We start from the raw sequence: 72,089 nt of genomic DNA on the forward strand, positions 1-72,089 counted from the left end.
AGCGTAAGATCTAGAAATACATAATGCAATAAGACGGCCGATGAAAAGATTTGTGCATAGCAATGGCTCGTAGCTGTATAAATCTAAAGATTTACGAATGAATTCTTTTTTTACTGGACCGGAAAATAAATCATTAAAATCACTAAAAAAATAAAAATAAATAAAAATAAATAATGCTATATTTGTTCCAAAAGCCAATGATTTATCAAACTGCTCTATTATCAATATTTTTTTACACATTCATATTTCAAACATGTTTTGAATATCTGTTTCTTTACTCCTTCGCAAAGCTCTTTTTTCGTTTTTCTCGCATCGATCATTATGACATGCGCATATAAATCGCTTGATTACGCCTTATTGGTTTTGCAGCAATAACAAGTAAGGAAAGGCTAAGTTCGGGTACAACCGAATATTTTATACTCTCGCAATTTATTGAAGAAATTTTATTAAGATAACATACAAATTAACCCATAAATTTGGCATAAAGTTTAATAGAATAACGAAAATCGTAATATATACTATATGAGGACTGAGGTAATTCCTGAACCGATTTCTTTCATTTTCATCAGCAGGATACACTATATCCAACACTATACGCTCACTTAATTTTGCTAAGATATCTCACATATTAACCGTTTTTTTTTAAAACCTATAATTAGGTTAGGAGCTAGGAGATGTTATGACCCGATTTTAATAATTTTTTTAACAGAACACTATTAGAAGAAAACAATTTCCTGTGAATTAAATTAATATATCTGAGAGATTTACCGATATTTTTGGTGTAAAATTATCCTAACGCACTGAATTCTTCATATTCGATATCAGGGGTCTTGAAAAGTTATAGTCCGATTTCGACAATTTTTTCACAAGTGATGACAGAGATGATATGCACTATTTGTGTAAAGTTTTATTCCGCTATCTTCATTGGTTCCTTATGTATACATGATAAAGTGAAGGAATCAGATGGAATTCAAATTTGAGTTATAAGGAAAGTAGTCGTGGTTGTGAAACGATTTCGCCCATTTTTTTATCCGTATTATCCAGAAAATATTATATACCGAATTTCATTCGAATCGGTCGAGTAGTTGCTGAGATATGGTTTTTGCCCCATAAGTGGGCGATGCCACGCCCATTTTTCATTTTGTAAAAAAATCTGAGTGCAGCTTCCTTCTACTATTATTTCTGTGAAATTTAGTGTTTCTGTCGTCTTTCCTTAGTGAGTTAACTTGCTTTTAGTAATTTTCAACCTAACCTTTGTATGGGAGGTGGGCGTGGTCATTATCCGATTTTAACTATTTTCATGGCGTGTGGTGGGGTACGTAAGAGAACCGACGGCAGAAAGATGGTTTATTTAGTTTTATTGATTTGCGAGTTATATATAAATAACCGATTTGTAGGAGGGGCCACGTCCACTTCGCCAAAAAAAACGACTCCCAAATATGCCTCTTCCTAGTGCGATCCTTTATTCTAAATTTTACTTTTATATCTTCATTTATGGCTTAGTTATGACACTTTATGTGTTTTTGGTTTTCGCCATTTTGTGGGCGTGGCATTTGTCCGATTTCGCCCATTTTCGAAAGCAACCCTCTCACTGCCTCAAGGAACATGTGTTCCATGTTTTATTAAGATATTTTAATGTTTACTCAAGTTACAGCTTGCGCAGACGGACCGACGGGCAAACGGACGGACGTACAGACATCCGGATTTCAAATCTACTCGTCATCCTGATCACTTTGGTATATATGACTCTATGTCTAACTCGTCTAGTTTTAGGTGTTACAAACAACCGTTATGTGAACAAAAATATTATACTCTCGTAGCAACTTTGTTGCGAGAGTATAAAAACATAGATACCGAAATGGTAGAATTTATTAAGTGTTGCGTACTCATAACTCTTGGACTGAATTAATATAACTTTAGCAATTAAATTAATATTTATGTGCTTGCAGTGCTTAGCCGCCTAATGTTGTCTTCTCCCTGAGTTGTTTCGCTATTATTAAATTATTTTAATTATTAAATTTCGAAATTTCCTCTTAAAAAACATGCTACAATTGTATATATAATAGCATTGATGAATTATAGAACTTTGGTAACTATGAGTGCTGCTTTGACCACGTAGTGTAGAAAGCACCTTCTAAACTTAAATTGAGTACATCTTCCCAAATGCAGATGATCTGTAGAAGCCAAGGCTAAGCTTAATGTTATTCTGGTTTACAATTAATTCGGTGTTATTATTTTGTAGTTCACGTCTTTTGCGTGTATACCAAAATTTCGTAGGAACCCTTTAATATCCATAACGCACACCTGCACTCAAAAATTACCTGAAAATAATTTTAGGAAAAGGTCAAGCTTTGAAAACATTCACTTTTTTTATTAGAAAGTTTCTTTATAGATTTTGAATAACAACTATTTTTCAAAGTCACACCAAATATAATACAAATACAATTTTTTTATAACAAATATTTAAAGCATGATCTACATATCTATTTATATACCTCATATTTCCAATGTCTTCACTTTTCTGCTAAACTCCCAACTTTCTTCGTCTCAAGTGCTTTTTAGCGTTCTCCTTAGAGTAATGGTAAGTGGTTTCAAAAACAGAGAATATTCTATTACTAAACATACAAAGTGTAGAATTGCACATCACTCAATAACTGACAGAGTTGACAAGTTACAATCGCATGTGATCACTGTTTCGTTGGTTGCTCCTTAGCTTAAGTTTTAACCTATATTTCTACCAAACAATAATTGTTCAGGGGGTTATCTGAATCACAAAGCCCTTGATCATTAAGATCATGAATTATTGAATTTTTCAAAATACTTGGGAACTATCGGTCTCATGACTCCCTCCCGTCACATTTAGAGATTAGAACAAAAGTTGTTGATTAAATAAACACTTATGAAGTGTCAATCTAAATTTGGGAGAATTTTTCAGCCAAACAAAACTGCGTTTAAGCTCTTGCATGAAATCAATCAAAAATTTCCTACAAGTAATAGTAAATATGATATATTTACCTCATTACGTTCGGGTATGTGATATGTAAGTGGTTATGTGTATTTTGTCAGTTGGCTTTTGAAAGCATGTTAATATGCGATGTTGGCTCCGTTGCATTGGACACATACATACATTGTTTATCCTGATGTTTGTCTGCTCGACGAGTATTTGTAGAGCGCTGAAATGTTTATAAATTTTACGAGTGCCAGTCATATTGTAACTTTTAAGGTAACTTTTTAGATAGATAGCACATGAAGTGCAATAAGATTTGTCACTCCCATATTTACAGGTTTAGTGCTTTGGCAATTGTATGACAAATTTCGAAGTCGCGACAAGTGAAAAATTCGCCTAAATTTTGTTTATTGCTTGTTCTATGGTTGTAACCCTGTTTAATAATTCTTTTACATTTACAATATATCGATATAACGAAGATTTTATCTTTTATATTTTTTAATAAAGTCATAAGATATTTGCTCATTGTGCTTTCTTGGCACCAACAGTTGACCAGTATAGTGGATACGATTAGCATGTAATAAAACATTCTCAGTTTCAACTTTTTATTTAATGTTTTTTATTTCTTGACTTTCTTCTGCCCCGAATTTGTTAAATGCGATAATCTACCAGTTTACGCTTCAATGACTAGCACATATGTAGTATTTTTGTTTTGTATATACATATGTATGTGTTTATTTTCGTGAGAATGCGAGATAAATGATATCATTTGATGTGGATGTTGATCCATAAGGGTTTAACAGCTTATGAATGGTGGCTACTATATTTATACATATATACATACATACTTACCTATATGCATATAAACAGGATATTCCATTAAGCGTATTAATTAAAAATGCATACACTTGCATTGCCAGATTGGCTAACGCATTTTAATCATATGCATTCGTACATATGCATCAGTGTATCGCCGAAATCCTTTTTACGTTCCGTTAAGAGGAAAATTAAAGGAGTTAACTATTATTCATTGGCACTGCATTTGTATGCCATCTGATACATTTTCGTGCTTCAAGTGTGTAAGCGGTAGAACACACTTTAGAGTGAGATTTCATTTGCAAAGATTCGCTTTTGAAATTCATTCATAATATATTCATTCATTCAGTCATATTATATAATACACAATTTTACCCACGTAAAATATATCACATATAAATGTATAAAGTTCATTGAAAGATGGAATCCCTACTATTAGGTTAGAAGCACCTCATGTTCGATATATGAGACCTTGAAAACCTTTACATATTGTAAAGTAAACTATTCAGGTCGTCTTCAAAGTTCGGGTATATAGGAAGTAGGCGTGGTTGTGGACCGATTTGGCCTATTCTCACAACACATCATTGGGATGTAAGGAAAATATTACAAACCAAGTTCCATTGATATTGGTAGAGTAGTTTCGGAGATATGGTTTTTGATCCATAAGTGGGCGGAGCCACACCCACTTAAAATTTTGTATACCAATTTGGGTTGAGCCCTTCTGTACCTTCTTTATAATTAAATTTAAGGTTTCTGGTGTTTTCCCTTGCTGATTTAAATCATTTTTAGTAGTTTTCAACCTTACCTTTGTATGGGAGGTGGGCGTGGCTATTATCCGATATCATTAATTTTTGGACTGTATTAAGAAGTGGCTGAAAGAAACGACTCCAGAAAATTTGGTTTATATAGCTTTGTTGGTTTGCGAGATATATACCAAAAACCTATTTGGGCGCGAGGCTACACCCACTTCCCCAAAAAAATTACATCCGGATATGCCCCTTCCTAGTGCGATCCTTTGTACGAAATTTTACTTCAATATTTTTTTATGGCTGAGTTATAGCTTTTTATATGTTTTCGGTTTTTGCCCTTTTGTGGGCGTGGCACTGGTCCGATTACGTCGTCGAACTTAACCTTCTTATCGTGCCAAGAAATACGTATTTCATGTTTCATCAAGACCGACGGACGGACAGACACACATCCGGATTTGGACTTCACTCGTCACCCTGATCACTTTGGTATATATAACCCTATGTCTAACTCGTTTAGTTTTAGGACTTACAACCAACATATGTGAACAAAACTATAATACTCTCGTACATATATAGTTAGTATAAAAAAATACCAAAAATTCTCCATATCGCATATTTTTTCGATATTTATTAATTGCCATCTCATTTTACTTTTTTTATTGCTCCATATCAACAGGTCTGAGCCTTTTCCAAGCGCGTGATGATGCTACAAGCGGATATATGTATGTACTAGTCTATAATGAGGCGTTAATGCTGCTACCAGGATTTGTGGTCGGCGTCGGGCATGGCGAACAATGCTTACGGCGTATACCACTCACAGTATCAGTCACATCAGGCGTGAGGTGGCGATGGGTCGGCATCTACAGGGTGACCCATAATAAGTGTCAGAGACTCAAAGTGTAATAAAAATTATAGAAGCTAATGATTTCATGATTCTTATTTTATTTGGGAAAGAATACTTCAAATATTGGTGAATAAGTTCGTTAGTTCAAAGCTTTCAACTTTTCTTTAATCTTTTGACGCAAGCGGCACGCAACATATCTTTGTCCATTTCATCCCAAATTTTCCTCAGCCGATCAACGTCAACGGCATTTGCATACGCGTCTTGTAGTAAAATGTTTGCCACTGAGTTGGTATCATCGCCGTGTTGTCTGCCACCAGCAATTCGAGTAGCAAAGTGAGTGCGCACGTCTATGTGTGTATTTGTGCTCAAATATGTGCATAAAATTGCATTCGAAAGATAAAATTTGCGGAAGACAACCTAGAGTACGTCGCTTCTGTCATTTTGTGCTCGTCCATCAAGCGATTTGCATGCAACAGCCGTATTTTACACTTTCACCAACTGAGGCATACATTATGGTACGGCATGCAAGGTACTTGACGCATTGCCACCGATATGGTAATATACTTACGACTGTGTATAAGTTCTTACTTACATACCCGTGTATACAAGACACAATAAATTCATGACAAATGGTATTTAGCATTGCATAGCTGCAGGCGTGCACTCTGTTAATATAGTTTTCCCTTATATTCGCTAAAGAGGTCTCTGTTTGACAAAATCGTACTGCGAGATTTTTTTATTCCTATTTTTTATTTCCTTATTTAATGAATCTGCTTGTTTTTAAGACTAACAACAAGTTATAAAATCTTAAATCTATTTAAAAACTAGACAAGCTCAACCAAGTGATTGAGCTCTATTGTTGAAACGTTGCTTTTTAGTACGCGGGCATTTCCCTTCTTTTTAGGCGTGTTTGATCGCAGGAATGTACTAAAGCATTAGCCAATGGGTTTGGGTGATCACGCAGTTTAGATAAATATTTCAATCTGCTGTCCTCTAATTCTTTCTTTACCATAGGGATACCAAGATCTTTATGGATATTTTCATTGCACATGTACCATGGTGAGCACGTGATTGATCTGCGAGATAGTGATTAAAGGATAACAGGAAACTGTGTGTGACATGAAATGACTTGAAGTACGTGGCAGAATAGATGGAAGCAAAATTATAAAAGAAGTAAAACAAAAGGAATTCAACTTAAATTTAAGCCTTACTCGTTTCGCTAGTCTTTAGAAATTGTCGGAAGGAGAGCAAAAGTTAAATATCCTATTTAGTAATAAAAACAATGCTATAAGAATATTATGGAGAATGAGTCGAGGGTAGTTGTTAATCTACACCTCTTAAAATGAAAATGGAGTGCTGGAATACCAATCCTTAACTGTGGTAATTTGTATTAGACACACCTCGCTCAAGAACTGCCCCAAAATTTCTACTAAGGCCTCTATATTACACTTACGTATAAAGTAGGACAAAGAAAATGAGCTTATGCCTGCGAAAGCCCACGTAAACGAACACACCATACACATACAATTCTATTACTTGGGTGTTCATAATGGGCTTATTAAATATCCGCTTATAACGGATAAGTGTTACTCACCGACACACAACCTTCGGTCAGCCATAACTTTTGCGTCACTCAGCATATTATAATTACTCGTACACATTTACTAGTATCATCGACGAAAGGAAGTTGTTACTAACGAAAATTGACTAATTTCGCGCTACAATGCTTCGCTATAATTTGCCGCCAAAAACAGTCAAGAGAGTGACAAATTTTAAATTCCATTTCTTCTCTTGTCACTGAAGAAGTTTATATGCGGGAATACTTGATTTTATTTTGAATCTTTTGAAAAAAAAAAAGAAAAAGCGGAAACATTTTGGTGAGTCGAGAACTCGTAAACTTCAAAAGTCATAAATCATGCAGTCAGACACAGCAGTCACAACCTGCTGCGTCTACGCTAGAGTGAGGAAGCAGCGAACTGAAAAGTTGGTCAAAATTATGTCAACAGCCTTGAGGAGGAGCGCGTTTGCTTCAGTAAATTCAATATTTGGACATTTACACAAATTACATAACTTAGATATAAGAATGAAAGTATGAACAAGGTCAAAATTTCAGATTTTTTTATTAATTGCTTTATGAAAAACTAATTTGCATATATGTATATTATTGGTGCTTTTGAATGGCTTTCTTGAAATTCTTTCAAATGCGAAGTGCTTGTCTCACCATAGGGACACCAGACGCCCATACCCACTGCATACATATCAGAGTGTCATCAGCTTCTCCACAGTGTTCTAATACATATAATATGACACGCTGTGAACAGCATCGGTAGCATTGCGTGACGTTATATTGGCTCAGCTGCCTTTGCGGTGAGATTCATGACAATGGCAATTGCATTTCGTTCACAAGTGGCCATCGAATTGATAGAATTTCCAGAGACTAAGTATATGCAATGCATATTAAATGAAAGCTTATCTGTATGTAATAAAGAGCAAAATAAGTAAATTCACTTACAACATTTACTTACAAACGATGTCTTAAATCAATAGTTGAAGAATTTTATTTTTTAAGGAGAACGTGGCTGAACGTGGCGACTACGTGGCTGTTTATGGTTCAGAAAATTTCTCTCTCTGTTTTCTTATTGTTGAAAACAATTTTTATGGCGTTTTGTTTTATTCAAAACTATTTAAACAAGTACTTTTCAATTCTGTTCGATTTTCTCAGTCTTCATTTGCGTGCATGAGTATGTGCTCTTTACCATAGTATGTGCTCTTTACCATACCTTGATTCTGCTTTCAAACTATTGTAATGCGATTACAGCAAACAACTTCAAAGTGTACTCCTAAAACACGCATTTCCACGCGTGTTGCATTTAATTCACGTGCGTGCCAAATGCATATTTCGTTTTTCAATTTACGTGTGCTAACAAAAGCGTATTCATTTACATACATATGAGTACATACATAATATTGTATTTTGGTATTGAAGATGATTGAAGACAAAATACAAGCCGTGCTTGTGATACTACAGATGGTATAAGTATCTTATTTTTTAAGATTCTTGAACCTGGGTGTAAAACTTATATGCGTCCAAATTCATATTGGTTTTCTGCCATATTTTGTTTAATTACGGAGAACCACTACGATTCATAAGCAGTTCCAAATAAATAACTCAATGATAGTTAGATGTTAGTTTGATCCCACAAGTCAAAAGCGAGTGCAAATTAAATGAAGACGCAATACTTCGTTTCACATATTGAGCATAGAGCAGTGAGCAACAAGCGCTGAGTAACATTCCATATGCTTTGTAGTCACGCTTTTCGTTTATGTCATTGGGTCATATACTTTTGTGATGCAATGTGCAACTATGTACATAAACAAATGGAATATGTATATACTACATAGCAGTCAGTTACACAAGGATCATGCTGAGAGCACTTAATCAGGCTGCTTTGCAAGAGAGTTGGTGTGTTAGTGTGAGGCAAACGCGCATAAATGTTCATATAAACGTCAAATGGTAGATGATGGAGTAGCCGCAAGACATATATACCACATAAATTAACAATTATACCACAATTTATTCAGCCATCATAACTAATTCATGATGCGAGTAGGCAAAAATAAAGAAATTCTAAGCGAATAAATAAACAATGTTTTTGGTATGAAAGTAATGTAAATCAAACTACTCGTAAGAAGTCGTTTTTTCAGGCATTTCCTTATATAGTCCAAAAATGAAGGAAATCGGATTATAACCACATCTCACCTTTCATACAATGGTTACATTGAAAACTACTAAAAATGCTTTAATTCAGTAAGGAAAACCAACAGAAACCTTAAATTTCATTATAAAGGAGCTACAGAAGAGCTGCACTCAAAATGGTATACAAAATTTTCAATGGGCGTGGTTCCGCCCACTTATGTGTCAAAAACCATATCTCCGAAACTACTAGATCAATTTCAATGAAATATTGCCCTTGCATCCCAATTGTATGTTGTGAAAATAGTCCAAATCGGTTCACAACCAAGCCTATTTCCCATATACTAGAACTTTGAAGTCGATCTGAATCGTTTTCTTTACAATATATAAAATAAGCACTAGTGAAGATATCGGAACAGAACTTTGCAAAAATACTTCATTGAAACAGTGGCATCGCCCTTCTAAAAATCGTCGAGATCGGACCATAAATTTATATATCGAAAATGAGGACCTCAGGGCTTCTAACTTTTTTTACCGGAAATATATGTAGGTACGTCTCTCAGATATTTTGAAGACATTCATAGGGAATATCTTTCATTTAATAATATGTGTCCGTGCCTAAAATGCGTGTCATAACTTCACCTTACTTCCATATACCTAATATTAGGGTTTCCAACTTTCAATGGACTTTATACCAATATGTGGGTCAAATTGTGTGTTATATTAATAAAATTAAATAAATAAATTGCGAGAGTATAAAATGTTCGGTTACACCCGAACTTAGCTCTTCCTTACTTGTTCTATGATATGATACAATGGTGCAAATTAAATTAATTGAAAAGTTGTTAATGACCGGAATAACTTGCACATATTGCCATCTGCTCTGACCATATTTGTTGTCTGTTTGCTAGCTACATATTATAACTCATATTGGTCTGTCATTTACAACTCTTGCTGTAGTCGGCTGCAGGCTGTTTAAACTCTCTGCGCCTGACTGCCGTCGTATTTCAGCTTGTCATGCAAAATTGTATTCATACAAGCGGCACATCTCACAATTGCTCTTTTCAACGCTAAGCATTAGACACACTGTAGATAAATAAAAGCATATACATTAGAGACCGACCGATTAATCGGCCTTGGTATCGGCATCGGCCATATTTGGCCGATTCTTTCTACGGCCAGTAGTTAGTATTTCGGATTATACTAAAATACATTTTTTTCTTTTTTGATTTCTTTAGAGCATAAAATTTGAATTCTTCTGTTTACCATATAAAACACAGTGATTCACATTTGACTAAACTAACAATTCATCATGGTGATAATTTAAGTCTAGTATAAAGAAATTCAACAATTTTGCATTAATGAAAGGTTTTATTTAGCACTGCTAGAAACATTCGATTTATGTCAAATATGTACAGTTTTGTTTAAAGTTGTTGAGGTTTTGAAGATAATGTCATAAAGTCACTATTATAGAAGCATTCGTAACTAGGTTAATTTATTTTTAAAAGTTTGCCATAGACAGGGTCACGAAATAATCTCATGGTGCTGGCCTGGATTATAATAAGGTGCATGGAAAAGAACCTCCCAAACAAGCTTCCGAAGTTTCTATTGAGTCACTATCACTATTTGCCGCCTTTCACAATGTGAGATATAATTGACAAAAGTCATGTCTTTGAAAATAATTTGCGATTTTAGTGAATTTTTTTAAAGAAAGTATTCGGTCGAATGTTTCGAAGTTTTTTGGACATAATAAGGTGACTTTCAACTATATTTTAAGATTTTTATTTTACAAAAATTTTGAAAAATAAAGGAGTTATGGGTTGTCTTGGGAGGTGCCAAAAAAAAATTCCCCAACTGCTGACATGATTCCGGCCGAATGAGAAACTGAAACACAAAAATTTAAAAAGGTTATTAAAGTTGAATATATTCCCTATACAATGACCTATGATTATTGAAAGATATCAAACATTAACAAAATGGCGTAGTTCTGAAAAAAATTTCGATTTTTAGGTAAAAAATGGTCGTTTTTTAAATGCCAAGTTGACAATTTTCAACAAATCAAAAAGATCGTAGGTCATTGTATAGTAAATATATTCAAGAACATTCAGTTTAAATTTGAAGTTGATCGGTCAATATCTCATTGAGTTATGATTTGAGTAATTTTGTGAAAGGTCGTTTCGAGAAAAACGCATGTAAAGTTTTGACTATAGCGGCTAATACATGAGAGCGATTGCTCTTTAGAACGCTGCCATTCAAAAACTATTCTAGATACGAGCTTACCTTTCACAGGATATTTTTGAAATTATAAACTTTCGAATAAGCAAAAAATAAAAAATCGATTTTTGGAAAATGTCACACCGGTATACCCCCTTAAAGGAAAAAAGCTATATTGCTGATTGCAGATTCGCTTTGAGAAAACGGGAATAACTTATTTGTTCTATCATCATATATCTTATAATAATAATTTATTTAGTTTTGAATATTAATTAAATCACTAAACAACTTCATATTTATATATTAATTGAGTTGTTTACCTATTTTGTGATGTTATTTGTCTTTGTTTTTATTTTGTTACGATACTAATTTACTAAATGATGTTGTTGATGAAAGAATCGGCATCGGCATCGGCCGATTCTTTGCCAACTGGCCGATTAATCGGCATCGGCATCGGCATCGGCCAAACTTTTGGTATCGGTCGGATACTAATATACATATGTATGTATTCACATACATATATAATATGCAAATGTTCCTGCCTTTTCTGTTGGCGCTACTTGGACACTTACAAGCTCTTTATGTTAAATCGACTCAAATTCAACACTCCAGCTTCATCATGCAACACAACAACCACAATTGTTTGTATGTATAAATATAAATAGGTGTATTCGTTGCCATTTACTCAGCTGTATGCTACGACTAGACGATTTATTCTTTTGTTTGTTTATGTATTTCTTGGTTGCACCAGTAGGAAATTCCCTGCACTTGTGCCTTTTTCTGTCTCTGCTGCATGTGTATTTAAGCATAATTATTTCAGTCTGTTGATTATTGCAGCAGTGTATTTATTTATACAGTTTTCAACATTCGACTCAAATTTAGCTTCATTTTGGAGTGCATTCTGCGTATGCTGTTTCCTTTGCTTTTCATATTTAAATTGTTCCCATTTAAAACAACTGGCGCATCAACAACGGTATCATTTGTCTTCCTCTGCACTGCACCATTTAGTTTGCGTATTTGTAGTAAATATACTTAAAATTAAATAGTAAATATCTTTAGGTGACCACAATGCTCTGAAAATGACAAATACTCTAACCCATTACCGATTCCAACGAGTTTATTAAAGCATGAGATATGATAAATTTGTTCCAAGAAACGTTGAACGGTGAACAAAAATAATAGTTATATATTTGGTTTCATAATCGTATAAAATAATACATGGGAACATCATTTAATATCTTCTATCAAGAGCACATACAAGAATTATGAACAATTTTGACGTTTAATATTAGTATATCAAAGAACTGTGTCACTATTAATATGAAGGACACTGTAGGCGTATGATATATTGTAGTTTCCGTTTAATGTAACCACAGCTTCCGGTGTAGAATGTGCCTTGCATTCAGATTTTAATAGCGGATAGGAACAGCTGGGTGTAATACTCGTGACAACGTGGACGGATTGCTATATGTTGTTGAAACATTTTTCATAATCTTTAACGCTAGTCAACATATTTTCACAATGCATAAGGGAAATCGCTGAAAGAGCCAAAGGCTATCCTAAAAATCGAGTTTGAGAAGTGATTGGAAGAAGTCCTGTTATAGTGCGTAATATAGAACGGGGACTATTCTAAAGGCGACAACATTAATGTAGACAAATGAATAAATATATTTTTCAAAACACAAAAATATCCGTTACGTTTTGGACCCACCGCACATTTGTATGTTTATATTCTTCTTTTCAATAAAATTTTAAATTTACTTTCGCAGTACAAAATCATTGACACCACGATTTCGGTCGGTCGAACAATAGCCACACTCGTAAAACTTAACGACTGCTACAGCCATTGCTGTAATTTCTACTTCTAAGTCCAAAACGTGGCATGAGGACAAGGAGAAAAACCAAAACTAAAATAAAACCAACAGAAAAACAACAAAAGATGCAAACAACCATGAAAATGGTATATTACCAAAGAAATGGCATATTGCTGTCACTGATTGTTGCAACTTTGGTTGATGTTGTTCTTAAACATCAAAAAAAAGCTAAAATTTCAAATTCGCCTTCTGATGACGGCGAGAATTTTACGAGCGCGAAAATATTTTCGCGCGTGTAATGGAATTTGTGGTGTGAACAGTGCTTGAGGTCATGACGACATTGATAAGAAGATAAGAAGATCACAGTAGTCATTATGGCGAAGGGAAACTTACTTTATTTACAATTATGATTTTATGACTGCACTGCTGTTCATTCAAATTCAACATATTCAATGCTGAAGCTGTGAGGAAGATAAAAGAGGTCCTACATACATAGGTGCATTCATGGTTTATCAGGAACTTTTGCGAATAGCGCCTTAGTTGAGCTGGGGATGGGATATAAAGAAATTTAATTAAATGAAAAAGTGGAAATAAAATAATAAATAAAAAAATATAATGAATGAGAATTTTAAAATATAAAGTGTAAAAAATGCTCTCGTTAATTTAAAAAAACTGAACGGTAAAGAAAAACAATTTATTTCGTCAATTGAACCAAAAAAAACATCTTTTCGAAAGCTCTATATTGAAATTTTAGTTGATCTTATGATCTTTACCTCCTGTCCATGGTAAAAACCCATTCTGAAGTCTCGAAGTATGAACTATGGGCTATGAACTTTAATTTATATAACTTTTGATTTGTAGCTTGACTTCCTCAAATTATGATACACGCAACTAAATACGAAAAAATTAACCGGAAAATATTTTTAAAGCTTATAATTCAAACTGGTTAGCTTTATACCATATATTTTTCTTCTATTATCTCAATTATATTATTATATTCTATTCTTCTATTATCCCTATACTTCTGCAAAAGTTTGGTTAACTTGCTGTTTGATGTAGTTGATGAAAGCCATTTGACTGAGCCAATGATGTCGCAATAAAAGCCGATGAAATAAAAGTTGTACATCTGTCAGACGCAAAACCAACTGAACGCTTTGTAGCAGAAACTACCACAAATTAAAAGAGGCTACCATTTTTCTTTTAGTATTTACGACTGTGAGTAAGGAAGGCCAAAAGGCAGATCGACAATATTGTGACCACATGAAAGGATATATTTTTCTAAAATTTCTCATTTTTAATTAAGTAGAGTGTTTCATATATTGAAAAAGCTGGCAATAAAGAAAGTGGAGTTAAAGAAATTAATGAAATTGCAATTCCATCTACAATAAAATACATTTGAAGCGCAGATTTTAAATACAACTTTCGATTAAGGATTTCACTTCTGCACATATCCACATTGTGCTAATCAGTGCTCATCAGACATTCAGCGTCGACGGTTCCCAACGGATTGTTGGTAACAAACACTCAAAAAAGAGGAAATTAATTCAGTATGTCAAATGTGAGTGTAGCTATGTGCAGTTAGGTGCGGTGTTTGTTGCCGCTGGATGTATGTAAATGTTACACGCTTAGTACTTGAGTTTGCTGGCTTTAGAGCCATCAGCAGTTCAGCTCTGATTGATTAATTGGAAAATGCAAGCGACATTATTTTGCTGCCACAGCCGATGCAACCACATAACATTCTCCATTATCAAGTGTAGCGTGTAATAGATGCAATTCCGATGGCTTATATCCAATTATAGCTGCGAGAATCTCTGCGCTGTTCGCTTTATTGCTGATACAATTGAATTTAGTCGGCTAAGAGGCGGATAACGGATTGTTGATTCGATGGGTTGCGAATGCACCTATAGTATACCGTACTAATAGAATCGTATAGAATAAATGAAATACGTGTACAGTCAGGAAACGGAAGGATCCTTTCTCGTAAATTAAATTTTAAAAGTGAAGTTTCTGCTCATTAATGTAATCTTTATGGAATGAGTGTCATTGTATAGGGCTTGCTGTGTGGAACAGTCAGAAATGTTCAACTATTCACATAAAAGTCATGCCAACCATACGAGCTTGTAAATTATGCTTTTGCATTTGATTACAGAAGTAAGGAAATTTATAAAAACAAGTAAGGAAAGGCTAGGTTCGGTTGTGACCGAACATTTTATACTCTCGCAATTTATTTATTTAAATTTATTAATATAACAAACAATTTGACTTACTTATTCGGCATATATATGGTATATAGTCCATTGAAAGTTGAAAATCCCAATATTAGGTTAGAAACACCGAGGTCCTCATGTTCGATATATGGGGCCTTGAAAAGCTAAAAAGTAAACTATTCAAGTCGACTTCAAAGTTCTGGTATATAGGAATTAGACGTGGTTGTGATCCGATTTGACCCATTTTTACAATATATCATTGCGATGTAACGAAAATATTACAAACCAAGTTTCATTGATATTGGTCGAGTAGTTTCGGAGATAAGGTTTTTGACCCACATGTGGGCGGAGTCACACCCACTTAAAATTTTGTCTATCAATTTGGGTGGAGCCCTTCTGTACCTTTTTTATAATGAAATTTAAGGTTTCTGGTGTTTTCTCTTACTGAATTAAAGCATTTTGAGTAGTTTCAACACAACCTTTATTTAATTATGACACTTTATGTTTTCGGTTTTCGCGGCTTTCCTATGGTGCCAAGAAGCAAATTTTTAATTTTTACTCAAGTTACAGTTTGCACAGACGGACGTACGGACAGACAGACATCCGAATTTGAACTCCACTCTTCACCCTGATCACTTTGGTATATATAACCCTATATCTAACTCGTTTAGTTTTATGACTTACAAACAACCGTTATGTGAACAAAACTATAATACTCTCTTTATTTTGAAAATATATTTATTTATAAAATATGGAAACACCGTTAATATAAAATTTTAGAAAATATTCCTAACTAGATGTAGTTAAGTAGTTAATTCTGAACTTCTGAACTTTAATGCTTTAAAATATGTAAAATTGATGAATCAATGAGCAAAGAATTGACAAACATACATACATACTTCACATATTTGTGTGTAGATACATATATGTATTCGTGCTTACGTGCACCGAAGCAGATAAATTACGACCAAACAAGTCGAGTGGCAGACATTTTGTACCTTTAGGGATATGCGAAAACCCCGTTCAAGCAAAGGTCGTTCCAGTTGATAGATTAACTCTGAAAGTTTGTATGTGTGTGGGTGTTGGTAATTCGTTTCAAATTTCTTGAATGAATGTTATGAATATTGATGCGAGAGGTGCGTAGGGATTGATTTTCCGTAATACATAAAGATACTAACTGACGAAACGCTGAGTCGATTTGTGATTACAAATATTTATGTATGCATACATAATATTTTCACTTAATTACCTGACAACCAACCATTTATGTCTAATTTGATGACAGTTTGTTTGCATAAATTAAGCATTTTTTGTCGCATAACATATTTGTATTTGTCGAGAGTTAATTACCATTTTGTTGTGATTTGCATAAAATTTTGATTTAACAAGTAAGGAAGGGCTAAGTTCGGGTGTAACCGAACATTTTATACTCTCGCAATTTATTTATTTAACTTTATTAATATTATATAATACACAATTTGACAAAAATATTCGTTATATATATTGTAAAAAGTCCATTGAAAGTTGGAAACCCTAATATTAGGATAGAAGCACCGAGGTCCTCATGTTCGATATATGGGGCGTTGAAAATCTATGGTCCGATTTCGGCGATTTTTAGAATGGGGCTGCCACACTATAAACATAGTATTTGTGCAAAGTTCTGCACCGATATCTTCACTAGTGCTTACTTTATATATTGTAAAGTAAACGATTCAGATCGTCTTCAAAGTTCTGGTATATAGGAAGTAGGCGTGGTTGTGAAGCGATTCGGCCTATTTTCACAACATATCATTGGGATGTAAGGAAACTATTACAAACCAAGTTTCATTGAAATCGGTCGAGTAGTTCCTGAGGTATGGTTTTGGACCCATAAGTGGGCGACGCCAAGCCCATTTTCCATTTTGTAAAAAAATCTGAGTGCAGCTTCCTTCTGCCATTTCTTATGTGAAATTTAGTGTTTCTGACGTGTTTTGTTAGTGAGTTAACCCACTTAGTAATTTTCAACCTAACTTTTGTATAGGAGGTGGGCGTGGTTATGATCCAATTTCTTTCATTTTTGGACTGTATTAGGAAGTGGCTAAAAAAAAAACGACTGCAGAAAGTTTGGTTTATATAGCTCTATTGGTTTGCGAGATATGTACAAAAAACTTAGTAGGGGGCGGGGCCACGCTCACTTCCCCAAAAAAATTACATCCAAATATACCCCTTCATAGTGCGATCCTTCATACCAAATTTTATTTCCATAGCTTTATTTATGGCTTAGTTATGGCACTTTATGTGTTTTCGGTTTTCGCTATTTTATGGGCGTGTCAGTGGTCCGATTGCTCATATTCGAAAGCAACCTTCCTATGGTGTCAAGAAATAAGTGTGCCAAGTTTGATCAAGATATCTTAATTTTTACTCAAGTTACAGACATTCGGATTTGAACTCCACTCTTCACCCTGATCACTTTGGTATATATAACCCTATATCTAACTCGTTTAGTTTTGGGTGTTACAAACAATCGTGAATGTGAACCAAACTATAATACTCTCTTTAGCAACTTTTGTTGCGAGAGTATAAAAATAAAAAAAAAAAAATGTGAAAAATATAATAATAGCTAATAACTCATTGAAATGTATATTTTAAAGTGTAAACAAATATATAATTATAGGAAAATTTGGCAAAAATATTTGTGCTTTATAATTACCACTTACGGCATACTGTCAATTACAGTATTTATGTTTTTACCCAAAGGTAATATTATATATAAGGCAATAAGGTATATTGTATTCTCCTTGTGTGATTAATTTTTCCTTGAATTGTTTTTTCTGTGGTTACAGATCATTCATCTTGTTTCAAAGCACGGAACTCTCGAGTCGGGTTTCTTAACATGCTGCCAACCCATAATGTCATCAAATTATTAACAACATTTAAAAATGTGTAGTTATTGGTTCAGCAGTCATACAGGAACATACAACTCAGCCCGCATATCTGAAGTCAAATGAAATATGTCAGAGCTTTACTGCTGAGGTTATGACCAGATATAAAAATATCGCAATAACTTTGCAAGCTTTCGTTTTTAGTGTATAATCGATGTTTTTTTCGTTCATTTCCCAACGACCAAATAAGTGACTATTTAATGCTACTTTACGCTTTGGCGCGTTTTAATTCCATTTCATAATTTTCTTTGCACTGACACAGAATAAGTTCGTTTGCTTTTTGCTTAGCTCAGATCAACTTAGCTTCTGCATGCATCACAATTTCCTTTGTTTGATTTTCGCTTGTATGTGCATGAGCTGTGACTTTCAGTGCACTGTGTTTAAAAAATTTTTAGCTTAGTGAAAAAGAGAAGCGATTTGACGGTAACAGCAGTAGTATCGATATGACAACAGCTAAATAACAGGTGTGTATCACAGCTAGGTGACAACTGGTTGACAGTTGTGGGACAGCGGTGACAGTTCTAATTGGCTAAATTAAATTGACGAAATTTTTAATAAACAAACAAAAAATGTTGGTACTTCTCCAATTAAATTTTCCATTATATGCAATTTTAAATTTCGCCAAACACAATGCATTAAGGTCTCTTTACAGTTTAAATATTCTATTTGTTGTTGTGAACTATTTTCATTCATAAACACGTAGTTGATTTGGTTGAAGTGTCCCCATTATGCTAATGAGGCCATCACTTGTTACAGGTTGTCATGTCATATTGTACATTTGTTGTTGTAGCTGTCACAGCATTGTAATTCATACCGGAAAGTGATAAAATCGCACAGATATACAACAAATAATCCGGAGCACAGTTTGCATGAAACTTATTTCTGCGTACATCTATATTTACATATAATCTATTTAAATGGTCCTGGAATGTCCTCTATACCTGCAAATACCGGGATGTGCGAATTTTAATCTGCGGTTTTGTGAGTAGAGAAATTATGAGATTTAAATTTTACTGCTGGATTTATATTTTCAATAATTTTCACGACTCTTGAACTCACTGTGTTTAAAAAATTTTTAGCTTAGTGAAAAAGGGAAGCGATTTGACGGTAACAGCAGTAGTATCGATATGACAACAGCTAAATAACAGGTGTGTATCACAGCTAGGTGACAACTGGTTGACAGTTGTGGGACAGCGGTGACAGTTCTAATTGGCTAAATTAAATTGACGAAATTTTTAATAAACAAACAAAAAATGTTGGTACTTCTCCAATTAAATTTTCCATTATATGCAATTTTAAATTTCGCCAAACACAATGCATTAAGGTCTCTTTACAGTTTAAATATTCTATTTGTTGTTGTGAACTATTTTCATTCATAAACACGTAGTTGATTTGGTTGAAGTGTCCCCATTATGCTAATGAGGCCATCACTTGTTACAGGTTGTCATGTCATATTGTACATTTGTTGTTGTAGCTGTCACAGCATTGTAATTCATACCGGAAAGTGATAAAATCGCACAGATATACAACAAATAATCCGGAGCACAGTTTGCATGAAACTTATTTCTGCGTACATCTATATTTACATATAATCTATTTAAATGGTCCTGGAATGTCCTCTATACCTGCAAATACCGGGATGTGCGAATTTTAATCTGTGGTTTTGTGAGTAGAGAAATTATGAGATTTAAATTTTACTGCTGGATTTATATTTTCAATAATTTTCACGACTCTTGAATTTTAAAACAAAAGCTGATAGCATTCAAAATTATCATTGGGAAAAGTGTAAAGTTTTGATTTGAGATAAATTAAATGAACATCTAATTCTATTGAAAGGTATTTACCCACACAGTAAATTAATAATATTTGACTTCATATAGCAATTAATTGATTAAAGTATTGATATAAAACATAAGATATATTGAGTCTATAGTCTAGGTCATAGTTACTTCATCTTATAATTGATGCACGATACAGAACTCTGCTCTTAGGAGCTATGCAAGGGATCTTTTCTGTTTTTGAAATACAGTCGGAAATTTAATAACAAAAGCTATTTTAGAATGTGGGTACAAGAGCCTATAGGGGCCATTTACTTTGGTTTCCGGTAGTCACTTTCGACGGTTTCTATGGTATTTTCACTTTCTTCGTTTTTGATTAGTAACTGAGTAACTGATTCCTCGAATCTAACGCCTGCTTGAACATTGAATTGCTTTGAGTACATCTTTGTATACGTCAAAGAAGATGATGAAAAAGCTCCTACTGCTTTTAATATTTTTCATTATTCCTTTTCCCTTCTTCTCGTTTGTATTTGCCATTATTTTTCAGTAAAATGCGCTTAAAATGAAATCTGCGTTATGAACAGCCCGCCAGTTATGAGCGAATAGTTAAAATGCACTCTAATAAAATCAAAAATGCTAAATATTTTGTAAATATTTGTGTGGTTCAAAATTTTATTTTAAATAACTTTTCTTGAAGTTTGTAAACTACTCGACGCTAAAGGGCAATCAAATGGTACTTCGACTTTGGCTATCTGATCTCTGCTCTGGCTTTTTCTGCGCCTCTCAATTTCCATTTTCAACAGTGCTTCGAAAGTTTTGTGTAATATTTATATATTTTATGCCTTTCTTTTAACGCTTCGTATTTGTTCTTTCGTCTTTTGTTTGGAACAGCATTCATTTTGTCGATTATGACTGATTACGGATTTATGGATTTTTAAGTATCTTATATTTTTAATTTTATTCGCTTCTAAACAATTTTTTTATTTGTTATATTTGCATCTCGAGCACCATCGGCCTTCTCACCTTTCTACGTGCCTTTGCAAAATCATTTATCTTTTTGGCGAAAAATTTGCATACCAATGAGCGAATTCTCATCGGATCAATTTGTCTTTGTTGGTGAATGTGTGGATAATGGCTTTAGTTTTCCATTTAATGGATTTCACAAAATTTACAAGCTTTTGTGTGTTTTGGTGCAAGTGAAAATTAATTTCGAATTTAAATATATAATTTTTTAGGTTATACAAATTTGAATTCAAATTCACAATTTAGTTTTTCTTAATTAGCGTCAGATTAATATTTTAATGCCGAAAGCTATAAAGCACTGAAACCCCCCTACATACACACACACACACATTCGGCAGCATCTTCACTGTGCAATGAACCCCGAATGCAATAAATTTCCGGCGTGCTCCTCGCATTGCTTCGCCCTTTTACCTTTTTTCACACACCATTTGCCGGTCGGTAGTAGTCATTGAAAGTAGTTAGACAAAGTAGGGCGAATTGCATATTTCCGCCAACATTTCCGACATATTGTGGATGCCACGTACACACACTTTAGTAAAAGTTATGCCTGCGATTGTTCTTTACTACTATTATTTTCCGATCTCCTCTCATAGAGGTTTTGAATGTTTGTACGTTTCATATTATACTGAAATATATATTATATACATATGTACAGACGTGTGTATAAGCACATATACACCAACAGGCCACTGCATCTGTTTTCCGTTTTGCTGAATGAAGCTTTTGCTTCATTTTATGAGGTTATAAACTGCAAATTCTTACAAATTTTCATTTGTTATTATCAATATTGTTGACACTGTCAACTTGTAACACCTTATGAAAGCGTGCTGATTTTGGCTCTATTCAAATCGAGTTTATTTTGTTTGAAAACGAGCCAAGCGAAGACAGGATTTTCTTCATTAGCGAGGTCAAGAGAGTACACAATTTGTTAATTTTTGAGAGGTAATTCGATGTCTAGTTTTTTTTTTACTTTTGAGGGCCACGTGAGATCAAATTATGGATACGAGATGAGATCACGTGACAGGTCACATCGAGGGAAAATCAGGGAATCAGGCGAAGTCGAAGTTAATGTCGGATTAATGAATTCAGCCATTAACAGAGGTTATGCTAGTATTTTTTTTTTTCGTAGCTGACTTTGAGATTTTATAGGTCAAATATTTGACAGAAGAAGTAAGAAGAAAATAAGTATGACAGCCTTTATACCTTCAAGATTCTGTATTATATACAGCTACAAAGACGATAAGCTCCGCTAGGGCTTTAATTCGATATCTACTTAAGAATAAGCTTTTTTATACCCCGACAAAGTAACCACTGAGCGTTTCAGCTGTTGATTATTAATTTCTAAAAGTATGACTCGCTTCTCGGTTTATCGAAATCTCTATAAATAAGTGATGTTACCTTTCCCCAAAATTTTCTTGACATTTCTAAAACAATTGGAATTTTTTATCAAGTATATCTACTGTTTCAATGTTGCAATGTTTTCGTTATAGGTGTCCACAACTTGATATTATATTGCATACACAGAATTTCACCAGAAATTTTCTATTAATTTACCACTAACTTCTGATGATATAATGCTGGGGCAAAGTTTACTAACACATTTGTGTGTCTGTAATTTGGTGAACTGTTTAGTTGCACCCAAAACATAATTCAGTGTGTCAATTACAATTATTGTGCAATTCCATTACACTCATTAGTTTCGCTATTATTTGAGCCACTAAAACTCATTATTTTGTATTGCACAATACCCCCAAAAGCATTCCCTGATGCACTAAAATCTAAATTGTTTGAACCCCCACAACAGTTTGCAATTACGACCAAGAGCAGCAGTAAAATACAACGTGTCCACCATGCGGCACCACAGACACACACGCAGCTCACATAGAATCAGCCATATTTACCACATTTGTAGTTATTGCCAGAGATTTTCTACAGCATTTTATGCGCGTTAATATGTAATGGAGTTTCATTGCATTGAAATTTATGCGCTCATATGCGCTGGTATGTATCATATATTCGCTCTGACGTCCAATACGAGGTACTAAACTGGCGAATTGGCAATATTATTCGCGCATATGCGAAAAGAGCTACAAAAGTGATGCGATTATAATGAATATTGAACGTGACATTGCTTGTTGTCATTTTATGCGCAGAATGGCATCATTTGGTTTTGCAACGGTACATGGTTTTATGGGTTCTTTCATGCATATTGTCTGAATAGTTTAGTTTTGGTTTCATTCTGGACAAACTTAATTAAAATGCACCTTAATTGTATCTATTCTTTGTCATCTCTTAATCATAGGCATTGTTTCTGTCGAAGAGCTGCTTAATAGGTGTTTTCGAGAATTTTACGCAGTCAATTTGAAACGATAAATGAGAAGTTTGGAGAACAATCAACTTTGAACTGAATTTATTGAATTCAAAGACTTTCGTTTCTGAATCATTATTTCTCAAAATTTAACTGAACATTCAAGGACATGTAGCTGTCATGAAATATAATAAATATGAAAATTTTATCTGTGTTTTCGTGTACAAGCATACTCGTACTTATGTATATGTACCAAAACACATATATGTATCAATGTGGCAAGCGCAAATCACACCAACACAAACAAATATGTGTCTAGTGTTGCTGTAGTTTTGATTTGTTCGCTTCAACGTTTGTGATAAAACTTATAATGATGAGTATGGTGACGACATGGTCACAAGCTTAAGCTAATACTGCACTACCATTCTCGTTGCTTTATATATATACTTGCGTTGTTTTTAGAATTTGCTGTGTAGGTACAAGTATTTTTGTTGTTTTGGCAATTTGCGACAGCAAAATGGCGCTTTTGAAGAACGTCAGCTGTTGCTTTATGGCCAGTTGTGACCTCGCATTGCCAACTGTGTAAATATATTGCATGTAATGTATCATAATGTTTTTAATGTCACCTCTGAAAGCAGCTTAAGCTTTTGAGTAACTGAAGTGATTCTTGAGCATTTCTGAAAGAAGGCCATTTTTGATTTATTTTACAAGAGGGAAGTAATGTTGAAGAGTCTAAATTGTTTCTACTGCCCTCCATTTCTCTCTTGAAATATACATTTACTAACTGATGAAATATGTGAGGGAAGTAATGTTGAAGAGTCTAAAGTGTTTCTACTGCCCTCCATTTCTCTCTTGAAATATACATTTACTAACTGATGAAATATGTGAAAGAATGGCTTTTAGAATTTTCTGAATACATCAACTCACATTTTGTTAATTTATTGCCATATAAGCCCTATAAGAACAATTACATATAATCTTGATTTTGGTTGGGAATAATTTCAGGCATCCTTTAATCCCACTAAATGTGTTAACTTCAACCAAGCTCTTGTGTGTACGTGTTTCGTTAAACTTAACATGAAGTTTTCATTTCAGTCCGTGCAAATAGTAGTAAAGTTAACGTGACGTCTTTCGTGTCTGCATCACGATTGTATTGGATAAGAAGTCGGGTAAATAAAGAGCACAAACTACAGAAAAGTTGCAAACATTGCCAAAAGTTGATGTGTACCCGAAAACTTATAATGTGTGGGAAGAGTTAATGATATGTAGTATAAAGGGCGCTATTTCAGAGATTCAGAATTTCAATTTTCACATCAACTGTTAAAGTAAATACTTCTTCTTTGACATTTATATTTGAAAGGACTCTTAACGAAATATCGTAAAAAAATTTATTTTGAATTATTTTGTAAGTGTTTTTCTAAAATCAGGATCAAATTTAGAAGTTATGTATTTTATTCTACCAGCTTTTTCGTTTAAGGGATTAAGAATATATATTTTTCTGTAAATAGCAGTCTAGCAGTCTAGAAAATTTAATTGATTTATCCATTATCAAAATTATCAATGTTTTCTCTTAAATGATTCTATAAAGCTTTAAAGTACTTAAAGTTAGTGAAAGCTTATACATTCACCACTATTCCCAGTGCATTACAACACATAGAGTGACGCATACCGACATTTATATGATGAAAGCACATCAATGACAACTCTGAGAGTATACAAATCCGAAATATCGAAACCCAAATCAAATGTAATGTATTAATTTGCTTTGACAACTCCTGGGGCTCTTTCGATTATCTTCTCCGTTGCGTGTTTATCAATTTGAGTGCACCTTAAGCTGTGTGACTACAGTGTTTAAGAGAGAGAGTGAGAAAGAGATTTGGCCAAAAGCCGAAAACAGCCGTAAAGGATTTAACAGTTGAAATAACAACTTAATCAAAGGAAAGCACACTCATACTTAAGTAAGCAACATTTTTCAATGTGAAAACTGGCATGTAGATAAATGAAAAGACTATCTAAAGTGAAAGATAACGTAGAAGCTACCTACTATAAGAGTTACACATATGTGAGAAATAAATGATTATGGTAGAATTAAAAAAATACCAAATCGTAAGTCAAGCATAGTAGAGAGCATTTTCAAAGAGGAGATCAAAATTCTTCAAAATAGACATGTATCTTCTCTGTCGTCGAAGTGGTTTTGACTTTGTTGACTTATAACCACTTTAAAAGGATTACATCTTTCACTATCAATTTCTTTAGACTTTAATGATTAACTGTTGTGCTTAGGAAAAGTTACTCGTAGTCAAGTTCAATTTTATAAAATGTCTATTTCTATGCTAATCGACTTCAAAATTTATTCGCTTTCTTTGAATAGAGTAGAGCTATGTAGCGTCGAATTAAGGTTATTAGTCATTGAGCTACTTCATTCATGTATCATGTTTAAGAACTTTGTTTTTGTAAAATTGTTCTTATATTTTCCCATACAACAAGAAACATTTTAGTTAAGCCGCTTTTTATAGACTAGAAATAATATTCGGTTTAATAGGTTCCCCTATACATTAATATGTTCGCATGTATCACAATACATTCATGCTGGTACCATATACCTCTACAAAAACATTCTTCTATTATCTACAAGCACAATCGAATGGGTTCACCTCGTAACAATGCATCGCGGACAACTGGCATGACCTGAAGTCATCTAAATGTGCTTTATGTGCGGCCTCAATTTTAACGGATTTAGCAGACATCAACTATCAATCGTTATAGCATTTTGTTCAACAACTACTCGTACTTCCAATTCTGTGGGTCGGTATGGAGAAGCGTATGTGTTTAAGTTCGCTTCAAGCATGTCTCATTCATTGGCCTCCTTAATGTGGGGTGTTATACCACCATATTTTGCTCCATATGGGAATTCTATCACAATACCGTCGCTGTGTTGGAATGTATGCCCGGGAAATAACTGCGCACACATGTTCAACAGGAGGATGGGATCATGTGTAGAAGTTTACGCAAGTGAGTAAAGTTTTTGATAGTCATTCACTTGGGAGTGGCCAGAAACGATTCTTCTCCACATGGTTCAAGCAGCTCACGACTTCCGGTTTTAGACCAAGTATCCTCTGGGTAGCCAACAGACATTCGTTTGAAGGCGAGCTAAAGTGAGAAGGCGAAGCCCGTTTATGCGGTTGTGCGTAGGGCTTGCGACCCACCACATAAAAACGAAGTACCAATGAAAAATCTACGAAAGCCTCGGATGAGACACCCCCCTTTTGATGACGACCCCTGCAAACGTTTTAAGGATAATGATATAAGGGCATGCACCTGGAATGTCCGTACCCTTAATTGGGAAGGTGCCCCTGCCCAGTTGGTTGATGTCCTCATACGACTAAAGGCTGACATCACCGCCATCCAAGAAGGGCGATGGATGGGACAAGGACGGAAGAAGGTGGGTCCTTGTAACATCTACTACAGCGGCCATATAAAGGAGCGCAAATTTGGTGTTGGATTTGTGGTGGGAGAGAGACTCCGTCGCAGAGTCCTGGCATTCACTCCGGTGGATGAACGTCTAGCCACAATCCGCATCAAAGCGAGGTTCTTCAACATATCGCTGATTTGCGCCCACGCCCCAACGGAAGAGAAGGACGATGTGACCAAAGATGCTTTCTATGAGCGCCTAGAACGTACCTATGAGCGCTGCCCCCGCCACGATGTAAAAGTCGTGCTTGGCGATTTTAACGCCAGGGTGGGTAAAGAAGGTGACTTTGGCACAACAGTCGGAAAATTCAGCCTCCATGACGAAACATCGCCAAACGGCCTGAGGCTGATCGACTTCGCTGGGGCCCGAAATATGGTCGTCTGTAGTATCAGATTCCAGCATAAGAAAATACATCAAGCTACTTGGCTGTCTCCTGATCGAAACACGCAGAACCAAATCGATCACGTTGTGATAGACGGAAGACATGTCTCCTGTGTTTTAGACGTGCGCACGCTCCGAGGACCAAATATAGACTCGGACCACTATCTGGTCGCAGCGAAGATACGCACCCGCCTCTGTGCAGCAAAGAACGCCCGTCAACAAACACAAATAAGGTTCGACGTCGAAAAGCTGCAATCGCAACAGACAGCCACGAAATACTCTACTCGACTTGCACTCCTGCTCTCTGAGAGCACTCATCAGCATCTCGGTATAAGGGAACTGTGGAACGGCATCTCAAACTCACTGCGTACCGCTGCAGCCAAAACAATTGGTTTTCGGCAACGACAAAAAACAAACTGGTACGATGAGGAGTGCCGTCTCGCAGCGGAGAGAAAACTGACTGCCTACCTCGCAACGTTGCAAACGACCACAACACGTGCGGGATGGGATAGATACCGAGAGCTGAAGAGGGAAGCGAGACGCATCTGCAGACAAAAAAGAAAGAGACCGAAATGCGTGAGTACGAAGAGCTTGAGAAGCTGGCAGACAGAGGGAATGCTCGAAAATTTTATGAAAAAATGAAGCGACTTAACGAAGGTTTCAAGACCAGAGCCTCCTCATGTAGAGACCAAGGTGGTAATCTGGTAACCGATGTCCAGGGCATACTGGGATTGTGGAGGGAACACTTCTCCGACCTGCTGAATGGCAGTGAGAGTACAACACCAGGAGATGGCGAACCCGATCCCCCAATCGATGACGATGGAACAGATGTTCCATTACCCGACCATGAAGAAATTCGAATAGCAATTACCCGCTTGAAGAACAACAAAGCAGCGGGGGCCGATAGATTACCGGCAGAACTATTCAAATACGGCGGCAAAGAACTGATAAGGTGCATGCATCAGCTTCTTTGCAGAATATGGTCGGAAGAAAGCATGCCTGACGATTGGAATCTCAGTGTGCTCTGCCCAATCCATAAAAAGGGAGATCCCACAATCTGCGCCAATTACCGTGGGATCAGCCTCCTAAATATCGCATACAAGGTTCTATCGAGCGTACTGTGTGAAAGACTAAAGCCCACCGTCAACAAACTGATTGGACCTTATCAGTGTGGCTTTAGACCTGGAAAATCGACAACTGACCAGATATTCACCATGCGCCAAATTTTGGAGAAGACCCGTGAAAAGAGAGTCGACACACACCACCTTTTTGTCGATTTTAAAGCTGCTTTCGACAGCACGAAAAGGAGCTGCCTTTACGCCGCGATGTCTGAATTTGGTATCCCCGCAAAACTAATACGGCGGTATAAATTGACGCTGAGCAACACCAAAAGCTCCGTCATGATTGGGAAGGACCTCTCCGAGCCGTTCGATACCAAACGAGGTTTCAGACAAGGTGACTCACTATCGTGTGACTTCTTTAACCTGATGCTGGAAAAAATTATAAGAGCTGCAGAGCTAAACAGAGAAGGTACAATCTTCTACAAGAGTGTACAGCTCCTGGCGTACGCCGATGATATTGATATCATCGGAAGCAACAACCGCGCCGTTTGTTCTGCCTTTTCCCGCCTGGATAAGGAAGCGAAGCGAATGGATCTGGAAGTGTATGAGGACAAGACGAAATATCTGATATCATCAAACAAACAGTCAGCGCATTCGCGTCTTGGCTTCCACTTCACTGTTGACAGTCATAACTTCGAGGTCGTAGATAATTTCGTATACCTGGGAACCAGCATCAACAATACGAACAATGTCAGCCTCGAAATCCAGCGCAGAATAACTCTTGCCAACAGGTGCTACTTTGGACTGAGTAGGCAATTGAAAAGTAAAGTCCTCTCTCGACGAACCAAAATCAAGCTCTACAAGTCGCTTATCATTCCCATTCTGCTTTACGGTGCAGAAGCTTGAACGATGTCAACATCAGATGAGACGACACTAGGAGTTTTCGAGAGGAAAATTTTGCGCAAGATTTATGGTCCTCAGAACATTGGCAACGGCGAATACCGCAGACGATGGAACGATGAGCTGTACGAGTTATACGACGACATTGACATAGTTCAGCGAATAAAAAGACAGCGGCTACGCTGGCTAGGTCATGTTGTCCGAATGGACGAAAACACTCCAGCCCTGAAAGTGTTCGATGCAGTACCCGCCGGAGGAAGCCGAGGAAGGGGAAGGCCTCCACTCCGTTGGAGGGACCAGGTGGAGAGCGACCTGGTTAAACTTGGGATCTCCAACTGGCGCCGAACTGCGAAGGAGAGAGAGAGGTGGCGCACTATCGTCGATTCGGCTATAACCGGCTAAACGGTTGCAACGCCAATCACATACACATGTTCAACATCTTTTGTATATTTTAGTATTTCTGTGTATATTCATATTCTCAAGTGTGAGGAAGTGTTTTTCGTTTTGGTCTGTTTTTGCTGTGATAAGTTGTTTCTGTCATCTTATAAAAATAAAAATCATTCAGAGAGTAAATTTGTCCGAGGGAAAAAGGCTGGCTTAAATGAAGATATAATAAGATAAATGATTGTAGTTATAAATATTAGCAAAGCATGTTAAAGTATGTACTTAGTGCTCAGGCTAAGGCTGAGAGACATCTAGGTATAGGTCCCTTATCAGTCAAATATATAATTGAATTTGTTTTGAAATATATCAAGACAATGATTAAAGTTTTTCCTTATGGAGGTCGTTGGCCATATATTTTTAAAGGTATTAAAATTTTGTCATTGTATTGGCTGACCAAAAAGCTATGTACATAACTATTAAGTTTGACGTGGCGTATACGTAACTAATTAGTAGCATGGTATATGTATATGAATTTAAATACATTTTCCGCTTATAACTGCAGAGTTTAATGCACGCATTCGAGTTTCGAATTGAGTAAATATTCAAAAATTTAACATTTGCTGATTTCAATTGTTTACCGTCAGTATTGTAATGCCTCAAATCACTCTATTGTGAGAACAGATAGGGTATCTGGGCAGCCACAGTAGGCATTTAAGAAATTCACAATATCGTAGTAACAAGCACACAATTCCACAACAACAATTTATGTAGTAAGCAAAAAAAAAAGAGAATACATATATACAGCAGAATACATACATCCAGAAGATTGCAAGTGAAACCGAATAAAAGGTACAATCTAATATACTTGATAAGACTTGAACAACTATATATGTCTCACAGGTGTGTTGCAAGAGCAAATATTTAAATGCCGAGTAAGGTATTGAAAGTCCCCGTAAAATTTGCAAATATGTTATACTCTCTACAGATATATTTCGAAGCCCATTTACGCTGCACAATATGAGTCCATAGTAGAACTTCCTATTTACCAAGAAGTTTGTGAAACAAATATTTGCACGCTAACTCTTATTGTTAATACCTCTTTGCTCCAGTTCGTATGGTTCAGGAGACTTCACAGTGTCGGACAATAAATATGAAATATAAGCTCAATTAGTAGAAGCTCTGAAATAAAGTGCAATAGTAAAGCCTTAATAACGGGTTCAAATGTGTATTTCAATTTACTCCAATATAATAACCATTATAACAATTTAACTTTTCAAAATCGCAGAAAATAACTCATAAATCCTTTGCATTTGATCAGCGTAATTATTCCTATACATAATGGTATAATATCTAAATCTATTCAATAGTGCAATGAAGTTGCTCAAGTAAACGCAATCGATTAAAAGTTTTGCCATTGCCGTCTGCTAATTAAATGGTGTCAACTGGTCCTTCATGGTTGTGTATAAATAGTTGCATAAGTGAAATAGATTTGCTGCTAAGTTTTAATTGAATGATAAACTCATTCGGTCCCATTTGATTTGTGCAAATAAAAAACTTTTTGAATTACGTTAAGAGGTGGTGTATGTCTACTCAATGTCATAGCAAAGTGGTGGTTTTCGATTCGTTACTTCTTCGTTAATTCTGCGATACTTGTTTTGAGTTCTGTTGTGTAACCAAACATGGGAGATCATCAAGAATGCTCTGCAATATGAGAGATTATATTGATACCTTATTAAACTTGTATAAATAATATTTGTTCTATTTGACAGTTAACTTAAAGAGTGCAAATATTGCCGAACATTTGGATATATAAGTAAATGTACTGACTACGGTATATATCATCTGCATTGAGCACGCCAGTTATGTGCATTATAGTCATAAGTAATTATGCATAAAAATCAACAGTACTCGGGTTTATTTGCATAAATATACGGAAGCCATTAATCATATGCATATGTTTTTATATAAACTTTTCGATTCAATGACTTTCTGACACTTCGCACATTCATTTATTGTCACGAGCATCTAAGTCAACTCAACTCAACTCAACAATGTTCTGGCTGACATTTGCATATGAGCCGAGGTGATGAAGAGGGCAAGCAATTCAGTTCTCCCGATTTTGAAAATTTTCAGTGAGGAAAGCTCTCTCGCGTGTTTATATGTTTAATTTCATTAGAGACGTCACCCACCGGAACAGACAATGTCACGTTCAAGACTCAATAAAACTTTCAAGCAGATGTGCGACTGCTTCTACACACATTCGGGCGTATTTTTGTGTGTATAACCATCCTAAGGCTGGGCACTGTGGTTGCAAAAATGAGATGTCCATATGTTTGCTTGTATATATATTGTGTGGTGAATGGAATCGCAAAAAAAATATTTGAAAGCAGACAGAATGTCCATGTCATGGGTATGTATGTATTCAAGCGGTGTGAAATTATTTACAAGCCTCTGAGCAGTGTTGCTTACTCAATTGGAGACACATATCACCTCTCTGCCATGACATATGAATAGCTCGACAAACTGGAACAAATGTGGCAAGCGAGTAATCTAATTGTGTTTTATGTGTGTTTTCATTTTTATCGGTTGCTAGCACAGTAGCAGTCTGTAGCAAATCACGTCTGTCTCATAAAATTTATTATTCGGTTTCGGATTTGGCTTAATTAACCCAAGATTGGTGTAAATGCTATTAGAAGACAAAGCTATTGAGTTTCTTTACACAAGATATTTGTTTAGTATAAATATGATTAGCAGAAATGTATGTACCTAAAATATATTTATGATTTAAATTTGCTGAATTTATTAGTTTTTTTCCAGTTTCTGAACTACAATATTTCACTGTTGCATAAATATGTTTATGTATATGATTGGTGTAAATGCTATTAGAAGACAAAGCTATTGAGTTTCTTTACACAAGATATTTGTTTAGTATAAATATGATTAGCAGAAATGTATGTATCTAAAATATATTTATGATTTAAATTTGCTGAATTTATTAGTTTTTTTCCAGTTTCTGAACTACAATATTTCACTGTTGCATAAATATGTATGCCCCACTGTGTACATCATTATAATTTGACGATTGAAATATCTGATGTAAATTCCACGAATATGTTTAATTAATCGGCTAATTAGATTATTACTAACGGTGTCATGCGCGCATCAAGTTATTTAATTAAAATTCAACAAAAAATTCCCATGACGGTAGAAAATTTAATTAACACAGTTAATCGCCTAAAGGTATGCTATGTATTTCTATATATTGTGCATAAATATGCGCGGAGCATTTGTATATTTTTAATTTTACGCATCGATTCAATGAATCAAATATTTTACAATAATTTTACAAAAAAACATAACGCCATATTCATTTAAATTTAACAGAAACAGTTTATTACACTGCAGGGTATATCACTTTATACTACCTATAAATGTATGCACCAAATGTGCTAGCAACAAATTTAATTACATAGCTGTGGTTTCGGTGTAAGCCCAATTGCCAATGGAAAAGATGACAAAGGTTGTCATAAGACTTACACATGTATAAAGCTTACATATATACTTAAATACTTGCTTGAGTTAAACACGCAACTCTGCTTTGGTTATAACTGACATGAAAAAGTAACTTTATGCTAAACTGTATTCTAACTTTGTTACCCACATTTTAATTCCTCTAATTACAAAACAATAATTAGCTGGGACTTTGGTCGAAGGATTTTGACAATTTAAGATTATTTGAAATTTAACTGGTCGGCCTCAAGTGTACGAGTTTGTTTATTTTACTTACACTGTACTAATCAGAGTAAAGTTTGTGGTAAATCACTGTACTTGAAATTTGGTTGTTTTTGTTGAATTGTCCCCTTTCCCTTTGAAGATGTTGCTGATAAGCGACTATTTACCCAGTTTATTCAACTCTTTGCGCATTTCATTAACTTTGCGGTTTCTCTTGTTAACAAAGCAAACAAAAAAATTAATTGGTAGACAACGATTCGTGAGATAGAGCCAGAAACCATCACGATTATCATGGAAAACTGGGCCAACATGAAATCGTATTTTCTATCTTCTTCATATATATGGTGGATATGTATCTTAGAAGAAAGATCATATGTTGACTTAAACAATTTTTCCTAAAACTATAACTAATAGGATTGGAGGATGGAGGATGGGATCATGTGTAGAAGTTCACGCAAGTGAGAAAAGTTTTTGATTGTCATTCACTTGGGAGTGGCCAGAAACGATTCTTCTCCACATGGTTCAAGCAGCTCACGACTTCCGGTTTTAGACCAAGTGTCCTCTGGGTAGCCAACAGTCATCCGTTTGAAGGCGAGCTAAAGTGAGAAGGCGAAGCCCGCTTATGCCACTACATAAAAACACCCCCCAATGAGAAATCTACGAAAGCCTCGGATGAGACACCCCCCTTTTGATGACGACCCCTGCAAACGTTTTAAGGATAATGATATAAGGGCATTCACCTGGAATCTCCGGACCCTTAATTGGGAAGGTGCCTCTGCCCAGCTGGTTGATGTCCTCATACGACTCAAGGCTGACATCACCGCCATCCAAGAAGTGCGATGGACGGGACAAGGACGGAAGAAGGTGGGTCCTTGTGACATCTACTATAGTGGCCATATAAAGGAGCGCAAATTTGGTGTTGTATTTGTGGTGGGAGAGAGACTCCGTCGCAGAGTCCTGGCATTCACGCCGGTGGATGAACGTCTTGCCACAATCCGCATCAAAGCGTGGTTCTTCAACATATCGCTGATTTGCGCCCACGCCCCAACGGAAGAGAAGGACGATGTGACCAAAGATGCTTTCCATGAGCGCCTAGAACGCACCTATGAGCGCTGCCCCCGCCACGATGTAAAAGTCGTGCTTGGCGATTTTAAAGCCAGGGTGGGTAAAGAAGGTGTCTTTGGCACAACAGTCGGAAAATACAGCCTCCATGACGAAACACCGCCAAACGGCCTGAGGCTGATCGACTTCGCTGGGGCCCGAAATATGGTCGTCTGTAGTACCAGATTCCAGCATAAGGAAATACATCAAGCTACTTGGCTGTCTCCTGATCGAAACACGAGGAACCAAATCGCCCCCGCCTCTGTGCAGCAAAGAACGCCCGTCAACAAACACAAGGAATGTTCGACGTCGAAAAGCTGCAATCGCAACAGACAGCCACGAAATACTCTACTCGCCTTCCACTCCTGCTCTCTGAGAGCATTCATCAGCATCTCGGTATAAGGTAACTGTGGAACGGCATCTCAAACTCACTGCGTACCGCTGCAGCCGAAACAATTGGTTTTCGGCAACGACAAAAAACAAGCTGGTACGATGAGGAGTGCCGTCGCGCAGCGGAGAGAAAACATACTGTCTCCCTCGCAACGTTGCAAACGACCACAACACGTGCGGGATGTGATAGATACCGAGAGCTGAAGAGGGAAGCGAGACGCATCTGCAGACAAAAAAAGAAAGAGGCCGACATGCGTGAGTACGAAGAGCTTGAGAAGCTGGCAGACAGAGGTAATGCTCGAAAATTTTATGAAAAAATGAAGCGACTTAACGAAGGTTTCAAGACCGGAGCATCCTCATGTAGAGACCAAGGTGGTAATCTGACCGATGACCAGGGCATACTGGGATTATGGAGGGAACACTTCTCCGACCTGCTGAACGGCAGTGAGAGTACACACCAGGAGATGGCGAACCCGATCCCACAATCGATGACGATGGAACAGATGTTCCATTACCCGACCATGAAGAAATCCGAATAGTAATTACCCGCTTGAAGAACAACAAAGCAGCGGGGGTCGATAGATTACCGGCAGAGCTATTCAAATACGGCGGCGAAGAACTGATAAGCACGAAAAGGAGCTGCCTTTATGTCGCGATGTCTGAATTTGCTATCCCCGCAAAACTAATACGGCTGTGTAAGTTGACGTTGAGCAACACCAAAAGCTCTGTCATGATTGGGAAGGACCTCTCCAAGCCGTTCGATACCAAACGAGGTTTCAGACAAGGTGACTCACTATCGTGCGACTTCTTTTTTCTCATTGATGTTGGAAAAAATAATACGAGCTGCAGAGCTAAATAGAGAAGCTGTACAAGAGTGTACAGCTGCTAGCGTACGCCGATGATATTGATATCATCGGAAGCAACAACCGCGCCGTTTGTTCTGCTTTTTCCCGCATGGATAAAGAGGCGAAGCGAATGGGTCTGGAGGTGAATGAGGACAAGACGAAATATCTCCTGTCATCAAGCAAACAGTCGGCGCACTCGCGTCTTGGCGCCCACGTCACTGTTAACAGTCATAACTTCGAAGTTGTAGATAATTTCGTATACCTGGGAACCAGTATCAACAACACCAACAATGTCAGCCTCGAAATCCAGCGCAGAATCACTCTTGTCAACAGGTCCTGTACTTTGGACTGAGTAGGCAATTGAACAGTAAAGTCGTCTCTCGCCGAACCAAAATCAAACTCTACAAGTCGCTTATCATTCCCGTCCAGCTTTATGGTGCAGTAGCTTGGACGCTGTCAACATCAGTTGAGACGACACTAGGAGTTTTCGAGAGGAAAATTTTGCGCAAGATTTATGGCCCTTAGAACATTGGCAACGGCGAATACCGCAGACGATGGAACGATGAGCTGTATGAGTTATACGACGACATTGACATAGTTCAGCGAATAAAAAGACAGTGGCTACGCTGGCTAGGTCATGTTGTCCGAATGGACGAAAACACTCCAGCTCTGAAAGTGTTCGATGCAGTACCCGCCGGAGGAAGCCGAGGAAGGGGAAGGCATCCACTCCGTTGGAGGGACCAGGTGGAGAGCGACCTGGTTACACTTGGGATCTCCAACTGGCGCCGAACTGCGAAGGAAAAAGAGGAGTGGCGCGCTCTCATTGATTCGGCTATAACCGGCTAAACGGTGGCAACGCCAATCACACACATACATAACTAATAGTTTTTAGTGTTTTTTTTAGTTAAACTAAAAAAATCTCAACAGTAGATAATTTGGCATTACATTTAATTAACCTTCTCTTGTATATAATTAATACAACATTAGATTCACTTTACCAAGCATTTAAAAATTATTTACGCTAATAAATATAAATAATGAAAATATTTTTCGTTTGATATACACGAGTGTATAACATAAAGGCTAGAAAGTACATGTCAGTTAACAAATCGGCTCATTCAGTGTGCGATCAATATGTTGCTTACTCTTGCAACATCTTTGCCTTCACTACTTGCACTCATTGGAATGCTCTTAATTCAGCCGACAGTGGTAAATATATCAAGTATTAAAATTATAATTTAATTACATTTGCAACTATTTTGCATAAGGGTTTGGACTGCGTTTTCAAAATGTCTAACAAGTGTCTAAATGATGGAAACCAATAATAAATAAATTCTTGCCAATGTGTCCAGATTGGGTGTTATTTTTATAAATAATAAGTAACTGTAAAGTGATATGGTTTTGAAGTTGAGTAAAAATTTAGGTCCTCAGAGGAATATAGTAAAAGGATGTGATTTTATATTAATTTTTTTTGCATTGCCGTGAACATGTCTAAATAACCAATTTTAACGCAGTGAAGAGGGCATACTAGGAGGTAGAATTATAAATATAATTTCGTCATGTTTGAAAAATAATTAAAAAAAGAACTGTAACACATCTTAAAAGCAAAAGGGATGACTAAATTAAACATCAATCCAACACATGAGCAATATTGATTACAAAAGCATAATAACAAAGTACACATAGCCTTATGCGAGTACCTCTTATGTAAACACTCTTATGATTCGAGGATAGTGTTTTGCAATCCTCTTTCATAAATAAAACCCAAAGCACGCATTAGCCACCTGCTACACATATTATATTCTATTGTTGGGCACTCTATTTTGCAAACTAAATTTATGCAAGTTCTGCTTCTGCCTCACTTACATACGAATACATATCGATTTTATAAGTTAGCACTTTTCTTACCACATCGACCCAAGTGAGAGATTGCACTCATTAAACGATCGAATAATTTATGCCAACAGGAGGATTTCGGCAAGGCCCTAAATCACGGCAGAACATGTTAAATTTATGCATTCCTAAGGGTTTAACTGACGCAAACGGAAATCGATGTGTTCCAATCATGACTGCTGAGTTGCCCTCGTTAAGAATTTTGTGTAAAATATTTTTTTGTTTTGGGCAGCAGTTACTTTTCAATTTAAGGGTATAATATAAAATTAAGAATAACGTACCGAAAACGGAAATACTTTGAATTAACTCGTATTAGTATTTCATTCAAAACTTGTTATTACTGTTATGAGGTCGGGGTTTGTTTACATTTTGTCGAGGTCATTGACCTTTGGCCGAGTTTGTTTACATTTTGAAGAATAAATTGAGGTTAGTTTTATTAAATGTTAGGGGATTTTATAAGGTTTGTTGATACTTTGGGTGGGTCTCGTGAAATCTGGTTTATTTATATTTTAAGTGGACGTAGGTTTGGTTTACTTACTTTGTTGTAGTAGGTAAATTGGTTTTTGTACTATTAAAAAAACATGAAAAAGACGAAAATTTTCAAAATTTATCCTAATGTAAAAACTGTGCAATTTTTTCCAAAAATTCAATAAAATCTACTACTTACTTATGCTTACTTTATTTCTATAGCATATTGTCTCAGCTATCGTTTGCTGTCATTTTAATTCTCAGCTTTAATTTATACAGAGTTATGGGCATGAAGCAGAGAAATTGATTTTTTTTAATTCGATACTACTGAACTTTTGAGTATTTTCATGAAATTGAACAAACGCTTAAATTGTATGTATTAAAAACTACATGCGATAAGCTTGATAACACTGAAAATTTCATGAAAATATTCGAAAATTTTAACATATTATCATAATTTGAATGAAAGGTGTTGAGTCAGACTAAATTTTGAAATTTCGAATTTTCTCAAAATTTTGATTTTTAATAAATCTATTTGATTCAACATTTGTGCATTTCGCTTTTGTATATTCAGGTAAGTTTTGATTAACTCGGTAATTTCTCTTCTACTACCTCTTCTTGAGGACAACTGAAGGTGAATTAGTTTCATTGATTTGTTGCTTATGTAGCTGTTTTGTACATTTTTTCTAGTTTGTTATCAGCTTTGTCTCTATCAGCTCTAGTTTTCATGATATAGCTCTTTTATACCCTCCACTTAACTTATAACCTGAAAAAATAAGTGGAATGAAAACTAGAGCTGATAGAAACAAACTGATTACAGGTTTGAATTCAGCGCGCCCAAATTAACCATGTATAATCAGTTAATAAATTTAAGGTAACAATTTTTTTTTGCGAAATATCTTTTTTTAATTTTGTCGGGCTGTGTAATTATAGGGAAGAAACAATTTTAAGCACAGCAAATGCATGGAACTTAAAAACTCTTGTTCGGACTATTTCAGCAGCCGCAGCAGGGGTGAATAAACTTTTCTGTTTAAAGTCAAGTGGTCATTTAGAAATACTGCGAATTGGTGCGGCTTAAGCTGAAGGCTCCAGCGACATATGTGTTATATTTTTCGTAAAGCCAGCTTTTTCTACTTAGGCTCGTCCCACAGTTGTGTTTTCTTATCTGATACAACAATATCCCATAGCTTCATATATGCCTGAGTGCCAGTTACTTCTTTGTATATGTGTGTATTGCAGTAGCAATGTTGCTTATTGTTACGGATAATGGAAATTATGAAAATGAATTTTCCAAGCCAGTGCAATCACGTTGCAGTTGAGTGCGTAAAACAAATTTGATTTCAATTCGGATTCATGACTTTTTTATATAAACTAAACTTTTTTATAATCCGTGAATACAAAAAGAAACAAAAAGTTAGCACTGTTTTGCATTCGGTGGAATTTGGGGCATTTCAATAACGGAGTTGTGTGTATTGGTTAAGCAATTTTGTGATTTTAATGAGTTTAACGTTTGTTGTTGTTTCGAATAATGATATGGGAAAAAGTTTTGCAAACTAAATTTCAAATTTCAATTTATTATGACACGAATTTGGCTTATTATGATGCCTTGTTTATTTGTTTTTTTTTCATATTTTGATTTTACTAGGGAAATTTGTTGGATGAGGTTGCAGTATTGGAGATTTTTATATTCTCGCAACAAAAGTTGCCAAATCAGTTATTTGTATGTATCTCGCAAACCAATAAAGCTATATAAACCAAACTTTCTGCAGTCGGTTCTCTTAAGTACCCCACCACACACCATGAAAATAGTTGAAATCGGATAATAACCACGCCCACCTCCCATACAAATTTTATTTTGAAAATTACTAAAAGTGGGTTAACTCACTAACGAAAAACGTCAGAAACACTAAATTTCACAGAAATAATAGCAGAAGGAACCTGCATTGAGATTTTTTTACAAAATGGATCTGGATCTCAGGATCTACTCTACAGATTTCAATGAAATTCGGTATATAACATTTTCTTGACACCCTGATGACACGTGTGGAAAATGGACGAAATCGGTTCACAAACACGACAACTTCCCATATAACTCAATTTTCAAGTCCATCTGATTCCTTCACTTTATAATATATACATAAGGAACCAATGAAGATAGCAAAATAAAACTTTACACAAATACTGTATATGATCTGTGGCATCACTTGTGAAAAATTTGTCGAAATCGGACTATAACTTTTCAATCCCCGGATATCGAATATGAAGAACTCAGTGCCCCAAGGTAACTTTTCACCGAAAATGTGGGTAAATCTCTCAGGTATCTTAATTTAATTCAGAGAACTAATTATAGGATTTCCAAAAATGCGATGAGCTTAATAGCTTATAAATCGGTTAATATGTGAAATATATTTCTGTCGAATATATGGGCCAAATTGTGTGGTTTCTTAATAAAAATATAGCAATAAATTGCGAGAGTATAAAATGTTCAGTTGCACATGAACTTAGCCTTTTTTTACTAGTTAATATTTGTAATTCACTAAGGAATATAAAATAATAATTGTATTTTTTCTTGCGTAAATTTATTTGGGATATTATTAGAATAAATAATAATGTTTTTTTAGTTTACTTTAATTGTTTAACTATTTATTCTATTTTAATGAATATAATTTATTTTAAGAATATATTTTTATATTTATGTATTTTATTTATTTTATATACACCAAAGTTGAGTTGAGTACATTTCTTAAACCCAACCAATAGAAAATGTGGCATCACTACCGTGCGCAGTCTCACCAACACTCTTGGTGAGTTCGTACTCGTTGCTTCGCACGAATAAGCACAAAGCAAGGACGAAATTGAATATATATATTATACATTATCTGTGTTTACTTCAGTGGAAGCTATTCGCATTTGAGAGTTGTTGAAAATATGGTGTATAATAAAATACGAAATATTTCTGTAGCACACGATTTATGTGATGAATTTATGTAATTAAAAATAGTGATTATTTAAATGTACTTAAAACACTCTAAAATAAAGAATAATTATTTTAAAAATGGTACAAGTAATTTAACGACACATATTCGTATATTTACAAGTGGAAGTCAGAAGTTGAAGTCGAAAGGTAGCTGATGAAATGTTTAATGCAATGTAAATCAAAACGAAAACACAAATGTCTACATAGATAGTGACTGCGGCGCTAATTTGTCTAATGAATAGGTAAATAATATTGTAAATTTTAAATGTGGTGGTAATGGAAACAGTGAAGGAAGGAGGTGCATAGGCATAGATAAAATGCAATGTATCGTTTGAGCATGAAGAATAAGCGAAGTCGTCAAATTAAAATGTACGTCACGCAGTGCACCGCCGCGTGTTGATATGAATAAAAATACAAACTTATTTCTTTTTTGGACAGGGGTTGTATAAGAAGATCAATAAATTAATAAATGCGCAAAAGATTTTAGTGCTGTGTACTAAATGTGAAATGTCTCTCTAGCGCTCTTGTAGGCACGCATGCCAACATGCGCTTAAATTCATTTGTGAATAGGTAGACTCTTATGTCGACTCTTCTGCCTAATTTTCAATTTGATTTATGACAGTTGAAATGTTACGATCAAATAACTTAATCCAATTTGAATTATAGTGAGCGCGCGCATACATACATGTGGTGTGTCTCTCGTGTAAAGCGCTCCGTTATGATTCCCCTACCATATACTATGTAGCCATAACTTATAGTACCATATATGTATAAACTGAAACATGTTTTAAATTTTTAATGGGGTGGTCCGTTGACAATTAACGCTGTTCCCTTTCATCGTCTCCCTGCAACGTGTAGGCCCTCAAACTGCTGTCGTCACCGTAAAAACACGGCAGTTTGTCTCGCTGGTCGCCGCACACCATTTTCATTATCTTTCGTGTGGTCTGTCGGTGTTTTTCCAATTTAAACAACATGTAGAAACAAAAAGAGGTAGTGAGAAGAAACATAAAATAATTTCAGTATCGTCTAAATAAAGAAAGACACAAACTCTTGGAATCATGCTTAAGAAACACGAATGAAGTATTGCTCACTTAAGGCATAAAAATAATAAATTTGATTAAAATGTTTATTGCCGTACACTTCCTCTAGAGATTATGTGGCAAAACTGAAGAATTTATAGAACATATCACCGACACATATAATGTCAACAACCGTATTTAGAGCTTTAGTGACATGGAAGTCTGAAAAAAAATTAGGCTAAAAATCCTTTGCAATGCAAAATTTTGTCCGTAAATTAAAGAAAAACCCAAAAAAAAAAATAGAATAAAGAAATTACTTGTAAGCTCCTTAATCTAAGCGAACCGTTTTTTGATATCAAAATTTTCGATCCCCGTCCGTTTTTATTTTTGTAAGACTATAAAGGTAATAGTTAAATTTTTTAAATGAAATCTGAAGGATTCCGCCGCTTTCCATACATCATTATAGTGTAACATGATCACGTAGAGGGTTGAATTTAAATTTGAAAAAATTTTGTGTTGTTTTGTAGTATTTTTACAAAATTGATAGCAAGAAGGAAAGTTAAAGACTTTCAAATTAACACACATCCCACTATTGGTAAAAGTACTCTCCACATGTGTTATCATATTCCCCAGACTGTAAGTTTTTCTTTCATTTAATATTTTATGCCGACAGTAAACTGTCAAAATCTACTCGTATTACGATCGCCCAAGTGAAAATCATTTCGTATATACCGTTAACAGCATTCTTGTTTTTGTTGTATTGTGCAATCAGCCATTTGCATACTATCTGTATGTCGGTCAGCGGTTCGTCAGTGGCCGAACTGTAATGTGATAAAGAATTTTAATTGGCCATTAAAAATATGAAACCATTTTCTGCCTTCGTTAGCCGGTGTACGAATATTTATGGCTTGCAATGGCGCGTTACTATGTAGTGCCAGTGAACAGTTGGTGATTTGTGTACAGTTAAAATCATTTCCACATGAATTCACTATTTTGATATCCATTTCCATGAAATACCAACAAATTATTTGTTAATTTAGACAAATAATTACAAATTAATAATAAAAATGCCGTTATTTTCATTTGAAATCGAAATTGTCGATTTGTAATTTTAGCCGGATCGGTTATGCACGCTAATTGGCTATAATGAACAAAAGTGCTTGGCTTTTCATGCGTTTTGTTATCCATTTTAAATTAAAATTTGCATATGCGCTGGTTATTTTTATTTATTTGAGCATTTTTTTATTATTTTCTGCAAAACAATATAAATATGCTGAGTGTCGCCCTCAAAAGTATTAAAAAATATTAGCGTTGTAAAAATTCTATAGTAGCGGAGAGAAAAGCGTCTCGTTTTCTATGACGCTTTTGCTAACATTTAAAATGTGTCCTTGGTAATATAAAAAGTGCAGCAAAAAACAAAAAAATAGTAAAATAAAAAACTAATAAAAATAATAAAAAAAACTTGAATCTAGTATGCATGCATCATATAAAGAAGGCTTCACTCAGAATTGAATAAATACGTAAACGCCTGCAAGTATGCAACGCCATGTGTTGATTGAAGTATTCACGTGTATGCAAGCGCAAGCTGTTAGCAGTGTAATCCTCGTATTAATGTACAATGTTGTGCGAAATTTGAGCAATTTAAAAAATAAAAAAAAAAAAAAATCATTCTCAAGATATTTAACACAGATAAATACGCTCTTTTTCAATAAGCTTAACTCTTTTTGCACTGAACTTATCCGTTGATATTCTTTTTTGTATTTATTTCACTCAATACTGTACATTCATACATACATAATAAAACAAGATATGCGCATAAGTGTTGGTGTTCGTGCATATACACGAACTAATACAATTCATATGCTGCTTGAGCATGATATTTTTGAAATCGTCTACGCTTGCAAATTTGTTGTTGGCTCAACTCGGCAATGTTGGTTAGTGATGACTACCACTTACAAACTATGCATATGTTTTTTGTGCGAGCGTTTGTTCTTGTTGGAGTGGGTTGCTAAATGCATGTACCACATGTATAATAAACGTAAATGACGAAAGTTTATTCCAACAAACGTCTCAATCAAGCGATTGTGGGTATATTTTTTTATGTTTTTTACGCTCTCTTAAATTGAGCATGAAACATTATGGTAGTTTTTTTAATCTTGCGCAAAAAAAGATATTAATTTAAGTTTAACTGGAATACTAAATTTTACTTAGAAATGCTCTAAAAAACACTAAAAGCTTGCAATAACAATGTTTATAGTATCTGAAATGGGAGATCTTATGATCTGGTGATTTTAATAGAGATTTAGTATGGAGAAAGAATTGCTCAATTTTCCAAATTAAAGATCTCCTCTTTTTCTGGATTCATACTGTTGTTGTTCATATTACGTCATCTTATTATAGTTCTATTCCCGTGAAATCCAATGAAACCTAGTACCGTATTACCACAAAATTTCAATTTTTTAAAGAAAACTGGCGTCCAGCTCAACAATGATTTCCATTATTTTCTTTAAGCGCACGTGCTAAGAAAGTCAAATCGAAAGATAGCAAAATCAAAGGCGAAATATTAATACAGAAACAAAACAATGTTAATTAAGAATCAGAAAATTAATACGAACTGAATTCTGTTGCTAACATAACAGAACACTTGTGCTGAGTTTATATATTTTGTGGCTATGACAATAAAGCGAAAGGGCAATCAAGGCAAAACAAAAGAATTTATGCCGTAGAATTATCCATAGACCATTAATTAAGTTGAGTAGCTAATATCAGTGTATGCAGAGAGGTTGAAGGTCATCTAATTAACTGGTTTTAGTTCATTGCATATACATACATACGGCTATGTATGTCGGCTGTGCGGTAGAATGGAAAGTTACAGTGTCCGTTATTTTCTTGAATGATCAAATCACTTTGGAAGCGAGTCGAACTATTTTGAATCAATTGAAGTTTTCATATGTTCATTTATTTTAGACAAAAACCCAATCGAACAAAACCTAGTCGTGTTTTCGAATCATGTTTACTTCAAAGGAATAGAGTTTTAACACTTCATTAGGTTCCAAACCTTGAAACATTATACGCTTACGGCTTAAGAGGAATTTAAAAAGAATATCGGTGTTTTGGTATCAATATCATCGGCGTACGCCAGCAGCTGTACACTCTTGTAGAAGATTGTACCTTCTCTATTTAGCTCTGCAGCTCGTATTATTTTTTCCAACATCAAGTTAAAGAAGTCGCACGATAGTGAGTCACCCTGTCTGAAACCTCGTTTGGTATCGAACGGCTCGGAGAGGTCCTTCCCGATCCTGACGGAGCTTTCGGTGTTGCTCAACGTCAGCTTACTCAGCCGTATTAATTTTGCGGGGATACCAAATTCAGACATCGCGGCATAAAGGCAGCTCCTTTTCATGCTGTCGAAAGCAGCTTTAAAATCGACAAAAAGGTGGTGTGTGTCGATCCTCTTTTCACGGGTCTTTTCCAAGATTTGGCGCATGGTGAACATCTGGTCCATGGTGGACTTTCCAGGTCTAAAGCCACACTGATAAGGTTCAATCAGTTTGTTGACGGTGGGCTTAAGTCTTTCACACAGTACGCTCCATAGAACCTTATAGGCGATATTTAGGAGACTTATCCCACGGTAATTAGGACAGTTTGTGGGATCTCCCTTTTTATGAATTGGGCAGAGCACATTGAGATTCCAATCGTCAGGCATGTTTTCTTCCGACCATGTTTTGCAAAGAAGCTGATGCATGCACCTTATCAGTTCTTCGCCGCCTTATTTGAATAGCTCAGCCGGTAATCTATCGGCCCGTGCCGCTTTGTTGTTCTTCAGGCGGGTAATTACTATTCGAATTTCTTCATGGTCGGGTAATGGAACATCTATTCCATTCCATCGATTGGGAAATCGGGTTCGCCATCTCCTGGTGTTGTACTTTCACTGCCATTCGCAGGTCGGAGAAGTGTTCCCTCCATAATCCCAGTATGCCCTGGACATCGGTTACCAGATTACCATCTTGGTCTCTACATGTGGATGCTCCGGTCTTGAAACCTTCGTTAAGTCGCTTAATTTTTTCAGTCGCTTAATTTTTTCTGTCTGACAGTTTCTCAAGCTCTTCGTACTCACGCATTTCGGCCTCTTTCCTTTTTTGTCTGCAGATGCATCTCGCTTCCCTCTTCAGCTCTCGGTATCTATCCCATCCCTCACGTGTTGTGGTCGTTTGCAACGTTGCGAGGTAGGCAGTATGTTTTCTCTCCGCTGCGAGACGGCATTCCTCATCGTACCAGCTGTTTTTTCACTTTTCTGAAAGCCAATGGTTTCGGTTGCAGCGGTACGCAGTGAGTTTGAGATGCCGTCCCACAGTTCCCTTATACCGAGATGCTGATGAGTGCTCTCAGAGATCAGGAGTGCAAGTCGTGGCTGTCTGTTGCGATTGCAGCTTTTCGACGTCGAACCTTCCTTGTGTTTGTTGACGGGCGTTCTTTGCTGCACAGAGGCGGGTGCGTATCTTCGCTGCAACCAGATAATGGTCCGAGTCTATATTTGGTCCTCGGACCGTACGCACGTCTAAAACAATGGAGACGACCATATTTCGGGCCCCAGTGAAGTCGATCAGCCTCAGGCCGTTTGGCGATGTTTCGTCATGAAGGCTGAATTTTCCGACTTTTGTGCCAAAGACACCTTCTTTACCCACCCTGGCGTTGAAATCGCCAAGCACGATTTTGACATCGTGGCGGGGGCAGCGCTCATAGGTGCGTTCTAGGCGCCCATAGAAAGCATCTTTGGTCACATCGTCCTTCTCTTCCGTTGGGGCGTGGGCGCAAATAAGCGATATGTTGAAGAACATCGCTTTTATGCGGATTGTGGCTAGACGTTCATCCACCGGGGTGAATGCCAGGACTCGGCGACGGAGTCTCTCTCCCACCACAAATCCACCACCAAATTTGCGCTCCTTTATATGGCCGCTGTAGTAGATGTCACAAGCCCCCACCTTCTTCCGTCCCTGTCCCGTCCATCACACTTCTTGGATGGCGGTGATGTCAGCCTTTAGTCGTATGAGGACATCAACCAGCTGGGCAGAGGCACCTTCCCAATTAAGGGTCCGGACATTCCAGGTGCATGCCCTTAAATCATTATCCTTAAAACGTTTGCAGGGGTCGTCATCAAAAGGGGGTGTCTCATCCGAGGCTTTCTTTTTCGATTTTTCATTTTTCTCTTTTTTACCTAATTTTATTGCTCTGGCATTTCACCGCTGCTGCTACTGGTGCAGACGCGCTTTAGCGGAAAAGAGTGGCGGTTGGTAGTCTCATTATTATAATGGAGTGCGGGAACTTTAAACGTTCCCATTTACGCTTGTAATTGGATGTTTTTTTGTTGGTGTTGCTTTCGCTTCGTTTAGGTTTGCATTCCGCAGGCACTTCTAAGGCGACACCGAAAAACATTTATTTGCATTTCTGTGGTTTAGAACTTTAAATTGCGTGTTTGTAAACATTAAATTAAGTTTGACAACAGTTTTTCGTTTCATTTTGTTTTTCGGTAGCCAAAATCGTCGAGTTTGCTGAATTAATTATCTGATTTATTTAAATTTTCTTAAGCATATAGCACACAGAAAAAATAATTGTTAAATTTAGTGACGACTATGCTCTGTTTTAGATGATTTCGTTGAGATACGTGTTTGAACTCGTAAATAATTAGTTGATATCGTGAGGCGCTTTGTATGGAGACACGTATTTGATATTAATAACTATGTATTGTCATAACAAAATTATTATTTTTATAATTTTCGCAAGTAGCCTCTACAAAACTGAATTTCAAGTACAAATATTAAAATATCGATATTTATGGTCACGACCATCGCTAATAAACGATAATTCGAAGATATTAGCTAAAAATGTACTCCGATCCCACAGGTGTCACCGTGACATATAAATATTTTTTCGTTGAGTTTAGATTTTTAAACGTCTGTAATCGAATCTTAATTTAATAAGATTATACCATAAAAAATGCATATGATTCTTTAACAACATTTACTCAGAAATCTACTACTCAATATGTCATACCCGAATTAACACTTAGATATGGTCGTTGTCAGTGTTTGCCCCCTTGGCTTGCGCTGAAGTGGTGTATTCTGTGTGGGTAAATTGATGCATTCATAATATAATGTCTGTATAAAAATGTACATAGGATAACATTAACAAAATTAGCGAGTTTAATTGATTACAATAGATTATGTGAATACCTCATTAAAATAGTAGAAGCGCTTGCAGTTCAATCTAAATCAGTTTATGCTCATATATTAAACTTACATAAGTGTTAACGAATTCATTTGTTCATTTATATTAGTTCACATACAAGTTATTGACTCTTAAATGCCTATACGATTAATCTCGCTGCCAAACAAATGTGTATGTAGACCTTAATGTCATAGTTTCATTTCAATTTTATTGCACTGAATCGTTCTGTGGCTCACTATTAATTTGCGGCATTAATTTTGTGTGAGAGAGACTGTAATTGAATAAGTATGCAATTAAAGCTTTCTCCAACGCAATAATATTGATGTTTATTCATATGGGGCCATCCATAAATTACGTCACACGAATTTAAGGACTTTTTAACCCCTCCCCCCCCTCCTTGTCTCAAGTTGTCACGTTTTGAACGCGGGAAACGATATTGCCCTAAATTTTGAAATGTGATGTCACAAAGCTTTTCTCTTTTCAGGTATGTACACCTACATATATACAATATAAATAATGGAATGTTTAATTCGTAAGTAAGATTATTAAAATTTATTAAAAATTATTTATATAAATTATTTCAAGAAACTCGAAAACTGTACTCTTATAGCACAAATGAGTTTACTGAATCATTAGTTAAATATTATATAAATGGTTCAACGGTATATAAGCAGTTGTCCCTTAGACGTCACGTTGTATTGAGATTGGTTTGTGACCATAGTTAGACTCTTGAATATGTCTTATCTAAAAATTTATGCGCGGGGCAGTTGAATAAATTAATAATTTCTACTTAGCTACTTGGAAAAAAATTTAAAAATTAAATTTTTTTTATTGGAAATTCACACTGCAAATAGTTTACGCATTGTAAACATAGTTACATTGTAACTATGTATGTATGTTGCTTTCTTTAATATTCTTCTTGACTGGCGTAGACACCGCTTACGCGGTTATAGCCGAGTCCAAAACAGCGCGCCACGCATCTCTCCTTCTGGCAGTTTGGCGCCATTCCTTCCATCGGAGTGGAGGTCTCCCTCTTCCTCTGCTTCCACCAGCGGGTACTGCATCGAATACTTTCAGAGCTGGAGCACCTTCATCCATTCGAACAACATGTCCTAGCCAGCGTAGCCGCTGTTTTTTTATTCGCTGGACTATGTCTATGTCGTCGAATAACACATACAGCTCATCGTTCCATCGTCTGCGGTATTCGCCGTTGTCAATTCTTAAGGGACCATAAATCTTCCGCAAAACCTTTCTCTTGAAGTGCCGTCTCATCGGATGTTGACATCGTCCACGCTTCTGCACCGTAAAGTAGGACGGGAATGATGAGAGACTTGTAGAGTTTGGTTTTTGTTCGTCGAGAGAGGACTTTACTTTTCAATTGCCTACTTAGTCCATAATAGTTAGCACCTGTTGGCAAGAGTGATTCTGCGTTGGATTTTCAGGCTGACATTGTTATTGCTGTTAATGCTGGTTCCCAGGTAGACAAAATTATCTACAACTTCAAAGTTATGACTGTCAACAGTGACGTGGGAGCCAAGACGCGAATGCGCTGACTGTTTGTTTGACGACAGGAGATATTTCGTCTTGTCCTCGTTCACCACCAGACCCATACGCTTCGCTTCCTTATCCAGTCTGGAGAAAGCAGAACTAACGACGCGGGTGTTGTTTCCAATGACATCGATATCATCGGCGTACGCCAGTAGCTGTACACTTTTATAGAAGATTGTACCTTCTCTGTTTAGCTCTGCAGCTCGTATTATTTTCTCCAGCATCAGGTTAAAGAAATCACACGAGAGTGAGTCACCTTGTCTGAAACCTCGTCTGGTATCGAACGGCTCGGGGAGGTCCTTCCCGCTCCTGACGGAGCTTTTGGTGTTGCTCAACGTCAGCTTACACAGCCGTATTAGTTTTGCGGGGATACCAAATTCAGACATCGCGGCATAAAGGCAGCTCCTTTTCGTGCTGTCGAAAGCAGCTTTAAAGTCGACAAAGAGATGGTGTGTGTCGATCCTATTTTCACGGGTCTTCTCCAAAATTTGGCGCATGGTGAATATCTGGTCCGTTGTAGATTTTCCAGGTCTAAAGCCACACTGATAAGGTCCAATCAGTTTGTTGACGGTGGGCTTTAGTCTTTCACACAATACGCTCGACAGAACCTTATACGCGATGTTGAGGAGGCTTATCCCACGGTAATTGGCGCATATTGTGGGGTCTCCCTTTTTGTGTATTGGGCAGAGTACACTGAGATTCCAATCGTCAGGCATGCTTTCTTCGGACCATATTCTGCAAAGAAGCTGATACAAGCACCTTATCAGCTCTTCGCCGCCGTATTTGAATAGCTCGGCCGGTAATCCATCGGCACCCGCCGCCTTATTCTTCTTCAAGCGGGTAATTGCTATTCGAATTTCTACACGGTCGGGCAATGGAACATCTGCTCCATCGTCGTCGATTGGGGAATCGGGTTCGCCATCTCCTGGTGTTGTACTTTCACTGCCATTCAGCAGGCTGGAGAAGTGTTCCCTCCACAAACTCAGTATACTCTGGTCATCAATAACTAGATCACCTCTGGGGGTCCTACAGGAGTGTGCTCCGGTCTTGAAACCTTCAGTTAGTCGCCGGATCTTTTCGTAAAATTTTCGAGCATTACCCCCGTCGGCCAGCTTGTCAAGCTCTTCATACTCACGCATTTCGGCCTCTTTCTTTTTTTGTCTGCAAATGCGTCTCGCTTCCCTCTTCAGCTCTCGGTATCTTTCCCATCCCGCTAGTGTTGCGGTCGATCGCAACATTGCGAGGTAGGCAGTCTGTTTTCTCTCCACTGCAAGACGACAATCCTCATCATACCAGCTGTTTTTTTGACTTTTCCGAAAACCAGTGGTTTCGGTTGCAGCTGTACGTAAGGAGTTTGATATGCCGTCCCACAGCTCCCTTATACCGAGATGCTGATGAGTGCTCTCAGAGAGCAGGAGTGCAAGTCGAGTAGAAAATCGTTCGGCTGTCGGTTGTGATTGCAGCTTCTCGATGTCGAACCTTCCTTGTGTTTGTTGACGTGTGCGCTTTTCTACACAGATGCGGGTGCGTATCTTAGCTGCTACAAGATAGTGGTCCGAGTCGATGTTGGGACCACGAAGCGTACGCACATCAAAAACACTGGAGACATGTCGTCCATCTATCACAACATGATCGATCTGGTTACGAGTGATTCGATCCGGGGACAGCCAAGTGGCTTGATTGATTTTCTTATGCTGGAATCTAGTACTACAGACGACCATATTTCGGGCCCCAGCGAAGTCGATCAGCCTCAGGCCGTTTGGCGATGTTTTGTCATGAAGGCTGAATTTTCCGACTTTTGTGCCAAAGACACCTTCTTTACACACCCTGGCGTTGAAATCGCCAAGCACGATTTTGACATCGTGGCGGGGGCAGCGCTCATAGGTGCATTCTAGGCGCTCATAGAAGGTATCTTTGATCACTTCGTCCTTCTCTTCCGTCGGGGCGTGGGCGCAAATCAGCGATATGTTGAAGAACCTCGCTTTGATGCGGATTGTGGCTAGACGTTCATCCACCGGAGTGAATGCCAGGACTCGACGACGGAGTCTCTCTCCCATCACGAATCCCACACCGAATTTGCGCTCCTTTATAGGGCCGCTGTAGTAGATGTCACAGGGACCCACCTTCTTCCGTCCTTGTCTCGTCCATCGCATATCTTGGATTGCGGTGATGTCAGCCTTTACTCTTACGAGGACATCAACCAGCTGGGCAGAGGCACCTTCCCAATTAAGGGTCCGGACATTCCAGGTGCATGCCCTTATTTCGTAGTCCTTTAAACGTTTGCAGTGGTCGTCATCAAAATTGGGGTCTCTCATCCGAGGCTGTTTTTTCTTTTTCATTGGGGGGTGTTTTTATGTGGTGGGTCCCAAACCCTACGCACAACCGCATAGGCGGGTTTCGCCTTCTCACTTTAGCTCGCCTCCAAACGGATGTCTGTTGGCTACCCAGAGGATACTTGGTCTAAGACCGGAAGTCGTGAGCTGCTTGAGCCACATGTAAAAGAATCGTTCCTGGCCACTCCCAAGTGAATGACAGTCAGAAACTTTCCTCACTTACGTGAACTTCTACATATGACTCCATCCTCCATTTCTTTAATCGAATAAACAAATTATGGCTTGAAATCTGGTTTCCAAGCTCTACTAATTCCTTAATTAATATTAGTGACATTGACAAATGGATTGATTTGATTACAGTGCGTTGTTTTTAGCTAGATGACTTCGTATTGATTTCGTTGCCGGTTTTCTTACGTTTTTTGTCACTTTTCGAATACCTTTTTCTTTTTTCTTTCTCCCAATTTGTGTGAAATACCGTTGTATTGTTCATAAGCATAATATCGCAAATATTTTGACGCCATTAATTTGCATATGAATGTAGTATATATATAGAAGATATGTGTATACAATGGTCTCACTTAATTTTTAAAGAAAAAATATGCGCTAAATTTTTGTTTGTTGTTTGTTTGTTTATTTAAAAAGTAAAAAATATTGAATGCCGAAATGTCATGCTTTGAACTTTGAGTTAAGAGTAAGCACTTCTGTGCCCAGTCGACATAGTGAATAAAAAGTTACCAGAATTTAATTTTGTTTTAATTTTAACATTACCAATTTATGAACATTGAAAAATAATCCTATTAACTTCTCTTTGCATACTTTGCCATCTACTACTGAAGTTGTAAATGAAATTTATTGTTGTTTTATTCGAGCGCATTTATGAACGAGTTTACTTATACATACATATATAAGAAAGTGTATATTTAAGTGCCTATGTGTATGTAGGTATACTGAGCACATCTGTTAAATTTGATGCGTATGCTTTTGCCAACAATTTCTGGTCGACAGCTTACCATACAACCGACCCAAACTGCGTGTATCAGCTGGAAGTTTTCAATGGACTCATTTATATACATATGCCCTACTAAGTTGCTTACTTATTGTTGTTGCAGTTAATTAAATTGTAGTCCAACACTTTTCTGAAAGCTCCTGCCGGCATATGCTCGACTGTCGGCCACATAAAGGAAGTACACTTGGTATGTAAGCAATGAGAATAAAATTTGTAGATAAATAAACGTTGCAAATTGCTCGGTTAGCGAGTTAATTAAGTTTACCTTAATTTAGTTATATTAGTCTTTTTTTATTTTTTGGGTAAAGAAAATATACAGAGGAAGTCAAAATTATTTACACATCGGACGTTTTTTTACAAGTTTCACACAAAAAGCTTTCGCTGTTGTTGTTGTTCTTGTCGTAGGGTAACAAAATCCTATGTTGTTGTAAACCTCGATCCATTCCTGAGCGAATGAAGTCAGTTTGGCTAGAATAGCTAGAAATATGGCGGAGATATAAGCAAATGAACTACATGCTCGCAGTAGTCAAAAGTATTTACACACATTTTTTTTGCGTCAAAAGTATTTACACACAACTTGAACTCTATTATCCTGTTCTTATTTAATGATAACTTTAAAATTGTAATGTTCAGTATAAGTTACTATTCTAAGGCGATAAATTCATAATTGGTTACATTACCATCGGCATCAATAACAGCCTGCTTTATGGTCCGAATTGATTCAACACATTTGGGCGCTAAGTTAACTGTTAAATTAGACCAAATGTCGATAATTTCGGGGTTTTCGGTTATTATATCAATTGACCTCAGATATTTAACGAAACCCCAAATATTTTCAATAAAGTTTTGGTCAGGGCTGTACGGAGGTCAACTTGATTTGCTTCACTTAAAAGTTTTGTTGGTAACGATCCTTTATGAACTGGAGCATAGTCCTGTTGTAAAATGTGGTCAATAGTTGGAAAAGGCCGACTAATTACCACAATGGCATGGTCATGTGAATTCTGATAAATCCGGATGATTTAGGGTCCCCAAATTAGTACCAAATCTCCAGAACTTAAGTAAGGAAAACTTCCGCAAAAAATCATAATGCCACCTCTGACTCTGTTTTATCTAATGTCTTTAAACTGCATTATTCTTCTTCTCACGTGGTAAATGCATAAAGCGTTTACTAAAGAAGCCCTGGAACTAAAATTTAACCTTATCTGCCCACGACATGCTTTAGGATGCAATCTATGGGAAATGAGAGGCATATCGATTTTTCGGAATCGGATCGGTTTTGGAAATATTGACCACTTTATGCACAACGTAGGCATTTATGTTAGTTTTTTTAAGGTCCTGAGCAGTGTAGCATCATTGACTGTTCATGCAATATGCTGATTCGATGGTGCTGCAATATTAAGAGGACTAATTGGGGGATTTTGTATGACAATTCCTACTAATCTTCTACATTATCTTCAAGTTATCACAGGTTTCTGCCCAGTTCTCTTTAAAGTATCCTTGCAATTGTTCGTCACCTTCTTTTTAATAATTCCAGTATTCCTTTAAATTCTATAAATTTGTACTAACTCCGAAGCTGAAACCCCAGTCTTAAACTTAGTAACAGTCTCCGATCTAGTTATAATCCTTAATTCCTTTGGTTTCTGCATTTTATTTACCATTTTTTATATTTTAAGGGTAAGCTAATTTGTTTTAAATGCCATAGAATCCATATCTCCGCCATATTTCTAGCTATTCTATCCAACGACATAATTATTGCTTAACTCGTTTAAATGATGTATCTAACAGACATTAATTGATTTACGAGTATAGAAGCTGCGCGCATGATAAAGTTTGATGCTGCGACGCTAAGAATTCGCAATGAAATGTCGACACAATAACTCCGCTAAGCTACATAAATAGCGTCATAAAAATGTGCTTGAGTATTTGTATGTAAATATATGTGTGTGTATGTGCGAACTGACAGCTAAATTAGTCAACTAATTGGTCGCTCAATTCACTGACTCAACATTTAACGCAATACCCTCCCAAGACTGCCGGCATGCCATTGTAGCTGGCAATTGAGTAATATCAAAGGCGGAAAAATGCAAAAACAAAAAACACAACAACAACTTATAAAATGTGTAAGAAATGCTTTATGTTGCAACGGTATCTTCTGCTTGTTGCAAATGCTGAACAAATGACGAATGAACACACACAGCGTTTGTGGATGGGTGACAATAAAGTACGCACCTCGCTTTTTGTTGCGCCTTTAAATGTGAACTGCTTGACGCTATTAAAATTAGAACTAATGGTCATGAGATCATTGAGCGATTCGTAGGCTTTGCAAACATCACATGTTGTTGTTTTCATTTGTGGACTCGGGCGTGCAATACATATATTTGTATTTGTATTTGTTTTGTGCAACTAAACGCATCTAATTAGTTGATACAGCATTCGCAAATACTTCCCGTATGCATAACTATTGAGTGTTGGCGTTATCGCATCCATGCATTCAATCTGTTGCTTGTATGGTGGCTGGGCTGCTAACAGCAATATAACTGTCGCACATTATTTGCTTTGGGTTGGCAATCATTGCACACCTCATGATTGCCCTTCATACAGGCAAGCACTGTCAGTTCACGCACTAGACGCATAGACACATATCATTTTGTAAGATTTAGTATCTGCAAGCAGTCTCAAGCCTCTCTAATAGAGACTCATCTGTGGGGAAATCTACTAAGTAACTTTTTGGTATTCTAGTGATTTTGTCTCATCTCAAATTGAGGAATATCTGTCTCTAATTAGTGATTTGCTTTAAAACCAGGTCACGAAAACCAGAAATGAATGGCTGAATGGCTGGTAAAAATGGTTTAGGATGACATGATGATGACTATGATCATCATTGATATTTGCTTGACATTTATAAAATACACGAGCGGCTTGATATGTGAGTGTTGTATCGTAATAAATATGAAATGAAAATTCTGATTGATAAATTTTTCAGGAAAAATATTAATGGTGCGATTTTCGCACATCTTAGTTTAGGCAACGACAAAGATTTATGTAGTGTTCGATTTCAATAACTTTAATACATTTATAATCTAATTTTCGCACATCTTTTTGTGGTGAGAGTGATCGATGTCAATTTCTTGATGATATTGGTGCTCCCATATATATATATATATATTTATTTGGCGGGGGAGCCGCTTACGCGATTATAGCCGAATCCACCAGAGCGCGCCATTCATTTTTTCTTCTTGCTTTCTGGCGCCAACTGGAAACTCCAAGTGAAGCCAGGTCACTTTCGACTTGGTCACTCCAATGGAGTGGAGGTCGTCCTTTTCCGCCGCTTCCTCCAGGGGGTACTGCATCGAATACTTTCAGAGCTGGAGTGTTTTCTTCCGTCCGTACAACATGACCTAGCCAGCGTAGCCGCTGTCTTTTTATTCGCTGAACTATGTCAATGTCGTCGTATAAATCGTACAGCTCATCATTCCATCGTCTGCGGTATTCGCCGTTGCCAATGTTTAGAGGACCATAAATTTTGCGCAAAACCTTTCTCTCGAAAACCCCAAGAGTCGTCTCATCGGATGTTGTCATCGTCCACGCTTCAGCGCCATACATCTTCTTCTTCTTAACTGGCGTAGAAACCGCTTACGCGGTTATAGCCGAGTCCACAACAGTGCGCCAGCATCTCTCCTTTTGGCGGTTTGGCGCCAATTGGTAATACCAAGTGAAGACAGGTCCTTCTCCACCTGGTCCTTCCATCGGAGTGGAGGTCTCCCTCTTCCTCGGCTTCCACCAGCGGGTACTGCATCGAAAACTTTCAGAGCTGGGGCACTTTCATCCATTCGAACAACATGACCCAGCCAGCGTAGCCGCTGTCTTTTTATTCGCTGGACTATGTCTATGTCGTCGAACAACACATACAGCTCATCATTCCATCTTCTGCGGTATTCGCCGTTGCCAATGTTTAAGGGACCGTAAATCTTCCGCAAAACCTTTCTCTCGAAAACTCCTAGTGCCGTCTCATCGGATGTTGACACCGTCCACGCTTCTGCACCATAAAGTAGGACGGGAATGATGAGGGACTTGTAGAGTTTAGTTTTTGTTCGTCGAGAGAGGACTTTACTTTTCAATTGCCTACTCAGTCCATAGTAGCACCTGTTGGCAAGAGTGATTCTGCGTTGGATTTCAAGGCTGACATTATTATCGGTGTTAATGTTGGTTCCTAGGAATACGAAATTATCTACAACTTCAAAGTTATGACTGTCAACAGTGACGTGGGAGCCAAGACGCGAATGCGCTGACTGTTTGTTTGATGACAGGAGATATTTCGTCTTGTCCTCGTTCACCACCAGACCCATTCGCTTCGCTTCCTTATCCAGGCGGGAAAAAGCAGAACTAACGGCGCGGGTGTTGTTTCCGATGATATCAATATCATCGGCGTACGCCAGGAGCTGTACACTCTTGTAGAAGATTGTACCTTCTCTATTTAGCTCTGCAGCTCTTATAATTTTCTCCAGCATCAAGTTAAAGAAGTCGCACGATAGCGAGTCACCTTGTCTGAAACCTCGTTTGGTATCGAACGGCTCGGAGAGGTCCTTCCCGATCCTGACGGAGCTTTTGGTGTTGCTCAACGTCAACTTACACAGCCGTATTAGTTTTGCGGGGATACCAAATTCAGACATCGCGGCATAAAGGCAGCTCCTTTTCGTGCTGTCGAAAGCAGCTTTAAAGTCGACAAATAGATGGTGTGTGTCGATCCTTTTTTCACGGGTCTTCTCCACGATTTGGCGCATGGTGAATATCTGGTCAGTTGTTGATTTTCCAGGTCTAAAGCCACACTGATAAGGTCCAATCAGTTTGTTGACGGTGGGCTTTAGTCTTTCACACAGTACGCTCGATAGAACCTTATAAGCGATGTTAAGGAGGCTTATCCCACGATAGTTGGCGCAGATTGTGGGGTCTCTTTTTTTGTGGATTGGGCAGAGTACACTGAGATTCCAATCGTCGGGCATGCTTTCTTCCGACCATATTTCGCAAAGAAGCTGATGCATGCACCTTATCAGCTCTTCGCCGCCGTATTTGAATAGCTCGGCCGGCAATCCATCGGCCCCCGCCGCCTTGTTGTTCTTCAAGCGGGTAATTGCTATTCTAATTTCTTCACGGTCGGGCAATGGAACATCTGTTCCATCGTCGTCGATTGGGGAATCGGGTTCGCCATCTCCTGGTGTTGTACTTTCACTGCCATTCAGCAGGCTGGAGAAGTGTTCCCTCCACAAACACAGTATACTCTGGTCATCAACCACTAGATCACCGCTGGGGGTCCTACAGGAGTGTGCTCCGGTCTTGAAACCTTCAGTTAGTCGCCGGATCTTTTCGTAAAATTTTCGAGCATTACCCCTGTCGGTCAGCTTGTCAAGCTCTTCATACTCACGCATTTCTGCCTCTTTCTTTCTTTTTCTGCAAATGCGTCTCGCTTCCCTCTTCAGCTCTCGGTATCTTTCCCATCCCGCTCGTGTTGCGGTCGATCGCAACATTGCGAGGTAGGCAGTCTGTTTTCTCTCCACTGCGAGACGACAATCCTCATCATACCAGCTGTTTTTTTTGGCTTTTCCGAAAGCCAATGGTTTCGGTTGCAGCTGTACGTAAGGAGTTTGATATGCCGTCCCACAGCTCCCTTATACCGAGATGCTGATGAGTGCTCTCAGAGAGCAGGAGTGCAAGTCGAGTAGAAAATCGTTCGGCTGTCGGTTGTGATTGCAGCTTCTCGATGTCGAACCTTCCTTGTGTTTGTTGACGTGTGCGCTTTTCTACACAGAGGCGGGTGCGTATCTTAGCGCCATACATCAGGACGGGAATAATGAGCGACTTATAGAGTTTGATTTTGGTTCGTCGAGAGAGGACTTTACTTTTCAATTGCCTACTCAGTCCAAAGCAGCACCTGTTAGCAAGAGTGATTCTGCTTTGGAATTCGAGGCTGATATTGTTGGTGTTGTTAACGCTGGTTCCCAAGTAGACGAAACTATCTACGACTTCAAAGTTATGACTGTCAACAGTGACGTAGAGCCAAGTCGGTCGCGAGAGCGTTGACTGTTTGTTTGATAACAGAAGATATTTCGCTTTGTCCTTATTCACCACAAGACCCATACATTTCGTTTCCGAAAAGTTTCAGAAAAGGTGGTGAGTATCGATTCTTCTCGCAGGGTATTTTCCAAGATTTGGCGCATGGTGAATATCTGGTCCATGGTGGATTTTCGAGGTCTAAAGCCCCACTGATAAGCTCCAATCATTTCGTTATCGGTGGGCTTTAGTCTTTCACATGATAGGCTCGACAGGACCTTATATGCAATGTTGAGTCGACTTATACCACGGTAATTGGAGCAGATTGTGCGCCTCCCTTTTTATGGATTGGGCAGAGTACCCTGAGATTCCAATCGTCAGGCATGCTTTCTTCCGACCATATTCTGCAAAGAAACTGATGCAATCTAGTTCATCGTCATCGATTGATCCATACATGTACATATATAAATTTCATTTTAATTTTTGTTTTTTTTTTTCAAAAATTTTAGGAGTACAATCGAAAGTTTACTATTATTTGGCACTTTGACTAATCTGTTTTAAAGTATTTCTGGCATATATGTAGATTAACTTTTTACTATAACATTTTATATACGTTATGAACAAGTGACTCTCTGTAAGCTGTATGACCCTGGTGACTACAACCCACTGTTATCTTAAGATGTAATATTAATACACTATTTAATGGCAATTTTTACGTTGGCATATAAATTAATTTCGATACCATAATAATTAATTATGTCATTCAAGTAATTCAAAATTGCTTGCATTCATACTGGAGCTTCGAAATTACTAATTATTTTACGCAAATGAATTTCTGTTTCTAGAATAAGTGCCTTGCTAATTTCATTTCACGCTGCGCCTCAACATTTTCCCAAACTGTCAACATTTGCGCAGTTTGAATGATTTTCTGCCTCAACTACGAGGGCTTACTTACATGCACAAATTGTTTCACTTACAGTGTTGAGGATGGTGAATACAGCATACTAGCATAACGGGTGGCTGGTTGTGTACGGGTGCATTTTCGGTTTCATTCCAACATTTTCCCGAGCAATTCCCAAAGTTGAATTTCGTGTTCCAGTTGTTAAATGTAGCAACGGGAAACGTTAACAACAAAAACGACATGTTGTTAACTGTAAACAATGTTGCTGCGAGCGTGAAAGGATATTAGAGCTTCATTGCTGCAATGCTGCCATGATTCTTGCAACCGAGTGGCACTGCAGTCACTTTATATACACTCACATACAAATATCTGAACCATTAAATGCGCACACAACTGTATTTCGGTGTGTGTGTGTGTGAGTGCGCGCATTTGCGCTTTGTCACGGAAATGCAGCAATTCTTCTTATTTAGTGCGTAGTCACTGCTTTCAATGTTTGTATTTGTATTTGCAATGACAATATTCAGCAAAGCAGAGCACATCGCAACATAATTTAGTCACACACATTGAGTCGGGGAATTAGCTGAATGCCTTAATCAAGTTTATTAGAGTGCGTTATTAATCCAGCTCTTGCATTGCTTGGTTTTGTTGTTGTAAGTAGTAGAGAGGTCGTGCACCTAGAGATGCTCTAGATATACACTTTCGCATAAGCGATGAGTTGAACTGTTGTTGGCCATTCCCATTGTTTATGCTTCTATTAAAAATGTTCGGTCGACTATATCAAAGGCTTACGAATTTGTTTATGTATTCATCGAGATAGCAACGATTAGTCAAGTTAGTAGTATAATCTGAATAAAGCTTACTTTGAAAAATCTTAAAAAAATGTTGGGTAAATGTTTTATGTGGTGTTAGATTGATGTCAAGAAGACTACATGAATAAAATGAAAGTAAACTATAACTTATTTGGATGAAAAATAATCTTCCAAACAGCCACTGAATAGATCCAGTGTTCGATTCGAACTTCGATTTTACTGACCGCGAATTTATTATTCCAAAACGGATGAAGTGTAACAAGGGAGAAACAAATTAGCGAAAAATTCAAAAAACTTAAAACAATCTATTAAAAATCTCAAAAATCCTTCAAAGTATCGTAGAAACAAACCAAAAATTTCGGCGAAACTCTCAAAATGTTACAAATGTTATTGGTAGACTACTCGTACCAAACAAGAAATTTTGCACAGCATTGTTCTTCTTGAGCTTCTTTCTCTCACCATTGCATTATCAGCCTAAGTTGAGCAACCTGATTATTCGAAAATAATTAAAGTTTAATTACAATTCTCTTCATATATGCAATTCTGAAGAAGTAACTTTTCACAATATTTCTTCCTATAAAGCTATAAATTTTAGAGCTTCGATGGGTCAAAGTGTGTAGTAAAAAATTTTGTTAGCTTTTTCCCACATTCTCATTGAAGAACGATCAACCATCAAATCGAAAGAGGGTTTTTATCAATCAACAGTCTCGAAATTGTTCGACCATTCTCACAGTTGCTATGAATTCCATTGCACAAGCTGTCTCATCGCACACATGTCAGTTGTCATTGGCAAGGCAACAATACCGAACTAACAGAAAATGTTATCAAAGATGTCATTACTGCAATGCCATATTCTTTGTTATTCAAACGAAGTGATGAGGAAGCGTAGGGCCGCAGCAACAGTGTGAAATGTGATTGCGAGGAATGATTTCCAATTTTGCATATGCCTATGAAGGTACATAGATTCTGTCAAATAAATACCCGGAAATTCTCATTTTAAAATTTCCAGCTGAGAATATTTAACGCGTTCAAGCTTGTCATCAACCAAAATATGACGAGCGGTCTCATCGGATCGGGCTATCTCTCGCAAACTATAATGACGATTTTCAAGCACCACGTTTTCTTCAGTTGAAGAGGTCAAAGGCCGTCCTGAACGTGGCAAATCGTTCACTTCCTCTCGATCGTTCACTTCCTATTTGAACGATTTATACCAATCGTAAAATTGAGTTTTCGACATAGTTAAATCACCAAATGTTTTTGTTCATCATTTCCAACGTCTTGTTACAAGAAATTACGTTTGAAAAAAATTTCACACAAACTCTTTGTTCAATATTTTTATCCATAGTGAAAATCGCAACGCACACAAAAGGTTGACATAGCGCCATCCTGGGAAACATTTCTTTTGAAATATTCTCAGCGGGAAATTTTAAAATCTGAATTTCCGGGTACTTATTTGACAGAGATAGACATGATTTATGCGGTGTTCGTAGTTGTTTTTGCACACATATTTAGACGCTTGTATTTAAGCAGATGTATAGCGTTTGCCTTGTAAATAGCACCAGATTAACGTTGGGGCCACACTGCAACAATGCTTGCTGCTCGAATGCTTTCAGCCAACGCGCGGCTGCGCTACTAGTGTTGGCAGCAAAGAGTTGTGGCAATATTTGTGGCGAGTAAACACTTTATGGGAAGTGCTTAGTGCTCTGCTACTGGTTGGATATGTTGCGGCTATAGTCAAATACTACTGCTAGCACTCTATACTAAGTCGAGAAAACAAAACGGGAATAAACAGGCGCACATAGCGTAGTGCTGATTAGATTATGTACGCATGTGTTATATGCACATACATTTTCACATAACTGCAGCAGTTTCATGCAGCTTTACCGTTATATTATTGCCACGCCATCCATTAGTGTAATTCATTTTGTTCAAAGTTTTTGCTTGCCGCTCCATATGAGGCTTGTATGAGATTCATGTACGCACATATGTTTGCGATGTTTGACATTTTAATAAATAACTAAATTATCATGTATAGTGTAATGTTTAAAAAATAGCGTTAATTACTATTTTATAGGTCAGCACTTACAATGAACATTGTATAGCGCTTAACAAGATTACTCATACGCTGTGGTGGTCCTCCACTTCATAGGTAAAAGTACACTTTTCATTTAATAAAAAATACGGCAACACGAATTCTCATGAATTTCGACATATAAAAGACAAATTCCAGCATAAATATTAACATACAAATAAAAAAGAAATTCAGCATAGCTTTCAATAAATGTTTTGCTTTTGTCAGCTGTGTTATATATATATTTTTCAACGTAGCAGCTGCGTGATTCATTTGCGCTTTTGTGTATTGCGCTTTTGTGTATTGACATAATATGTTGTGGGCATTTGAATACAATTGGGTTGAGTATAGAATAAATGTATCTGTTTTCTGTTGAAAGGTAGGACAATTTTACTCGTAGTTCACATGTTCATATACATTTTGTTGTCATCGCTGAAATTGCGAAGAAAAGAAAATAAAAAGGTTCAAACTGTGATTTATGACGATAACAATAAGGTGAAGCTGAGCCGAGTGAATACTGAGCATTGTGGATTTATGTTGTTTATCTATTATCAATGACAATATATTCATGACACTTCATTATTTATATATATTTAATTCTTTATATAGAAAAGTGGATTTTGAATCAATAACAGGCGTAAACACTTCACTTCCGGCTTTGTTAAGTTGAAAATGATGTGCGGTACAGTATTCTATTAAGCGGATGATGTATTTTTCCATATTAAAACGAAATAAATCACGGCTGCGAAAAGCACTACATTCTACGCACAAAGATGTGTAGTCTTATATATTTATATATAATTTTTTTGTTTTTTTGTTTGTTATTAAAAAATTCTTGCTTCTGAAAACATTTCTCTTAAGCATATCAGATTGTCTTCTTAACAAATTCGCTTTTATTTTTAAACTCACCAATATCCAGCCAATCCACTCGACGACTAAAGTGCTAAAATCAAGCATGCTCAATCCCAAAGCACATTTTATCTCAATAATATTCAATACGTGCTCTCTTGTAGCGGAAGTAGGTCCATCTGAGTCATATAAAAGATACATACAACTTCAATATGAACACCCGAATGTCATTTAATTTTTTTCCTAGAGATTTTATTTCACACAATGAAGGTTCATAACAAACAACCGACTTTTTTGACAGTTGTACGGTTTAGCGGCTTGTACGGTTTGGGGTGTTAAATTAAAAAATCCAGAAAAATATAAATTGGACAGAGACATTTTTTTTAATTTGCTTCAAAGTAATGAGTTTGCCTTATAACTCTGTGGCTGCTGAACTGGATTTTTTAGATTTAAGGGGAATTGTGAGTTGAAAATGGACTTCTTTTGAAAATTAGTTCTGAACTGAAAAGTCACCAATAAGGTTTCTATTATTTTTTTTACAGTTTATTGTTAATCATAATACAGGAAAAATAAAAACTTTCAGTTTTCGTTCCATGAGCAAACTGTTGTGAAATAAATTTAAATTAAAAACAAGTAAGGAAAGGCTAAGTTCGGGTGCAACCGAACATTTTATACTCTCGCAATTTATTTAGAGATTTACCTATATTTTCGGTGAAAAATTACCCATAGACACTGAGTTCTTCATGTTTGATATCAGGGGTCTTGAAAAGTCAGGGTTCGATTATGACAATTTTTCCACAAGTGATGTCACATCTCAAATACAGTATTTGTGTAAAGTTTTATGTCGCTATCTTTATCGGTTCCTTATGTATACATTATAAAGTGAACGAATCAGAAGGATTCAAAATTGAGTTATATGGGAAGTAGACGTAGTTGTGAACCGATTTCGCCCATATTCCACTAGCGTCATCAGGGTGTGAAGAAAATATTATATACCGAATTTCATTGACATCTGTCGAGTAGTTCTTGAGATATGGTTTTTGACCCATAAGTGGGCTACGCCACGCCCATTTTCCATTTTGTAAAAAAATCTCAGTGCGGTTTCCTTCTGTCATTTCTTATGTAAAATTTGGTGTTTCTGACGTTTCTCGTTAGTGAGTTAACGCACTTTTAGTTATTTTCAACCTAACCTTTGTATGGGAGGTGGGCGTGGTTATTATCCGATTTCATTTTTGGACTGTATACGGAAATAGCTAAAAGAAACGACTGTAGAAAGTTTGGTTTATATAGCTTTATTGGTTTGCAAGATATATACAAAAAACTTATTTGGGGGCGGGGTCACACCCACTTTTCCAAAAAAATTACATTCAAATGTGCCCCTCTCTAATGCGATCCTATGTTCCAAATTTTATTTTCATAACTTTATTTATGGCTTAGTTATAGCTCTTTATGTGTTTTTGGTTTTCGCATTTTGTGGGCGTGCCAGTGGTCCGATTCCGCCCATCTTCGAACTTTACCTTCTTATGGTGCCAATTGTTACTCAAGTTACAGCTTGCACGGACGGACAGACGGACAGACAGACATCCGGATTTGAACTTTACTTGTCACCCTGGTCACTTTGGTATATATAACTCTATATCTAACTCGTTTAGTTTTAGGACTTACAAACAACCGTTATGTGGACAAAACTATAATACTCTCTTAGCAACTTTTGTTGCGAGAGTATAAAAATTATGCTATTTGCAAAAAAATACTTGAGTATCTTAACTAAAATGTCTATATTTTTAATAAAAACAACCAGAAAAAACTGGTCTGAATTAGATACATACCTTTACTTATTATTTGTTTTTCAAAATTGAACAATCGTTTAAACTAATTTTTGAATCAGTTAAAACAATATAGAAATAGATTTAGAAATCAAAATATCTCGTTTGGCGAAACGGCAAAGTAATCGCGACAAAATGCGATGCAAAAATTTTCAAAACAGTGCATCGTTTTTTAAAGATTGGAGCAACAATCCCTATATCTGTCGCTTCAAGTGAACGCTCGTTTTCCTCACTTCGCAGGCTTAAAAAATATTTAAGAAATAAAACTGGAGAAGCACGCCTGAACGGAATGGCTATCTTAAATATCCATAAAGATATACACGTGACGGAGGAAGAGATTTTAAATGTTATGACCCAAAATAAAAGAAGATTAGACCTCAATTTGTGAATAAAATAATGAAACATTGTCTTTTTACCTAAACTAGTGTTGTCCCTTACTTCCAATAGCACAACTAAGTGTGTATTTGCTCCGTATTAAGTCTATATCCATTCCCTCTTAATTTTCAAACAAAAACATATAGACCTGGTTGTCAAATTCATACATTACAATTTTAAGCAACATCATCCTGAATTAAGGCAACATTTCTTTCGGAAGAAACACACCATGGCCGATGATAATATAAATTGATTTTTAAATGTCATAGACATTCATAAACTGAATCAGATTTTCAAAATCTGTTATTTATGTCTTTATGCTCTGCGTTTTAAATATTAAAACAGAAAATCTCCATCATTATTAAAATACTACGTCATTATAAAAATTTACATATAACGGATATAACAAAAAGCGTATTTAATTTATTCAATTAAATATGATTGAATAATCGCTTTATTGATTGGATTTTTTTCGTGTCTGTGCCATTTCTCTTTATGGTTTGAATATCATTTCGAGCTTAGCTTAAACCATTCAGAGCTTAGTGCACAAAAAAGCTCATACATATTTATTTTGTGTACTATGAATAAATTCAATTAATTTTTTTCTGCATTCACGAAGACTATACATATATATAGGTATGCAACCGTTTAGTATGATTATACACGAGTATTTAGATTTTAACTTTTTAATAATGCACATAAAAATACCAGATTTACGGTATTTATGGTGACTAAAGCTTTTCCACTTTGAGCCATTTATTTTTAATAAAGGCTCTTGCGTTTGCGTGCATTTTATTTACAATGAATTTTGTATTTATGTGGAATTATTTTAAATCATATTGGTTAGGGCTTTTTAGCGAAACATAAACTAATTCTCTTATGTATTGTAAAATTCGTAACATTAATTTTGATTCGTGGAAATCGAATTATGTTAGGATTAATTTTATTTTTACAATAACCAGTGTAGCAATATACATAGTAGGCACAAAATTCTTTTAACAATTTTTTTTTAATAATTTCTATTTTCGAAGTTATATCGAATTGAAGGCTACATTGGACTGAGTAGGCAATTGAAAAGTAAGGTCCTCTCTCGACGAACAAAAACCAAACTCTACAAGTCGCTTATCATTCCCGTCCTGCTTTATGGTGCAGACGCTTGGACGATGTCAACATCAGATGAGACGACATTAAGAGTTTTCGAGAGAAAAATGTTGTGTAATATTTATGATCCTTTGAACATTGGCAAGGGCGAATATCGAAGATGATGGAACGATGCGCTGTACGATTTATACGACGACGCTAGCATAGTTCAGCGAATAAAAAGAGAGGCTACGCTGGCTAGGTCATGTTGAACGAATGGATGAAAACACTCCAGCTCTGAAAGTGTTCGATGCAGTACCCGCTGGAGGAAGCCGCGGAAGAGGACGACCTCCACTCAGGTGGAAAGACCATGTGCAAAGTGACCTGGCTTCACTTGGTGTTTCCAGTTGGCGCCAAAAAGCAAAAAGGAGGAACGAGTGGCGCGCTCTGCTGGATTTGGCTATAATCGTTTAAAGTGGTTTCTACTTCAAATATATATACAGAGGTAGTCAAAATTATTTACACATCGAAGGTTTTTTTACAAGTTTCACACAAAAAGCTTTCGCTTGTTGCTCTTGTTGTCTCAGGGCAACAAAATTCTATGTTGTTGTAAACTTTGATCTATTCCTGGCTAGAATAGCTAGAAATATGGGGGAGAAATAAGCAAATGAAGTGATGACTCGCAGTAGTCAAAAGTATTTACACACAACTAGAAATGGAGTATCCTGTTATTTTTTAATAATATTTTTTTTTTAATTTCAATGTTTAGTCTAAGTTACTATTCTAAGGCGATAAATTCATAAATGGTTGCATTACCATTGGCATCAGTAACAGCCTGATTTATGGTCCGAATTGATTCAACACAATTGTGCGCTAAGTTAACTGCTAATTTAGACCAAATGTCGGTAATTTCAGCGTTTTCGGTTATTATATCAATTGTCCTTGGATATTTAACAAAACTCCAAATATTTTCAATAAAGTTTTGGTCGGGGCTCTCCGGAGGTCAACTTGATTTGCTTCACTTAAAAGTTTTGTTTGTAACGATCCTTTATGAAAAGGAGCATTGTCTGGTTGTAAAATAGTTGGAAAAGGCCGACTAACCACTACAATGGCATGGTCGTGTGAATTCTGATATATTCGGATGATTTTGGGTATCTAAATTAGTACCAAATCTCCAAAACTTAAGTAAGGAAAATTTCCTAAAAAATCATAATATCACCTCCGGCTCTATTTAGCGTCTAAACTGCATTATTCTTCTTCTCACGTGGTAAATGGATAAAGGGTTTACTGAAGAAGTCCTCGAACTAATAATTAATAATAATAATTCATAATTTATTTGCCCACTACAGGCTTTAGGATGCAATTTAAGGCAAATGAGAGGAATATCGCTTTTTGGGTTTCGGAAATATTGACCACTTTATGCACAACGTAGGCATTTATGTTAACTTTTTTTAATGTACTGAGCAGTGTACAGTGGACTGTTCATGCAATATGCTGATTAGATGATGTTGTAATATTAACAGGACTAATTATGGGATTTTGTATGACAGTTCCTACTAATCTTCTACATTATCTTTCAGTTATCACAGGTTTCTGCCCAGTTCTCTTTAAATTGTCCTAGCAATATTTAGTCACATTCTTTTTAATAACATTATAAACAGTATTCAGTATTAAATTCTACACATTTTAACTAACTCCGAAGCCGAAACACCGGTCTTAAACTTAGTAAATGTCCTTGATCTAGTTATAATCCAAAATTCTTTTGGTTTCGGCATTTTATTTACCAATTTTTATATTTTAAGGCTGAGTTAGTTTGTCAAAAATGCAATAGAATCCAATCACTACTCTTGCTCAAACCAAATCAAAGGATAAAGTCTAAATCGCCGTGTGTAAATACTTTTGACTACTGCGAGTCATCGGTTCATTTGCCCATTTCTGTTATATGTCCAGCTATTCTCACCAAACTGCCATCATTCGCTTAGGAATAGATCAAGGTTTCCAACAACATAGCACTTTGTTACCCTGCGACAACAACAACAACAAGCAAAAGCTTTTTATGTGAAACTTGTAAAAAAACGTTCGATGTGTAAATATAAATATGTAAATTTCAAGATGTAAATATAAATATGTAAATTTCAAGATGTAAATTTTGACTACCTCTGTATATTTATATCGAATTGAAGGCCGGTAATATTAACTTATAGATAGCTGCTTTAGTCAAAATTTGAAGAAAAGAAAACCGTCTAAAAACTACAGTCCAAATTTCAAGTCAATTATTGAATTAATTAATTTTGACAAAGAGATCTCTTCCTGGTAGTTTTTTTCCTTTTTGATTGCTAGTTCTCTCTCTCTTATTATTTTAATTTAACTCCTGAAAAAAATATAGGACTTTTAGTACGTGCCTTGTGAGCATTTTTTTTACTTCAGAGAGTATTCTTCTGTCACTCTCATAAAAAATAATACGAACTGCTTAGGATTTCTACGTGATTACTGTACAAATAAAAAAGTAAATATATATCGCAGAGTTTTTGCTGTCACAAAGTTTATCGCTAAAATTAGATTTAATGGTCGTAGGGCAATGCCCGCTGTAAATGCGGACAAATGCGCAATGCCCTGGCATAAAGGCGACAATGTTGGTTTTACGGTGCATTTTCTATTATTTATGTATAATAAAAGCTGCCCTAACAGTATGTGTTTGTGTGCTGTTGCAATTTAAATGCAATAATTGTTGCAAACACAATAAATTTATGCAATTTAACACATTGCATTTATTTACATACAACCAATGAAGAACTTCCCTTTTGCTTAAATGGTCTGAGCGGCTTCTACAAATGACAATCATTGTGCGCACTGCCGCCCCGTTTGGCGCGTGGCATAAGTTTGTTCCAGTATCGTATAATTTATGCCATACAACGTGTGAAAGCGTTAAACTTTTGTACGCAGCGTTAGTCTGGCGCATTTGACAAGTCGTCAATGCCTCAACGCTTAGTTTCATTTCCAAGTTGCATTGAAATACTTTTGAGAGGCATTCGACTTGACATTTGGCTTACATTTGTGCGTTGAAGTGCGGCGACATGAAGTGTATTGATGCGTTTTGGCGAGGGGTCCGAAGGTGTTCAAACAAATACAGTGGAACTTCTATAACTCAAACTTCTATAACTCGAAGTTCTCCTTAACTCGAACTCTTAAATTGGCAATAGAAGTGAAATTTCTTACAAATTTCCTTCAATAAATCGAACTTTTCGACCAGGTCATAATACAAAATTTAAAATTTTACTATTAAGAAACAATTTTAAAGAAGTATCTATATTCGTATGGAGGCCAACAAAAAATATGACATTACACTTATAGATTTCATAAATCGTGTAACAAAGGCATGCAGGCGTCAAGAGCCAAACAATAGCAAAGAACAACAATCAAAATTACACAATACATGATTTAACGTATTTAAATAAAACTTTTTGAGAAGTAAATAACTAAAACTGTGGGTAAATCTACATTTTACAGCTTTTTGAAAAATGTATGTTTTATTGAAAATTTCTTTAACTCGAAGTCCCTCTAACTCGCAGTTGTTGTCAGTTGTTTGAATTGCTGTTGGCATTTGGCGCGCAAGCTTTGACACTTGAAGTTGCGCTCGGCGAAATGCTAAAAGCCAATTATGTATTGACAAACACTTGAAATATGCTTGACATGTGCCGCGACATGATGTTAGCGAATCAACAATAATGTCCTGAAAGCAATTAGAAATTAGACTTTGGCTCTTCTGAAGATCCTTCTGTTATTTGACTTAGCGATGAATAACTCAAGTATTAAATAAGATATTGAAAGGAAGCTCCTTTATCTTAAAAAAGAAATAGGCTACTAGCTTTGCTTATATCTCTTATAATAATAAATACCTCGTGTATGAACTTTATTCAAGCTGAGTCTGACCTTAAATGGCGTGTCGATTTTTTACACATCGCGTGCTCCGACCCGCTATAAATCCTTCATTCTTCAAAGTAATATTAAAATACTGTGAAAATGTCTCAAAATCGTAAAATATGTACAGATATAACTACTGCTCTGTACTATATAATATGCATGTATGTGATGTATTCAGTGTGCTGGAAGAATGTACATTTCGTCATGGCTGACCACAAATTAAATTACACAGCAGTGTGTAAAGCATAAGTCTAAAAGTCAACAGCAATGACAATGAGCACGAGTGAGCCAGCTGAAGTTGGCTCCAAAAGCAAAAAGTGAGCGGGAAGGAAAGTAGGCGAGGGAGAGTGCTAAACAAACGCTGCACACGTGCGCAAATATGTACTGAGCAATGGATTGTTTGGGATTTGCTTTGCTCAGCGGATTGAAAAGGACACATTTTTCAGTCGCCAACGACATGGACTCGGGCTGTACATGTGAATGGTATAATTAGCGCGTTTTCCCTCAGTGTAGTCATCAATGTAAATCCTTAAATGTTTGCCTCGTTGTTGACGAGTTTTTACTATTGTTTGGAAACGTTTTATTAACAATAGTTCAACGTTAGCTTAATTAGGGTCTCTTAAAATAATACTGAGTACTTAGCGTGGAAGCACAGGCGAAAGGAGAATGAGCTTTTAAAATATTTACAAACCTTTTTAATTATATTACCTATTGTCTGTCTGTATGTATATTTTTACTCGCAAATATCTCTTATATGCGTTTTCCTGCTGATTAATTGACAGATTGTCGTCCTCCTTTTTGTGTAGTATTTGCTTGAGGCAAAGTTAAGTACTTGTAAACCTTACGGCTGAATTTACAATTAATACCTTGGTCCTGGGCACTAAGCAGTTAAGTGACCAAACCAACTAAAGTTTTTCATAGCTTGTGTTTTTAACTGGGCCATTTGATGGGAACGACATGGTAAATACATACAAATATATAGTAACTAAAGTTAGTGCCTGAGTTATATACAAAATTTCCTAACATTATTATATAGTTTTCGAAAATTACATCAGCTTGTTGAAATTTGTTATACTCCGCCAAACTTTAAAAGGACGATGAATATCGGTGAAACATGCACCTAATACAGATATGGTGTGCGCACTCGATAAATTCTGCGTTT

This window comes from Zeugodacus cucurbitae, chromosome 2 (assembly GCF_028554725.1).
Source record: "Zeugodacus cucurbitae isolate PBARC_wt_2022May chromosome 2, idZeuCucr1.2, whole genome shotgun sequence".
Classification (NCBI taxonomy): Eukaryota; Metazoa; Arthropoda; class Insecta; order Diptera; family Tephritidae; genus Zeugodacus; species Zeugodacus cucurbitae.